Raw genomic sequence first — 72,089 nt, 5'->3', positions numbered from 1 at the left:
AAAAAATCCCTAAGCCCCGGGGTCACAATTTCAGCAAAAATCTGACTTTTGTGAATTTACTCAAAAATGATGCCAAACTGTAGCAAATGCTCCCCTGAATGCTTTGGCGAAGGAAACAGAAAGCTTTTTATCACAGGAGAAGAAATCAGCCCTCGACAACTTACCCGACAGAAAAACATTTTTTTGAAAAAACCCCTTAAGCCCCGGGGTCACAATTTCTGAAAATATCTGACTTTTGGGAATTCACTGAAAAATGATGCCAAATTGTTGCAAATGCTCCCCTGAACACTTTGGCGGTCAAAACAGAAGTCTTTTTATCACAGGAGAAGAAATCAGCCCTCGACAAGTTAACCGGCAGAAAAATATTTTTTTGAAAAAATCCTTAAGCCCCGGGGTCACAATTTCAGCAAAAATCTGGTTTTTGGCAATTCACTCAAAAATGCTGCCAAACGGTGGCAAATGCTCCCGTGAAAGGTTTGGCAGTCGAAACAAAAGGCTTTTTATCACAGGAGAAGAAATTAGCCCTCGACAACTTAACCGGCAGAAATATATTTTTTTGAAAAAATCCTTAAGCCCCCGGGGTCACAATTTCAGCAAAAATCTGACTTGTGGCAATTCACTCAAAAATGATGCCAAACTGTGGCAAATGCTCCCGTGAAAGGTTTGGCAGTCGAAACAGAAGGCTTTTTATCACAGGAGAAGAAATCAGCCCTCGACAACTTAACCGGCAGAAAAAGATTTTTTTGAAAAAATCCCTAAGCCCGGGGGTCACATTTTCAGCAAAAATCTGACTTTTGGCAACTCACTCAAAAATGGTGCTAAACGGTTGCAAATGCTCCCCTGAAAGGTTTGGCGGTCAAAACAGAGGGCTTCTTATCACAGGACAAGAAATCAGCCCTCAACAACTTAACCGGCAGAAAAAGATTTTTTTGAAAAAATCCCTAAGCCCCGGGGTCACAATTTCAGCAAAAATCTGGTTTTTGGCAATTCATTCAAAAATGATGCCAAACGGTGGCAAATGCTCCCGTGAAAGGTTTGGCAGTCGAAACAGAAGGCTTTTTATCACAGGAGAAGAAATCAGCCCTCGACAACTTAACCGGCAGAAAAATATTTTTTTGAAAAAATCCCTAAGCCCCGGGGTCACAATTTCAGCAAAAATCTGACTTTTGGCAACTCACTCAAAAATGGTGCTAAACGGTTGCAAATGCTCCCCTGAAAGGTTTGGCGGTCAAAACAGAAGGCTTTTTATCACAGGACAAGAAATCAGCCCTCAACAACTTAACCGGCAGAAAAAGATTTTTTTGAAAAAATCCCTAAGCCCCGGGGTCACAATTTCTGAAAATATCTGACTTTTGGGAATTCACTGAAAAATGATGCCAAATTGTTGCAAATGCTCCCCTGAACACTTTGTCGGTCAAAACAGAAGGCTTTTTATCACAGGAGAAGAAATCAGCCCTCGACAACTTAACCGGCAGAAAAAGATTTTTTTGAAAAAATCCCTAAGCCCCAGGGTCACAATTTCAGCAAAAATCTGACTTTTGGCAATTCACTCAAAAATGGTGCTAAACGGTTGCAAATACTCCCTTGAAAGGTTTGGCGGTCCAAACAGAGGGCCTCTTATCACAGGACAAGAAATCAGCCCTCAACAACTTAACCGGCCGAAAAAGATTTTTTGAAAAAATCCCTAAGCCCCGGGGTCACAATTTCAGCAAAAATCTGACTTTTGGCAACTCACTCAAAAATGGTGCTAAACGGTGGCAAATGCTCCCCTGAAAGGTTTGGCGAAGGAAACAGAAGGCTTTTTATCACAGGAGAAGAAATCAGCCCTCAACAACTTAACCGGCAGAAAAAGATTTTTTTGAAAAAATCCCTAAGCCCCGGGGTCACAATTTCAGCAAAAATCTGACTTTTGGCAACTCACTCAAAAATGGTGCTAAACGGTTGCAAATGCTCCCCTGAAAGGTTTGGCGGTCAAAACAGAAGGCTTTTTATCACAGGACAAGAAATCAGCCCTCAACAACTTAACCGGCAGAAAAAGATTTTTTTGAAAAAATCCCTAAGCCCCGGGGTCACAATTTCAGCAAAAATCTGACTTTTGGCAACTCACTCAAAAATGGTGCTAAACGGTTGCAAATGCTCCCCTGAAAGGTTTGGCGGTCAAAACAGAGGGCTTCTTATCACAGGACAAGAAATCAGCCCTCAACAACTTAACCGGCAGAAAAAGATTTTTTTGAAAAAATCCCTAAGCCCCGGGGTCACAATTTCAGCAAAAATCTGACTTTTGGGAATTTACTCAAAAATGATGCCAAACTGTTGCAAATGCTCCCCTGAATGCTTTGGCGAAGGAAACAGAAAGCTTTTTAACACAGGAGAAGAAATCAGCCCTCGACAACTTAACCGACAGAAAAACATTTTTTTGAAAAAACCCCTAAGCCCCGGGGTCACAATTTCTGAAAATATCTGACTTTTGGGAATTCACTCAAAAATGATGCCAAATTTTTGCAAATGCTCCCCTGAATGCTTTGGCGAAGGAAACAGAAGGCTTTTCATCACAGGAGAAGAAATCAGCCCTCAACAACTTAACCGGCAGAAAAAGATTTTTTTGAAAAAATCCCTAAGCCCCGGGGTCACAATTTCAGCAAAAATCTGACTTTTGGCAATTCACTCAAAAATGGTGCTAAACGGTGGCAAATGCTCCCCTGAAAGGTTTGGAGGTCAAAACAGAAGGCTTTTTATCACAGGACAAGAAATCAGCCCTCAACAACTTAACCGGCAGAAAAAGATTTTTTTGAAAAAATCCCTAAGCCCCGGGGTCACAATTTCAGCAAAAATCTGGTTTTTGGCAATTCACTCAAAAATGATGCCAAACGGTGGCAAATGCTCCAATGAAAGGTTTGGCAGTCGAAGCAGAAGGCTTTTTATCACAGGAGAAGAAATCAGCCCTCCACAACTTAACCGGCAGAAAAAGATTTTTTTGAAAAAATCCCTAAGCCCCGGGGTCACAATTTCAGCAAAAATCTGACTTTTGGCAACTCACTCAAAAATGGTGCTAAACGGTTGCAAATACTCCCCTGAATGCTTTGGCGAAGGAAACAGAAGGCTTTTTATCACAGGAGAAGAAATCAGCCCTCAACAACTTAACCGGCAGAAAAAGATTTTTTTGAAAAAATCCCTAAGCCCCGGGGTCACAATTTCAGCAAAAATCTGACTTTTAGGAATTTACTCAAAAATGATGCCAAACTGTAGCAAATGCTCCCCTGAATGCTTTGGCGAAGGAAACAGAAAGCTTTTTATCACAGGAGAAGAAATCAGCCCTCGACAACTTACCCGACAGAAAAACATTTTTTTGAAAAAACCCCTTAAGCCCCGGGGTCACAATTTCTGAAAATATCTGACTTTTGGGAATTCACTGAAAAATGATGCCAAATTGTTGCAAATGCTCCCCTGAACACTTTGGCGGTCAAAACAGAAGTCTTTTTATCACAGGAGAAGAAATCAGCCCTCGACAACTTAACCGGCAGAAAAATATTTTTTTGAAAAAATCCTTAAGCCCCGGGGTCACAATTTCAGCAAAAATCTGGTTTTTGGCAATTCACTCAAAAATGCTGCCAAACGGTGGCAAATGCTCCCGTGAAAGGTTTGGCAGTCGAAACAAAAGGCTTTTTATCACAGGAGAAGAAATTAGCCCTCGACAACTTAACCGGCAGAAATATATTTTTTTGAAAAAATCCTTAAGCCCCCGGGGTCACAATTTCAGCAAAAATCTGACTTGTGGCAATTCACTCAAAAATGATGCCAAACTGTGGCAAATGCTCCCCTGAAAGCTTTGGCGGTCGAAACAGAAGGCTTTTATTACAGGAGAAGAAATCAGCCCTCGACAACTTAACCGGCAGAAAGAGATTTTTTTCAAAAAATCCCTAAGCCCCGGGGTCACAATTTCAGCAAAAATCTGACTTTTGGGAATTCACTCAAAAATGATGCCAAACTGTTGCAAATGCTCCCCTGAATGCTTTGGCGAAGGAAACAGAAGGCTTTTCATCACAGGAGAAGAAATCAGCCCTCAACAACTTAACCGGCAGAAAAAGATTTTTTTGAAAAAATCCCTAAGCCCCGGGGTCACAATTTCAGCAAAAATCTGACTTTTGGCAACTCACTCAAAAATGGTGCTAAACGGTGGCAAATGCTCCCCTGAAAGGTTTGGAGGTCAAAACAGAAGGCTTTTTATCACAGGACAAGAAATCAGCCCTCAACAACTTAACCGGCAGAAAAAGATTTTTTTGAAAAAATCCCTAAGCCCCGGGGTGACAATTTCAGCAAAAATCTGACTTTTGGGAACTTACTCAAAAATGATGCCAAACTGTTGCAAATGCTACCCTGAATGCTTTGGCGAAGGAAACAGAAGGCTTTTTATCACAGGAGAAGAAATCAGCCCTCAACAACTTAACCGGCAGAAAAAGATTTTTTTGAAAAAATCCCTAAGCCCCGGGGTCACAATTTCAGCAAAAATCTGACTTTTGGCAACTCACTCAAAAATGGTGCTAAACGGTTGCAAATGCTCCCCTGAAAGGTTTGGCGGTCAAAAAACAGAAGTCTTTTTATCACAGGACAAGAAATCAGCCATCAACAACTTAACCGGCAGAAAAAGATTTTTTTGAAAAAATCCCTAAGCCCGGGGGTCACATTTTCAGCAAAAATCTGACTTTTGGCAACTCACTCAAAAATGGTGCTAAACGGTTGCAAATGCTCCCCTGAAAGGTTTGGCGGTCAAAACAGAGGGCTTCTTATCACAGGACAAGAAATCAGCCCTCAACAACTTAACCGGCAGAAAAAGATTTTTTTGAAAAAATCCCTAAGCCCCGGGGTCACAATTTCAGCAAAAATCTGGTTTTTGGCAATTCATTCAAAAATGATGCCAAACGGTGGCAAATGCTCCCGTGAAAGGTTTGGCAGTCGAAACAGAAGGCTTTTTATCACAGGAGAAGAAATCAGCCCTCGACAACTTAACCGGCAGAAAAATATTTTTTTGAAAAAATCCCTAAGCCCCGGGGTCACAATTTCAGCAAAAATCTGACTTTTGGCAACTCACTCAAAAATGGTGCTAAACGGTTGCAAATGCTCCCCTGAAAGGTTTGGCGGTCAAAACAGAAGGCTTTTTATCACAGGACAAGAAATCAGCCCTCAACAACTTAACCGGCAGAAAAAGATTTTTTTGAAAAAATCCCTAAGCCCCGGGGTCACAATTTCTGAAAATATCTGACTTTTGGGAATTCACTGAAAAATGATGCCAAATTGTTGCAAATGCTCCCCTGAACACTTTGTCGGTCAAAACAGAAGGCTTTTTATCACAGGAGAAGAAATCAGCCCTCGACAACTTAACCGGCAGAAAAAGATTTTTTTGAAAAAATCCCTAAGCCCCAGGGTCACAATTTCAGCAAAAATCTGACTTTTGGCAATTCACTCAAAAATGGTGCTAAACGGTTGCAAATACTCCCTTGAAAGGTTTGGCAGTCCAAACAGAGGGCCTCTTATCACAGGACAAGAAATCAGCCCTCAACAACTTAACCGGCCGAAAAAGATTTTTTGAAAAAATCCCTAAGCCCCGGGGTCACAATTTCAGCAAAAATCTGACTTTTGGCAACTCACTCAAAAATGGTGCTAAACGGTGGCAAATGCTCCCCTGAAAGGTTTGGCGAAGGAAACAGAAGGCTTTTTATCACAGGAGAAGAAATCAGCCCTCAACAACTTAACCGGCAGAAAAAGATTTTTTTGAAAAAATCCCTAAGCCCCGGGGTCACAATTTCAGCAAAAATCTGACTTTTGGCAACTCACTCAAAAATGGTGCTAAACGGTTGCAAATGCTCCCCTGAAAGGTTTGGCGGTCAAAACAGAAGGCTTTTTATCACAGGACAAGAAATCAGCCCTCAACAACTTAACCGGCAGAAAAAGATTTTTTTGAAAAAATCCCTAAGCCCCGGGGTCACAATTTCAGCAAAAATCTGACTTTTGGCAACTCACTCAAAAATGGTGCTAAACGGTTGCAAATGCTCCCCTGAAAGGTTTGGCGGTCAAAACAGAGGGCTTCTTATCACAGGACAAGAAATCAGCCCTCAACAACTTAACCGGCAGAAAAAGATTTTTTTGAAAAAATCCCTAAGCCCCGGGGTCACAATTTCAGCAAAAATCTGACTTTTGGGAATTTACTCAAAAATGATGCCAAACTGTTGCAAATGCTCCCCTGAATGCTTTGGCGAAGGAAACAGAAAGCTTTTTATCACAGGAGAAGAAATCAGCCCTCGACAACTTAACCGACAGAAAAACATTTTTTTGAAAAAACCCCTAAGCCCCGGGGTCACAATTTCTGAAAATATCTGACTTTTGGGAATTCACTCAAAAATGATGCCAAATTGTTGCAAATGCTCCCCTGAACACTTTGGCGGTCAAAACAGAAGGCTTTTTATCACAGGAGAAGAAATCAGCCCTCGACAACTTAACCGGCAGAAAAAGATTTTTTTGAAAAAATCCCTAAGCCCCAGGGTCACAATTTCAGCAAAAATCTGACTTTTGGCAATTCACTCAAAAATCGTGCTAAACGGTTGCAAATACTCCCTTGAAAGGTTTGGCGGTCCAAACAGAGGGCTTCTTATCACAGGACAAGAAATCAGCCCTCAACAACTTAACCGGCCGAAAAAGATTTTTTGAAAAAATCCCTAAGCCCCGGGGTCACAATTTCAGCAAAAATCTGGTTTTTGGCAATTCATTCAAAAATGATGCCAAACGGTGGCAAATGCTCCCGTGAAAGGTTTGGCAGTCGAAACAGAAGGCTTTTTATCACAGGAGAAGAAATCAGCCCTCGACAACTTAACCGGCAGAAAAAGATTTTTTTGAAAAAATCCCTAAGCCCCGGGGTCACAATTTCAGCAAAAATCTGACTTTTGGCAACTCACTCAAAAATGGTGCTAAACGGTTGCAAATGCTCCCCTGAAAGGTTTGGCGGTCAAAACAGAAGGCTTTTTATCACAGGACAAGAAATCAGCCCTCAACAACTTAACCGGCAGAAAAAGATTTTTTTGAAAAAATCCCTAAGCCCCGGGGTCACAATTTCTGAAAATATCTGACTTTTGGGAATTCACTGAAAAATGATGCCAAATTGTTGCAAATGCTCCCCTGAACACTTTGTCGGTCAAAACAGAAGGCTTTTTATCACAGGAGAAGAAATCAGCCCTCGACAACTTAACCGGCAGAAAAAGATTTTTTTGAAAAAATCCCTAAGCCCCAGGGTCACAATTTCAGCAAAAATCTGACTTTTGGCAATTCACTCAAAAATGGTGCTAAACGGTTGCAAATACTCCCTTGAAAGGTTTGGCGGTCCAAACAGAGGGCCTCTTATCACAGGACAAGAAATCAGCCCTCAACAACTTAACCGGCCGAAAAAGATTTTTTGAAAAAATCCCTAAGCCCCGGGGTCACAATTTCAGCAAAAATCTGACTTTTGGCAACTCACTCAAAAATGGTGCTAAACGGTGGCAAATGCTCCCCTGAAAGGTTTGGCGAAGGAAACAGAAGGCTTTTTATCACAGGAGAAGAAATCAGCCCTCAACAACTTAACCGGCAGAAAAAGATTTTTTTGAAAAAATCCCTAAGCCCCGGGGTCACAATTTCAGCAAAAATCTGACTTTTGGCAACTCACTCAAAAATGGTGCTAAACGGTTGCAAATGCTCCCCTGAAAGGTTTGGCGGTCAAAACAGAAGGCTTTTTATCACAGGACAAGAAATCAGCCCTCAACAACTTAACCGGCAGAAAAAGATTTTTTTGAAAAAATCCCTAAGCCCCGGGGTCACAATTTCAGCAAAAATCTGACTTTTGGCAACTCACTCAAAAATGGTGCTAAACGGTTGCAAATGCTCCCCTGAAAGGTTTGGCGGTCAAAACAGAGGGCTTCTTATCACAGGACAAGAAATCAGCCCTCAACAACTTAACCGGCAGAAAAAGATTTTTTTGAAAAAATCCCTAAGCCCCGGGGTCACAATTTCAGCAAAAATCTGACTTTTGGGAATTTACTCAAAAATGATGCCAAACTGTTGCAAATGCTCCCCTGAATGCTTTGGCGAAGGAATCAGAAAGCTTTTTATCACAGGAGAAGAAATCAGCCCTCGACAACTTAACCGACAGAAAAACATTTTTTTGAAAAAACCCCTAAGCCCCGGGGTCACAATTTCTGAAAATATCTGACTTTTGGGAATTCACTCAAAAATGATGCCAAATTGTTGCAAATGCTCCCCTGAACACTTTGGCGGTCAAAACAGAAGGCTTTTTATCACAGGAGAAGAAATCAGCCCTCGACAACTTAACCGGCAGAAAAAGATTTTTTTGAAAAAATCCCTAAGCCCCAGGGTCACAATTTCAGCAAAAATCTGACTTTTGGCAATTCACTCAAAAATCGTGCTAAACGGTTGCAAATACTCCCTTGAAAGGTTTGGCGGTCCAAACAGAGGGCTTCTTATCACAGGACAAGAAATCAGCCCTCAACAACTTAACCGGCCGAAAAAGATTTTTTGAAAAAATCCCTAAGCCCCGGGGTCACAATTTCAGCAAAAATCTGGTTTTTGGCAATTCATTAAAAAATGATGCCAAACGGTGGCAAATGCTCCCGTGAAAGGTTTGGCAGTCGAAACAGAAGGCTTTTTATCACAGGAGAAGAAATCAGCCCTCGACAACTTAACCGGCAGAAAAAGATTTTTTTGAAAAAATCCCTAAGCCCCGGGGTCACAATTTCAGCAAAAATCTGACTTTTGGCAACTCACTCAAAAATGGTGCTAAACGGTTGCAAATGCTCCCCTGAAAGGTTTGGCGGTCAAAACAGAAGGCTTTTTATCACAGGACAAGAAATCAGCCCTCAACAACTTAACCGGCAGAAAAACATTTTTTTGAAAAAATCCCTAAGCCCCGGGGTCACAATTTCAGCAAAAATCTGGTTTTTGGCAATTCATTCAAAAATGATGCCAAACGGTGGCAAATGCTCCCGTGAAAGGTTTGGCAGTCGAAACAGAAGGCTTTTTATCACAGGAGAAGAAATCAGCCCTCGACAACTTAACCGGCAGAAAAATATTTTTTTGAAAAAATCCCTAAGCCCCGGGGTCACAATTTCAGCAAAAATCTGACTTTTGGCAACTCACTCAAAAATGGTGCTAAACGGTTGCAAATGCTCCCCTGAAAGGTTTGGCGGTCAAAACAGAAGGCTTTTTATCACAGGACAAGAAATCAGCCCTCAACAACTTAACCGGCAGAAAAAGATTTTTTTGAAAAAATCCCTAAGCCCCGGGGTCACAATTTCTGAAAATATCTGACTTTTGGGAATTCACTGAAAAATGATGCCAAATTGTTGCAAATGCTCCCCTGAACACTTTGTCGGTCAAAACAGAAGGCTTTTTATCACAGGAGAAGAAATCAGCCCTCGACAACTTAACCGGCAGAAAAAGATTTTTTTGAAAAAATCCCTAAGCCCCGGGGTCACAATTTCAGCAAAAATCTGACTTTTGGCAACTCACTCAAAAATGGTGCTAAACGGTTGCAAATGCTCCCCTGAAAGGTTTGGCGGTCAAAACAGAAGGCTTTTTATCACAGGACAAGAAATCAGCCCTCAACAACTTAACCGGCAGAAAAACATTTTTTTGAAAAAATCCCTAAGCCCCGGGGTCACAATTTCAGCAAAAATCTGACTTGTGGCAATTCACTCAAAAATGATGCCAAACTGTGGCAAATGCTCCCCTGAAAGCTTTGGCGGTCGAAACAGAAGGCTTTTATTACAGGAGAAGAAATCAGCCCTCGACAACTTAACCGGCAGAAAAAGATTTTTTTGAAAAAATCCCTAAGCCCCGGGGTCACAATTTCAGCAAAAATCTGACTTTTGGGAATTTACTCAAAAATGATGCCAAACTGTTGCAAATGCTCCCCTGAAAGGTTTGGCGAAGGAAACAGAAGGCTTTTCATCACAGGAGAAGAAATCAGCTCTCAACAACTGAAGCGGCAGAAAAAGATTTTTTTGAAAATATCCCTAAGCCCCGGGGTCACAATTTCAGCAAAAATCTGACTTTTGGCAACTCACTCAAAAATGGTGCTAAACGGTTGCAAATACTCCCTTGAAAGGTTTGGCGGTCCAAAAAGAGGGCTTCTTATCACAGGACAAGAAATCAGCCCTCAACAACTTAACCGGCAGAAAAAGATTTTTTTGAAAAAATCCCTAAGCCCCGGGGTCACAATTTCTGAAAATATCTGACTTTTGGGAATTCACTGAAAAATGATGCCAAATTGTTGCAAATGCTCCCCTGAACACTTTGTCGGTCAAAACAGAAGGCTTTTTATCACAGGAGAAGAAATCAGCCCTCGACAACTTAACCGGCAGAAAAAGATTTTTTTGAAAAAATCCCTAAGCCCCGGGGTCACAATTTCAGCAAAAATCTGACTTTTGGCAATTCACTCAAAAATGGTGCTAAACGGTTGCAAATACTCCCTTGAAAGGTTTGGCGGTCCAAACAGAGGGCCTCTTATCACAGGACAAGAAATCAGCCCTCAACAACTTAACCGGCCGAAAAAGATTTTTTGAAAAAATCCCTAAGCCCCGGGGTCACAATTTCAGCAAAAATCTGACTTTTGGCAACTCACTCAAAAATGGTGCTAAACGGTGGCAAATGCTCCCCTGAAAGGTTTGGCGAAGGAAACAGAAGGCTTTTTATCACAGGAGAAGAAATCAGCCCTCAACAACTTAACCGGCAGAAAAAGATTTTTTTGAAAAAATCCCTAAGCCCCGGGGTCACAATTTCAGCAAAAATCTGACTTTTGGCAACTCACTCAAAAATGGTGCTAAACGGTTGCAAATGCTCCCCTGAAAGGTTTGGCGGTCAAAACAGAAGGCTTTTTATCACAGGACAAGAAATCAGCCCTCAACAACTTAACCGGCAGAAAAAGATTTTTTTGAAAAAATCCCTAAGCCCCGGGGTCACAATTTCAGCAAAAATCTGACTTTTGGCAACTCACTCAAAAATGGTGCTAAACGGTTGCAAATGCTCCCCTGAAAGGTTTGGCGGTCAAAACAGAGGGCTTCTTATCACAGGACAAGAAATCAGCCCTCAACAACTTAACCGGCAGAAAAAGATTTTTTTGAAAAAATCCCTAAGCCCCGGGGTCACAATTTCAGCAAAAATCTGACTTTTGGGAATTTACTCAAAAATGATGCCAAACTGTTGCAAATGCTCCCCTGAATGCTTTGGCGAAGGAATCAGAAAGCTTTTTATCACAGGAGAAGAAATCAGCCCTCGACAACTTAACCGACAGAAAAACATTTTTTTGAAAAAACCCCTAAGCCCCGGGGTCACAATTTCTGAAAATATCTGACTTTTGGGAATTCACTCAAAAATGATGCCAAATTGTTGCAAATGCTCCCCTGAACACTTTGGCGGTCAAAACAGAAGGCTTTTTATCACAGGAGAAGAAATCAGCCCTCGACAACTTAACCGGCAGAAAAAGATTTTTTTGAAAAAATCCCTAGCCCCAGGGTCACAATTTCAGCAAAAATCTGACTTTTGGCAATTCACTCAAAAATCGTGCTAAACGGTTGCAAATACTCCCTTGAAAGGTTTGGCGGTCCAAACAGAGGGCTTCTTATCACAGGACAAGAAATCAGCCCTCAACAACTTAACCGGCCGAAAAAGATTTTTTGAAAAAATCCCTAAGCCCCGGGGTCACAATTTCAGCAAAAATCTGGTTTTTGGCAATTCATTAAAAAATGATGCCAAACGGTGGCAAATGCTCCCGTGAAAGGTTTGGCAGTCGAAACAGAAGGCTTTTTATCACAGGAGAAGAAATCAGCCCTCGACAACTTAACCGGCAGAAAAAGATTTTTTTGAAAAAATCCCTAAGCCCCGGGGTCACAATTTCAGCAAAAATCTGACTTTTGGCAACTCACTCAAAAATGGTGCTAAACGGTTGCAAATGCTCCCCTGAAAGGTTTGGCGGTCAAAACAGAAGGCTTTTTATCACAGGACAAGAAATCAGCCCTCAACAACTTAACCGGCAGAAAAACATTTTTTTGAAAAAATCCCTAAGCCCCGGGGTCACAATTTCAGCAAAAATCTGGTTTTTGGCAATTCATTCAAAAATGATGCCAAACGGTGGCAAATGCTCCCGTGAAAGGTTTGGCAGTCGAAACAGAAGGCTTTTTATCACAGGAGAAGAAATCAGCCCTCGACAACTTAACCGGCAGAAAAATATTTTTTTGAAAAAATCCCTAAGCCCCGGGGTCACAATTTCAGCAAAAATCTGACTTTTGGCAACTCACTCAAAAATGGTGCTAAACGGTTGCAAATGCTCCCCTGAAAGGTTTGGTGGTCAAAACAGAAGGCTTTTTATCACAGGACAAGAAATCAGCCCTCAACAACTTAACCGGCAGAAAAAGATTTTTTTGAAAAAATCCCTAAGCCCCGGGGTCACAATTTCTGAAAATATCTGACTTTTGGGAATTCACTGAAAAATGATGCCAAATTGTTGCAAATGCTCCCCTGAACACTTTGTCGGTCAAAACAGAAGGCTTTTTATAACAGGAGAAGAAATCAGCCCTCGACAACTTAACCGGCAGAAAAAGATTTTTTTGAAAAAATCCCTAAGCCCCATGGTCACAATTTCAGCAAAAATCTGACTTTTGGCAATTCACTCAAAAATGGTGCTAAACGGTTGCAAATACTCCCTTGAAAGGTTTGGCGGTCCAAACAGAGGGCCTCTTATCACAGGACAAGAAATCAGCCCTCAACAACTTAACCGGCCGAAAAAGATTTTTTGAAAAAATCCCTAAGCCCCGGGGTCACAATTTCAGCAAAAATCTGACTTTTGGCAACTCACTCAAAAATGGTGCTAAACGGTGGCAAATGCTCCCCTGAAAGGTTTGGCGAAGGAAACAGAAGGCTTTTTATCACAGGAGAAGAAATCAGCCCTCAACAACTTAACCGGCAGAAAAAGATTTTTTTGAAAAAATCCCTAAGCCCCGGGGTCACAATTTCAGCAAAAATCTGACTTTTGGCAACTCACTCAAAAATGGTGCTAAACGGTTGCAAATGCTCCCCTGAAAGGTTTGGCGGTCAAAACAGAAGGCTTTTTATCACAGGACAAGAAATCAGCCCTCAACAACTTAACCGGCAGAAAAAGATTTTTTTGAAAAAATCCCTAAGCCCCGGGGTCACAATTTCAGCAAAAATCTGACTTTTGGCAACTCACTCAAAAATGGTGCTAAACGGTTGCAAATGCTCCCCTGAAAGGTTTGGCGGTCAAAACAGAGGGCTTCTTATCACAGGACAAGAAATCAGCCCTCAACAACTTAACCGGCAGAAAAAGATTTTTTTGAAAAAATCCCTAAGCCCCGGGGTCACAATTTCAGCAAAAATCTGACTTTTGGGAATTTACTCAAAAATGATGCCAAACTGTTGCAAATGCTCCCCTGAATGCTTTGGCGAAGGAAACAGAAAGCTTTTTATCACAGGAGAAGAAATCAGCCCTCGACAACTTAACCGACAGAAAAACATTTTTTTGAAAAAACCCCTAAGCCCCGGGGTCACAATTTCTGAAAATATCTGACTTTTGGGAATTCACTCAAAAATGATGCCAAATTGTTGCAAATGCTCCCCTGAACACTTTGGCGGTCAAAACAGAAGGCTTTTTATCACAGGAGAAGAAATCAGCCCTCGACAACTTAACCGGCAGAAAAAGATTTTTTTGAAAAAATCCCTAAGCCCCAGGGTCACAATTTCAGCAAAAATCTGACTTTTGGCAATTCACTCAAAAATCGTGCTAAACGGTTGCAAATACTCCCTTGAAAGGTTTGGCGGTCCAAACAGAGGGCTTCTTATCACAGGACAAGAAATCAGCCCTCAACAACTTAACCGGCCGAAAAAGATTTTTTGAAAAAGTCCCTAAGCCCCGGGGTCACAATTTCAGCAAAAATCTGGTTTTTGGCAATTCATTCAAAAATGATGCCAAACGGTGGCAAATGCTCCCGTGAAAGGTTTGGCAGTCGAAACAGAAGGCTTTTTATCACAGGAGAAGAAATCAGCCCTCGACAACTTAACCGGCAGAAAAAGATTTTTTTGAAAAAATCCCTAAGCCCCGGGGTCACAATTTCAGCAAAAATCTGACTTTTGGCAACTCACTCAAAAATGGTGCTAAACGGTTGCAAATGCTCCCCTGAAAGGTTTGGCGGTCAAAACAGAAGGCTTTTTATCACAGGACAAGAAATCAGCCCTCAACAACTTAACCGGCAGAAAAACATTTTTTTGAAAAAATCCCTAAGCCCCGGGGTCACAATTTCAGCAAAAATCTGACTTGTGGCAATTCACTCAAAAATGATGCCAAACTGTGGCAAATGCTCCCCTGAAAGCTTTGGCGGTCGAAACAGAAGGCTTTTATTACAGGAGAAGAAATCAGCCCTCGACAACTTAACCGGCAGAAAAAGATTTTTTTGAAAAAATCCCTAAGCCCCGGGGTCACAATTTCAGCAAAAATCTGACTTTTGGGAATTTACTCAAAAATGATGCCAAACTGTTGCAAATGCTCCCCTGAAAGGTTTGGCGAAGGAAACAGAAGGCTTTTCATCACAGGAGAAGAAATCAGCTCTCAACAACTTAAGCGGCAGAAAAAGATTTTTTTGAAAAAATCCCTAAGCCCCGGGGTCACAATTTCAGCAAAAATCTGACTTTTGGCAACTCACTCAAAAATGGTGCTAAACGGTTGCAAATACTCCCTTGAAAGGTTTGGCGGTCCAAACAGAGGGCTTCTTATCACAGGACAAGAAATCAGCCCTCAACAACTTAACCGGCAGAAAAAGATTTTTTTGAAAAAATCCCTAAGCCCCGGGGTCACAATTTCAGCAAAAATCTGACTTTTGGCAACTCACTCAAAAATGGTGCTAAACGGTTGCAAATGCTCCCCTGAAAGGTTTGGCGGTCAAAACAGAGGGCTTCTTATCACAGGACAAGAAATCAGCCCTCAACAGCTTAACCGGCAGAAAAAGATTTTTTTGAAAAAATCCCTAAGCCCCGGGGTCACAATTTCAGCAAAAATCTGACTTTTGGGAATTTACTCAAAAATGATGCCAAACTGTTGCAAATGCTCCCCTGAATGCTTTGGCGAAGGAAACAGAAAGCTTTTTATCACAGGAGAAGAAATCAGCCCTCGACAACTTAACCGACAGAAAAACATTTTTTTGAAAAAACCCCTAAGCCCCGGGGTCACAATTTCTGAAAATATCTGACTTTTGGGAATTCACTCAAAAATGATGCCAAATTGTTGCAAATGCTCCCCTGAACACTTTGGCGGTCAAAACAGAAGGCTTTTTATCACAGGAGAAGAAATCAGCCCTCGACAACTTAACCGGCAGAAAAAGATTTTTTTGAAAAAATCCCTAAGCCCCAGGGTCACAATTTCAGCAAAAATCTGACTTTTGGCAATTCACTCAAAAATCGTGCTAAGCGGTTGCAAATACTCCCCTGAATGCTTTGGCGAAGGAAACAGAAAGCTTTTTATCACAGGAGAAGAAATCAGCCCTCGACAACTTAACCGACAGAAAAACATTTTTTTGAAAAAACCCCTAAGCCCCGGGGTCACAATTTCTGAAAATATCTGACTTTTGGGAATTCACTCAAAAATGATGCCAAATTGTTGCAAATGCTCCCCTGAACACTTTGGCGGTCAAAACAGAAGGCTTTTTATCACAGGACAAGAAATCAGCCCTCGACAACTTAACAGGCAGAAAAAGATTTCTTTGAAAAAATCCCTAAGCCCCGGGGTCACAATTTCAGCAAAAATCTGGTTTTTGGCAATTCATTCAAAAATGATGCCAAACGGTGGCAAATGCTCCCGTGAAAGGTTTGGCAGTCGAAACAGAAGGCTTTTTATCACAGGAGAAGAAATCAGCCCTCGACAACTTAACCGGCAGAAAAATATTTTTTTGAAAAAATCCCTAAGCCCCGGGGTCATAATTTCAGCAAAAATCTGACTTTTGGCAACTCACTCAAAAATGGTGCTAAACGGTTGCAAATGCTCCCCTGAAAGGTTTGGCGGTCAAAACAGAAGGCTTTTTATCACAGGACAAGAAATCAGCCCTCAACAACTTAACCGGCAGAAAAAGATTTTTTTGAAAAAATCCCTAAGCCCCGGGGTCACAATTTCAGCAAAAATCTGACTTTTGGGAATTTACTCAAAAATGATGCCAAACTGTGGCAAATGCTCCCCTGAAAGCTTTGGCGGTCGAAACAGAAGGCTTTTATTACAGGAGAAGAAATCAGCCCTCGACAACTTAACCGGCAGAAAAAGATTTTTTTGAAAAAATCCCTAAGCCCCGGGGTCACAATTTCAGCAAAAATCTGACTTCTGGGAATGTACTCAAAAATGATGCCAAACTGTTGCAAATGCTCCCCTGAAAGGTTTGGCGAAGGAAACAGAAGGCTTTTCATCACAGGAGAAGAAATCAGCCCTCAACAACTTAACCGGCAGAAAAAGATTTTTTTGAAAAAATCCCTAAGCCCCGGGGTCACAATTTCAGCAAAAATCTGACTTTTGGCAATTCACTCAAAAATGGTGCTAAACGGTTGCAAATACTCCCTTGAAAGGTTTGGCGGTCAAAACAGAGGGCTTCTTATCACAGGACAAGAAATCAGCCCTCAACAACTTAACCGGCAGAAAAAGATTTTTTGGAAAAATCCCTAAGCCCCGGGGTCACAATTTCAGCAAAAATCTGGTTTTTGGCAATTCACTCAAAAATGATGCCAAACGGTGTCAAATGCTCCAATGAAAGGTTTGGCAGTCGAAGCAGAAGGCTTTTTATCACAGGAGAAGAAATCAGCCCTCCACAACTTAACCGGCAGAAAAAGATTTTTTTGAAAAAATCCCTAAGCCCCGGGGTCACAATTTCAGCAAAAATCTGACTTTTGGCAACTCACTCAAAAATGGTGCTAAACGGTTGCAAATACTCCCCTGAATGCTTTGGCGAAGGAAACAGAAGGCTTTTTATCACAGGAGAAGAAATCAGCCCTCAACAACTTAACCGGCAGAAAAAGATTTTTTTGAAAAAATCCCTAAGCCCCGGGGTCACAATTTCAGCAAAAATCTGACTTTTGGGAATTTACTCAAAAATGATGCCAAACTGTAGCAAATGCTCCCCTGAATGCTTTGGCGAAGGAAACAGAAAGCTTTTTATCACAGGAGAAGAAATCAGCCCTCGACAACTTACCCGACAGAAAAACATTTTTTTGAAAAAACCCCTTAAGCCCCGGGGTCACAATTTCTGAAAATATCTGACTTTTGGGAATTCACTGAAAAATGATGCCAAATTGTTGCAAATGCTCCCCTGAACACTTTGGCGGTCCAAACAGAGGGCTTCTTATCACAGGACAAGAAATCAGCCCTCAACAACTTAACCGGCCGAAAAAGATTTTTTGAAAAAATCCCTAAGCCCCGGGGTCACAATTTCAGCAAAAATCTGGTTTTTGGCAATTCTCTCAAAAATGATGCCAAACGGTGGCAAATGCTCCCGTGAAAGGTTTGGCGGTGGAAACAGAAGGCTTTTATTACAGGAGAAGAAATCAGCCCTCGACAACTTAACCGGCAGAAAGAGATTTTTTTCAAAAAATCCCTAAGCCCCGGGGTCACAATTTCAGCAAAAATCTGACTTTTGGGAATTTACTCAAAAATGATGCCAAACTGTTGCAAATGCTACCCTGAATGCTTTGGCGAAGGAAACAGAAGGCTTTTTATCACAGGAGAAGAAATCAGCCCTCAACAACTTAACCGGCAGAAAAAGATTTTTTTGAAAAAATCCCTAAGCCCCGGGGTCACAATTTCAGCAAAAATCTGACTTTTGGCAACTAACTCAAAAATGGTGCTAAACGGTTGCAAATGCTCCCCTGAAAGGTTTGGCAGTTGAAACAGAAGGCTTTTTATCACAGGACAAGAAATCAGCCCTCAACAACTTAACCGGCAGAAAAAGATTTTTTTGAAAAAATCCCTAAGCCCCGGGGTCACAATTTCAGCAAAAATCTGACTTTTGGCAACTCACTCAAAAATGGTGCTAAACGGTTGCAAATGCTCCCCTGAAAGGTTTGGCGGTCAAAACAGAGGGCTTCTAATCACAGGACAAGAAATCAGCCCTCAACAACTTAACCGGCAGAAAAAGATTTTTTTGAAAAAATCCCTAAGCCCCGGGGTCACAATTTCAGCAAAAATCTGACTTTTGGGAATTTACTCAAAAATGATGCCAAACTGTTGCAAATGCTCCCCTGAAAGCTTTGGCGAAGGAAACAGAAAGCTTTTTATCACAGGAGAAGAAATCAGCCCTCGACAACTTAACCGACAGAAAAACATTTTTTTGAAAAAACCCCTAAGCCCCGGGGTCACAATTTCTGAAAATATCTGACTTTTGGGAATTCACTCAAAAATGATGCCAAATTGTTGCAAATGCTCCCCTGAACACTTTGGCGGTCAAAACAGAAGGCTTTTTATCACAGGGGAAGAAATCAGCCCTCGACAACTTAACCGTCAGAAAAATATTTTTTTGAAAAAATCCCTAAGCCCCGGCCGGGGTCACAATTTCAGCAAAAATCTGACTTTTGGCAACTCACTCAAAAATGGTGCTAAACGGTTGCAAATGCTCCCCTGAAAGGTTTGGCGGTCAAAACAGAAGGCTTTTTATCACAGGACAAGAAATCAGCCCTAAACAACTTAACCGGCAGAAAAAGATTTTTTTGAAAAAATCCCTAAGCCCCGGGGTCACAATTTCAGCAAAAATCTGACTTGTGGCAAATCACTCAAAAATGATGCCAAACTGTGGCAAATGCTCCCCTGAAAGCTTTGACGGTCGAAACAGAAGGCTTTTATTACAGGAGAAGAAATCAGCCCTCGACAACTTAACCGGCAGAAAAAGATTTTTTTGAAAAAATCCCTAAGCCCCGGGGTCACAATTTCAGCAAAAATCTGACTTTTGGCAACTCACTCAAAAATGGTGCTAAACGGTTGCAAATGCTCCCCTGAATGCTTTGGAGAAGGAAACAGAAAGCTTTTTATCACTGGAGAAGAAATCAGCCCTCGACAACTTAACCGACAGAAAAACATTTTTTTGAAAAAAACCCTAAGCCCCGGGGTCACAATTTCTGAAAATATCTGACTTTTGGGAATTCACTCAAAAATGATGCCAAATTGTTGCAAATGCTCCCCTGAACACTTTGGCGGTCAAAACAGAAGGCTTTTTATCACAGGATAAGAAATCAGCCCTCAACAACTTAACCGGCAGAAAAAGTTTTTTTTGAAAAAATCCCTAAGCCCCGGGGTCACAATTTCAGCAAAAATCTGACTTGTGGCAATTCACTCAAAAATGATGCCAAACTGTGGCAAATGCTCCCCTGATTGGCTGTCGAAACAGAGGGCTTCTTATCACAGGACAAGAAATCAGCTCTCAACAACTTAACCGGCAGAAAAAGATTTTTTTGAAAAAATCCCTAAGCCCCGGGGTCACAATTTCAGCAAAAATCTGACTTTTGGGAATTTACTCAAAAATGATGCCAAACTGTTGCAAATGCTCCCCTGAATGATTTGTCAAAGTAAACAGAAGGCTTTTCATCACAGGAGAAGAAATCAGCCCTCAACAACTTAACCGGCAGAAAATGATTATTTTAAAAAAAATACCCAAGCCCCGGGGTCACAATTTCAGCAAAAATCTGACTTTTGGCAATACACTCAAAAATGGTGCTAAACGGTTGCAAATGCTCCCCTGAACGCTTTGGCGAAGGAAACAGGAGGCTTTTTATCACAGGAGAAGAAATGAGCCCACGACAACATAACTGGCAGAAAAATAATTTTTGAAAAAATCCCTAAGCCCCGGGGTCACAATTTCAGTAAAAATCTGACTTTTGGCAATTCACTCAAAAATGGTGCTAAACGGTTGCAAATGCTCCCCTGAAAGGTTTGGCGGTCGAAACAGAAGGATTTTTATCACAGGAGAAGAAATCAGCCCTCGACAACTTAAACGACGAACAAAGATTTTTTGAAAAAATCCGTAATCCCAGGGGTCCCAATTTCAGCAAAAATCTGACTTTTGGCAATTCACTCAAAAATGATGCGAAACTGTTGCAAATGCTCCCCTGAAAGGTTTTGCAGTCGAAACAGAAGGCTTTTTATCACAGGAGAAGAAATCAGCCCTCGGCGACTCAACCGGGAGAAAAAGATTTTTTTGAAAAAATCCCTAAGCCCCGGGGTCACAATTTCAGCAAAAATCTGACTTTTGGCAATTGACTCAAAAATGATGCCAAACGGTGGCAAATGCTCCCCTGAAAGGTTTGGCAGTCGAAACAGAAGGCTTTTTATCACAGGAGAAGAAATCAGCCCTCAACAACTTAACCGGCAGAAAAAGATTATTTTGAAAAAATACCCAAGCCCCGGGGTCACAATTTCAGCAAAAATCTGACTTTTGGCAATTCACTGAAAAATGGTGCTAAACGGTTGCAAATGCTCCCCTGAAAGGTTTGGCGGTCGAAACAGAAGGATTTTTATCACAGGAGAAGAAATCAGCCCTCGACAACTTAACCGACAGAAAAAGATTTTTTTGAAAAAATCCCAAAGCCCCGGGGTCACAATTTCTGAAAATATCTGACTTTTAGGAATTTACTCAAAAATGATGCCAAATTCTTGCAAATGCTCCCCTGAACACTTTGGCGGTCAAAACAGAAGCCTTTTTATCACAGGAGAAGAAATCAGCCCTCGACAACTTAACCGGCAGAAAAAGATTTTATTGAAAAAATCCCTAACCCCGGGGTCACAATTTCAGCAAAAATCTGACTTGTGACAATTCACTCAAAAATGATGCCAAACTGCGGCAAATGCTCCCCTGAAAGCTTTGGCGGTCAAAACAGAAGGCTTTTTATCACAGGAGAAGAAATCAGCCCTCGACAACTTAACCGGCAGAAAAAGATTTTTTTGAAAAAATCCCTAAGCCCCGGGTTCACAATTTAATCAAAAATCTGACTTTCGGCCATTCACTCAAAGATGGTGTCAAACGGTTGCAAATGCTCCCCTGAGAGGTTTGGCAGTCGAAACAGAAGGCTTTTTATCTTAGGAAAAGAAATCATCCCTCGACAACTTATACGGCAGAAAAAGATTTATTTGAAAAAATCCCTAAGCCCCGGGGGTCACAATTTCAGCAAAAATCTGACTTTTGGCAATACACTCAAAAATGGTGCTAAACGGTTGCAAATGCTCCCATGAAAGGTTTGGCGGTGGAAACAGAAGGCTTTTTATCACAGGACAAGAAATCAGCCCTCGACAACTTAAACGGCGGACAAAGATTTTTTGAAAAAATCCGTAATCCCAGGGGTCCCAATTTCAGCAAAAATCTGACTTTTGGCAATTCACTCAAAAATGATGCGAAACTGTTGCAAATGCTCCCCTGAAAGGTTTTGCAGTCGAAACAGAAGGCTTTTTATCACAGAAGAAGAAATCAGTCCTCGACAACTGAACCGGCAGGAAAAGATTTATTTGAAAAATCAATTTCAGCAATAATCTGACTTTTGGCAATTTACTCAAAAATGATGCCAAACTGTTGCAAATGCTCCCCTGAACGCTTTGGCGAAGGAAACAGTAGACCTTTTATCACAGGAGAAGATATGAGCCCACGACAACATAACTGGCAGAAGAAGAATTTTTGAAAAGGTCACAATTTCAGCAAAAATCTGACTTTGGGCAATACACTCAAAAATGGTGCTAAACGGTTGCAAATGCTCCCCTGAAAGGTTTTGCAGTCGAAACAGAAGGCTTTTTATCACAGGAGAAGAAATCAGCCCTCGACAACATAACCGGCAGAAAAAGATTTTTTTGAAAAATTCCCCAAGCCCCGGGGTCACAATTTCAGCAAAAATCTGACTTTTGGGAATTCACTCAAAAATGATGCCAAATTCTTGCAAATGCTCCCCTGAACACTTTGGCGGTCAAAACAGAAGGCTTTTTATCACAGGACAAGAAATCAGCCCTCGACAACTTAACCGGCAGAAAAAGATTTTTTTGATAAAATCCCTAAGCCCCGGGGTCAGAATTTCAGCAAAAATCTGGCTTTTGGCAATTGACTCAAAAATGATGCCAAACGGTTGCATATGCTCCCCTGAAAGGTTTGGCGGTCGAAACTGAAGGCTTTTTATCACAGGAGAAGAAATCAGTCCTCAACAACTTAACCGGCAGAAAAAGATGTTTTTGAAAAAATCCCTAAGCCCCGGGGTCACAATTTCAGCAAAAATCTGACTTTTGGCAATTCACTCAAAAATGGTGCTAAACGGTTGCAAATGCTCCCCTGAAAGGTTTGGCGGTCGAAACAGAAGGATTTTTATCACAGGAGAAGAAATCAGCCCTCGACAACTTAACCGGCAGAAAAAGATGTTTTTGAAAAAATCCCTAAGCCCCGGGGTCACAATTTCAGCAAAAATCTGGTTTTTGGCCATTCACTCAAAAATGATGCGAAACTGTTGCAAATGCTCCCCTGAAAGGTTTGGCGGTCGAAACAGAAGGCCTTTTTATCACAGGAGAAGAAATCAGCCCTCAACAACTTAACCGGCAGAAAAAGATTATTTTGAAAAAATACCCAAGCCCCGGGGTCACAATTTCAGCAAAAATCTGACTTTTGGCAATTCACTGAAAAATGGTGCTAAACGGTTGCAAATGCTCCCCTGAAAGGTTTGGCGGTCGAAACAGAAGGATTTTTATCACAGGAGAAGAAATCAGCCTTCGACAACTTAACCGGCAGAAAAAGATTTTATTGAAAAAATCCCTAACCCCGGGGTCACAATTTCAGCAAAAATCTGACTTGTGACAATTCACTCAAAAATGATGCCAAACTGTGGCAAATGCTCCCCTGAAAGCTTTGGCGGTCAAAACAGAAGGCTTTTTATCACAGGAGAAGAAATCAGCCCTCGACAACTCAACCGGGAGAAAAAGATTTTTTTGAAAAAATCCATAAGCCCCGGGGTCACAATTTCACCAAAAATCTGGTTTATGGCAATTCACTCAAAAATGATGCCAAACGGTGGCAAATGCTCCCGTGAAATGTTTGGCAATCGAAACAGAAGGCTTTTTATCACAGGAGAAGAAATCAGCCCTCGACAACTTAACCGGCAGAAAAAGATTTTTTTGAAAAAATCCCTAAGCCCCGGGGTCACAATTTCAGCAAAAATCTGACTTTTGGCAATACACTCAAAAATGGTGCTAAACGGTTGCAAATGCTCCCATGAAAGGTTTGGCGGTGGAAACAGAAGGCTTTTTATCACAGGACAAGAAATCAGCCCTCAACAACTTAACCGGCAGAAAAAGATTATTTTGAAAAAATACCCAAGCCCCGGGGTCACAATTTCAGCAAAAACCTGACTTTTGGCAATTCACTGAAAAATGGTGCTAAACGGTTGCAAATGCTCCCCTGAAAGGTTTGGCGGTCGAAACAGAAGGATTTTTATCACAGGAGAAGAAATCAGCCCTCGACAACTTAACCGACAGAAAAAGATTTTTTTGAAAAAATCCCAAAGCCCCGGGGTCACAATTTCTGAAAATATCTGACTTTTAGGAATTTACTCAAAAATGATGCCAAATTCTTGCAAATGCTCCCCTGAACACTTTGGCGGTCAAAACAGAAGCCTTTTTATCACAGGAGAAGAAATCAGCCCTCGACAACTTAACCGGCAGAAAAAGATTTTATTGAAAAAATCCCTAACCCCGGGGTCACAATTTCAGCAAAAATCTGACTTGTGACAATTCACTCAAAAATGATGCCAAACTGTGGCAAATGCTCCCCTAAAAGCTTTGGCGGTCAAAACAGAAGGCTTTTTATCACAGGAGAAGAAATCAGCCCTCGACAACTCAACCGGGAGAAAAAGATTTTTTTGAAAAAATCCCTAAGCCCTGGGGTCACAATTTCACCAAAAATCTGGTTTTTGGCAATTCACTCAAAAATGATGCCAAACGGTGGCAAATGCTCCAGTGAAATGTTTGGCAATCGAAACAGAAGGCTTTTTATCACAGGAGAAGAAATCAGCCCTCGACAACTTAACCGGCAGAAAAAGATTTTTTTGAAAAAATCCCTAAGCCCCGGGGTCACAATTTCAGCAAAAATCTGACTTTTGGCAATACACTCAAAAATGGTGCTAAACGGTTGCAAATGCTCCCATGAAAGGTTTGGCGGTGGAAACAGAAGGCTTTTTATCACAGGACAAGAAATCAGCCCTCGACAACTTAACCGGCAGAAAAAGATGTTTTTGAAAAAATCCGTAATCCCAGGGGTCCCAATTTCAGCAAAAATCTGACTTTTGGCAATTCACTCAAAAATGATGCGAAACTGTTGCAAATGCTCCCCTGAAAGGTTTTGCAGTCGAAACAGAAGGCTTTTTATCACAGGAGAAGAAATCAGCCCTCGACAACTTAACCGGCAGAAAAAGATTATTTTAAAAAAAATACCCAAGCCCCGGGGTCACAATTTCAGCAAAAATCTGACTTTTGGCAATTCACTCAAAAATGGTGCTAAACGGTTGCAAATGCTCCCCTGAAAGGTTTGGCGGTCGAAACAGAAGGCCTTTTTATCACAGGAGAAGAAATCAGCCCTCAACAACTTAACCGGCAGAAAAAGATTATTTTGAAAAAATACCCAAGCCCCGGGGTCACAATTTCAGCAAAAACCTGACTTTTGGCAATTCACTGAAAAATGGTGCTAAACGGTTGCAAATGCTCCCCTGAAAGGTTTGGCGGTCGAAACAGAAGGATTTTTATCACAGGAGAAGAAATCAGCCCTCGACAACTTAACCGACAGAAAAAGATTTTTTTGAAAAAATCCCAAAGCCCCGGGGTCACAATTTCTGAAAATATCTGACTTTTAGGAATTTCCTCAAAAATGATGCCAAATTCTTGCAAATGCTCCCCTGAACACTTTGGCGGTCAAAACAGAAGCCTTTTTATCACAGGAGAAGAAATCAGCCCTCGACAACTTAACCGGCAGAAAAAGATTATTTTAAAAAAAATACCCAAGCCCCGGGGTCACAATTTCAGCAAAAATCTGACTTTTGGCAATTCACTCAAAAATGGTGCTAAACGGTTGCAAATGCTCCCCTGAAAGGTTTGGCGGTCGAAACAGAAGGATTTTTATCACAGGAGAAGAAATCAGCCCTCAACAACTTAACCGGCAGAAAAAGATTATTTTGAAAAAATACCCAAGCCCCGGGGTCACAATTTCAGCAAAAACCTGACTTTTGGCAATTCACTGAAAAATGGTGCTAAACGGTTGCAAATGCTCCCCTGAAAGGTTTGGCGGTCGAAACAGAAGGATTTTTATCACAGGAGAAGAAATCAGCCCTCGACAACTTAACCGACAGAAAAAGATTTTTTTGAAAAAATCCCAAAGCCCCGGGGTCACAATTTCTGAAAATATCTGACTTTTAGGAATTTCCTCAAAAATGATGCCAAATTCTTGCAAATGCTCCCCTGAACACTTTGGCGGTCAAAACAGAAGCCTTTTTATCACAGGAGAAGAAATCAGCCCTCGACAACTTAACCGGCAGAAAAAGATTATTTTAAAAAAAATACCCAAGCCCCGGGATCACAATTTCAGCAAAAATCTGACTTTTGGCAATTCACTCAAAAATGGTGCTAAACGGTTGCAAATGCTCCCCTGAAAGGTTTGGCGGTCGAAACAGAAGGATTTTTATCACAGGAGAAGAAATCAGCCCTCGACAACTTAACCGACAGAAAAAGATTTTTTTGAAAAAATCCCAAAGCCCCGGGGTCACAATTTCTGAAAATATCTGACTTTTAGGAATTTACTCAAAAATGATGCCAAATTCTTGCAAATGCTCCCCTGAACACTTTGGCGGTCAAAACAGAAGCCTTTTTATCACAGGAGAAGAAATCAGCCCTCGACAACTTAACCGGCAGAAAAAGATTTTATTGAAAAAATCCCTAACCCCGGGGTCACAATTTCAGCAAAAATCTGACTTGTGACAATTCACTCAAAAATGATGCCAAACTGTGGCAAATGCTCCCCTAAAAGCTTTGGCGGTCAAAACAGAAGGCTTTTTATCACAGGAGAAGAAATCAGCCCTCGACAACTCAACCGGGAGAAAAAGATTTTTTTGAAAAAATCCCTAAGCCCCGGGGTCACAATTTCACCAAAAATCTGGTTTTTGGCAATTCACTCAAAAATGATGCCAAACGGTGGCAAATGCTCCAGTGAAATGTTTGGCAATCGAAACAGAAGGCTTTTTATCACAGGAGAAGAAATCAGCCCTCGACAACTTAACCGGCAGAAAAAGATTTTTTTGAAAAAATCCCTAAGCCCCGGGGTCACAATTTCAGCAAAAATCTGACTTTTGGCAATACACTCAAAAATGGTGCTAAACGGTTGCAAATGCTCCCATGAAAGGTTTGGCGGTGGAAACAGAAGGCTTTTTATCACAGGACAAGAAATCAGCCCTCGACAACTTAACCGGCAGAAAAAGATGTTTTTGAAAAAATCCGTAATCCCAGGGGTCCCAATTTCAGCAAAAATCTGACTTTTGGCAATTCACTCAAAAATGATGCGAAACTGTTGCAAATGCTCCCCTGAAAGGTTTTGCAGTCGAAACAGAAGGCTTTTTATCACAGGAGAAGAAATCAGCCCTCGACAACTTAACCGGCAGAAAAAGATTATTTTAAAAAAAATACCCAAGCCCCGGGGTCACAATTTCAGCAAAAATCTGACTTTTGGCAATTCACTCAAAAATGGTGCTAAACGGTTGCAAATGCTCCCCTGAAAGGTTTGGCGGTCGAAACAGAAGGCCTTTTTATCACAGGAGAAGAAATCAGCCCTCAACAACTTAACCGGCAGAAAAAGATTATTTTGAAAAAATACCCAAGCCCCGGGGTCACAATTTCAGCAAAAATCTGACTTTTGGCAATTCACTGAAAAATGGTGCTAAACGGTTGCAAATGCTCCCCTGAAAGGTTTGGCGGTCGAAACAGAAGGATTTTTATCACAGGAGAAGAAATCAGCCCTCGACAACTTAACCGACAGAAAAAGATTTTTTTGAAAAAATCCCAAAGCCCCGGGGTCACAATTTCTGAAAATATCTGACTTTTAGGAATTTACTCAAAAATGATGCCAAATTCTTGCAAATGCTCCCCTGAACACTTTGGCGGTCAAAACAGAAGCCTTTTTATCACAGGAGAAGAAATCAGCCCTCGACAACTTAACCGGCAGAAAAAGATTTTATTGAAAAAATCCCTAACCCCGGGGTCACAATTTCAGCAAAAATCTGACTTGTGACAATTCACTCAAAAATGATGCCAAACTGTGGCAAATGCTCCCCTGAAAGCTTTGGCGGTCAAAACAGAAGGCTTTTTATCACAGGAGAAGAAATCAGCCCTCGACAACTCAACCGGGAGAAAAAGATTTTTTTGAAAAAATCCCTAAGCCCCGGGGTCACAATTTCACCAAAAATCTGGTTTTTGGCAATTCACTCAAAAATGATGCCAAACGGTGGCAAATGCTCCCGTGAAATGTTTGGCAATCGAAACAGAAGGCTTTTTATCACAGGAGAAGAAATCAGCCCTCGACAACTTAACCGGCAGAAAAAGATTTTTTTGAAAAAATCCCTAAGCCCCGGGGTTACAATTTCAGCAAAAATCTGACTTTTGGCAATACACTCAAAAATGGTGCTAAACGGTTGCAAATGCTCCCATGAAAGGTTTGGCGGTGGAAACAGAAGGCTTTTTATCACAGGACAAGAAATCAGCCCTCGACAACTTTAACGGCGGACAAAGATTTTTTGAAAAAATCCGTAATCCCAGGGGTCCCAATTTCAGCAAAAATCTGACTTTTGGCAATTCACTCAAAAATGATGCGAAACTGTTGCAAATGCTCCCCTGAAAGGTTTTGCAGTCGAAACAGAAGGCTTTTTATCACAGGAGAAGAAATCAGCCCTCGACAACTTAACCGGCAGAAAAAGATTTTATTGAAAAAATCCCTATGCCCCGGGGTCACAATTTCAGCAAAAATCTGACTTTTGGCAATTCACTCAAAAATGATGCCAAACGGTGGCAAATGCTCCCGTGAAAGGTTTGGCAGTCAAAACAGAAGGCTTTTTATCACAGGACAAGAAATCAGCCCTCGACAACTTAACCGACAGAAAAAGATTTTTTTGAAAAAATCCCTAAGCCCCGGGGTCACAATTTCAGCAAAATCTGACATTTGGTAATTCACTCAGAAATGATGCCAAACTGTTGCAAATGCTCCCCTGAACGCTTTGGCGAAAGAAACAGTAGGCTTTTTATCACAGGAGAAGAAATCAGCCCTCGACAACATAACCGGCAGAAAAAGAATTTTTGAAAAAATCCCCAAGCCCCGGGGTCACAATTTCAGCAAAAATCTGACTTTTGGCAATTCACTCAAAAATGGTGCTAATCGGTTGCAAATGCTCCCCTGAAAGGTTTGGCAGTCGAAACAGAAGGCTTTTTATCACAGGAGAAGAAATCAGCCCTCGACAACTTAACCGACAGAAAAAGATTTTTTTGAAAAAATCCCTAAGCCCCGGGGTCACAATTTCAGCAAAATCTGACATTTGGTAATTCACTCAGAAATGATGCCAAATTGTTGCAAATGCTCCCCTGAACACTTTGGCGGTCAAAACAGAAGGCTTTTTATAACAGGACAAGAAATCAGCCCTCGACAACTTAACCGGTAGAAAAAGATTTTTTTGAAAAAATCCCTAAGCCCCGGGGTTACAATTTCAGCAAAAATCTGACTTTTGGCAATACATTCAAAAATGGTGCTAAACGGTTGCAAATGCTCCCCTGAAAGGTTGGCGGTCGAAACTGAAGGCTTTTTATCACAGAAGAAGAAATCAGTCCTCGACAACTGAACCGGCAGGAAAAGATTTATTTGAAAAATCAATTTCAGCAATAATCTGACTTTTGGCAATTTACTCAAAAATGATGCCAAACTGTTGCAAATGCTCCCCTGAACGCTTTGGCGGTCAAAACAGTAGGCTTTTTATCACAGGAGAAGAAATCAGCCCTCGACAACATAACCGGCAGAAAAAGAATTTTTGAAAAAATCCCTAAGCCCCGGGGTCACAATTTCAGCAAAAATATGACTTATGTCAATTCACTCAAAAATAATGCCAAACTGTTGCAAATGCTCCCCTGAAAGGTTTGGCGTTCGAAACAGAAGGCATTTTATCACAGGAGAAGAAATCAGCCCTCGACAACTTAACCGGCAGAAAAAGATTTTTTTGAAAAAATCCCTAAGCTCCGGGGTCAAAATTTCAGCAAAAATCTGACTTTTGGCAATTCACTCAAAAATGATGCCAAACTGTTGCAAATGCTCCCCTGAACGCTTTGGCGAAGGAAACAGGAGGCTTTTTTATCACACGAGAAGAAATCAGCCCTCGACAACATAACCGGCAGAAAAAGATTTTTTTGAAAAAATCCCTAAGGCCCGGGGTCACAATTTCTGAAAAAATATGACTTTCGGCCATTCACTCAAAAATCTTTCCAAACGGTTGCAAATGCTCCCCTGCGAGGTTTGGCGGTCGAAACAGAAGGCTTTTTATCTCAGGAAAAGCAATCAGCCGTCGACAACTTAACCGGCAGAAAAAGATTTTTTTGGAAAAATCCCTATGCCCCGGGGTCACAATTTGTTCAAAAATCTGACTTTCGGCCATTCACTCAAAAATGGTGCCTACTGAAGAAAGTAGGAAAAACCACTGGGCCGGTAAAATATAATCTAAGTGAAATCCCTTATTTTGACTACTGGCTCCTCACACAGCTCCTGACTCACGACAGTGTGTTGCCCATCGCTCAGTTCTGACTAAAGGAATTAATGCAGCCACTGCTGGCGGGGACATTTTGGGACCCAAAATATCCAACGCCACTAAATTCTGCTGTACTTTTTAACATAATAGTGTAAACAGGGATCAACATACAAACACTGAGAAGCCATTCCCCCCGCCCCACTACTATATATGGAAACAACTGGAAAAACCTCTGTGATTGAGTCTACCAACATGGTGCCTTTTTTTACAACGAACACTTCTGAGGTCATTCTTACTACTGCTTTACTACTGTTTTACTACTACTTTACTCCCATTTTACTACTACTTTTACTACCATTTTACTACTACTTTACTCCCATTTTACTACTACTTTACTACCGCTTTACTACTACTTCACTACCATTTTACTACTACTTTACTACTACTTTACTACCATTTTACTACTACTTTACTACCATTTTACTACTACCTTACTATCATTTTACTACTACTTTAGTACAATTTTACTACAACTTTACTACTACTTTAAAGCTATTTTACTACTATTCCACCACTTTACTATTGGACCATTTTACTACCGCTTTACTACTACTTTACTACTATCTTACTGCTGTTTCACTACTGCCCTACTACCATTTTACTACTATTTTACTACTGCGTTACTACTACTTTACTGCTATTTTACTACTATTCCACCACTTTACTATTGTTTTACCATTACTTAACTGCTACGTCACTACTGTTTTTCTATTGCTTTACTACCACTTTACTTCCACTTTACTACTGCTACTTTATTACTTATACTACTTTATTATTTATACCCCTATTAATAGAGTAGACCTTCCTGAACAATGGCATGCTTGTCTATAGTAACAAATAGTATTGTTACTATTTTATTAATTGTATATACTGCCCTTCATCCGTAGATTTAAGGTTGGTTTACAACTTTAAAATGCAAGGTAAAAAACACAAAATACACAATAAAAACAAGAACAAGAACAAACCAATTAGCTTCCTCCCTCAGCCTCTCCTTTGGCTTGTCCTTCACTCATGACTTCTCTCTTGTTCCTTGATCTTAACTACCCCACTTTTGCAAACCTTCCAGTTGTCCCTAATTTTCCCGGGACAGTCCCAGATTTATTGAAGCTGTCCTGGTTTCTGATGTTATCCTGCTTTTCCTTAGGACGTCCCTATGTTCATGGGAGAAATGTTGGATGGGATGGAGTTATACATAGAATAGAATGATAGAATGATCTCGATACGAATCCAAGGCAGACCTTTTAACATCACAGTAATCCAAGTTTATGCACCAACTACTGGTGCTGAAGAAACTGTAATTGACCAATTCTATGAAGACTAACAACACCTTATAGAAGTGACACCAAAGAAGGATGTTCTTCTCATTATAGGGGATTGGAATGCTAATGTAGGGAGGCAAGAGATAAAAGGAACAACTGGCAAGTTTGGCCTTGGAGATCAAATAATAAATAATAATAATAATAAATTTTATTTATATCCCGCCCTCCCCAGCCGAAGCTGGGCTCAGGGCGGCTAACAACAATCAGAATAGTTCAACATTCTAAAAACATTCATTATAAAATTAATTAAAATCAAATTAATGGCAACCATCATGCAAAATTCTGCGGAGGTTGCCAGAGGAGGGGGTCAGGCTGCGCCCTGACCAAAGGCCTGGTGGAACAGCTCTGTCTTGCAGGCCCTGCGGAAAGATGTCAGGTCCCGCAGGGCCCTAGTCTCTTGTGACAGAGCGTTCCACCAGATTGGAGCCACGGCCGAGAAAGCCCTGGCTCTAGTTGAGGCCAGCCTAACCTCTCTGTGGCCTGGGATCTTTAGGATGTTTTTATTTGCAGACCGTAAATTTCTCTGTGGGACATACCAGGAGAGGCGGTCCTGTAGGTACGAGGGTCCTAGGCCGTATAGGGCTTTAAAGGTTAAAACCATCACCTTGAACCTGATCCTGTACTCCACCGGGAGCCAGTGCAGCTTGTATAGTCCTGGATGAATATGATCTCGCAGCGAAGACCCCATAAGGAGTCTCGCCGCGGCATTTTGCACCCGCTGGAGTTTCTGGGTAGAGCGAGTTACAATAATCCAGTCTGGAGGTGACCGTCGCGTGGATCACAGTGGCTAGGTCAAGGCGAGAGAGATAAGGAGCCAACTGCTTAGCTTGGCGGAGATGAAAAAATGCCGCCTTTGTTATAGCTGTAATCTGCGCCTCCATATAGAGGGAGGTATCGAAGATTACACCCAAACTCTTAACGGACGATGCTGGCCCTAATTGCACCCCCGCAAGAGATGGGAGTTGCCCCCTCAATCCCATATCGCTCCGTCCCAGCCAGAGGACCTCTGTCTTCGAAGGATTTAACTTCTTTTTTAAAAAATAATATTTATTGGACATTTTCAAATATAACAGAAAAAAGAAAAGAAATAAAACATCCATTTTATAACCTTATTTTCATTAGCATCTTGCAAGGACTTCCCCACCCCACCCCCTCTTGTATTCCAATTCCTTCAAATAGATTCAGCAAATTCTTATCCCAAATTTTAAACTTATTACAGTTAACCCAATGTTAAAAATGTTTTTCCATCCCCTAAAATCGACCCCGCTCCCTTCCACGAGTTCCCCTCTTTAATATGCAGAACAGATTAAAATAAAAGAAAATAGAACAAAAAGTAAGATATAATTTAACACCCTTTGGATTCCAAATTTCCCTCCCCCCTTTCCCGGTTGCGTTCCCCAATGTCCATCAATGCCTGTTGTCATCCTGGAGATCCATCTAGGCCGAAATCCTTCACAAGTCCACTTTGCCGTCTTTTTAATAGTCTTTGCCGTCTTTTTGATCATCTTTAATTTCAAGCGTCCAATCTTGGAAAAACTCAAAAGGTCCATTTTTTCCATCCGGATCTTTGTATTTAAGAGTAAAAACTCCAATTTTGTTTCTTTAGACCTTTCAAATCTGGATGTCCCAAAAGTTTCCACTTCCAGCTTTGTCCAATTCTTGTTGTTCATGTTATTGTTATTATTCTCTCTCCTCACTTTCCTCTAGTTTCTTTTCCTGCTCTCCTGCAAAAATGTTCCAATTCCAAAAGCTTCTAAATCCCCTACAGAGGCTTTGTTATTCAGGAACAAAACTTTACGTCAAGTCCCTTCCATTCTTCAATAGATAAATCTATTGTCTCCTTTAGTGTAGAGACCTCTGTAGACAAAATAGTGTTCCATTTCTGCAGTTTCCCAGGAGATAAAAAGTCCAATTCAAATTCCATGCCAGCAATACTTGTAATGTCCCATAGCCCCTCTAGGGGGGTTATAGTAACTCAGTTTCCTTCCAGATCGCACCCAACAGTCAAAGTAACTTGTTATTCCTTGTTTTAAACAATTTATATCTAATTTGTAACAAATGTAACCGGCAAAGTCCTCATAACAAAGTTCTCTTTTTATTCTTCAGCTTTGACAGCTCCTTTAACAGCTGTCAAAGCCTCTGTTTCTCCTCTCCCGGCGCTCTCGCAAGTCGCTCCCGGTTCCCGGGGGGGTGCATTTTAGCTCACGTTCTACTTTTCTCCTCCAGCCCAGTCTTATAATTTTCCATCGTGAAATTAGTGACTTTCTCAAAATAAGGTAACACTCGATCTTAGTTGTTAAATCCTTTGCTTTAAATCCTCTACGACAGGGGGGAGACAGACTTCCTTTTTGCACCTCCCCCGCTCGCTCCGAATTTTAAAATTTTATCCCTTTTTAAGTCCAGTTTCCAATTACTCACGGGTTGTTCTTTTTAATCCGAATTTTCAATGGAAGAAGTCAGCGCTCTCCGCCAAATGGCATGCGGCTTCGCTCGGCAGGGGAAGCGGAGGACTCATAGCACCACACCCCCCCCCGGCACCCGCTCCGTAGCCTTTAAAAAGGCTCCTTCACGGGTCGGGGGCGCAAACGGTGCCCGCCGAGTCACCATGCCCATGGGTTTCAGCGCTCATGGTTTTTGAGGGTCCCCACGATGCCGACGCGGTAGAACCCAGCCCCTGCCGAGCAGGCTCCCTCCGGAGCTCGGAGGGAGTCCGCCATTCGGCGATGGCGCCAACCCAGAAGTCCCGAAGGATTTAACTTCAACCGGCTCCCACGTAACCATCCAGCCACAGCTTCCAGACATCTGGTCAGTGTATCTGGGGCCGAGTCAGGATGGCCATCCATCAACAGATAGAGCTGGGTGTCATCGGCATACTGATGGCAACCCAGCCCAAAACTCCAGACAAGCTGGGCGAGGGGGCGCATAAAGATGTTAAAAAGCATCGGGGAGAGAATCGCACCCTGAGGCACTCCACACACCAAGGAGTGGCGCGATGACAATTCCCCCCCAAGCGCCACCCTCTGTCCCCGACCAGAGAGAAACGAGCGCAGCCATTGAAGGACTGTGCCCTGGATCCCCACATCGGCAAGGCGGCGGTCTAGGAGTTCGTGATCGACCATGTCGAAGGCTGCTGACAGATCTAGAAGAATCAGCAGCCCCGACCCGCCTCGATCCAGCTGCCTGCGGAGATCATCTGTTAGGGCGACCAGAGCCGTCTCGGTCCCATGACCAGCGCGGAAGCCGGACTGGAATGGATCGAGAGCCGATGTTTCATCCAGAAACCTACCAAGCTGTTCAGCAACCGCTCTCTCAATCACCTTACCCAGGAATGGAAGATTCGAAACCGGGCGGTAATTGGATAGATCTAAAGGATCTAATGATGTTTTCTTCAAAATGAAGCAGGGCAAAGGCTAATAGAGTTCTGTCAAGAGAACAAACTGGTCATCACAAACACGCTTTTCCAACAACACAAGAGACGACTCTACACATGGACATCACCAGATGGGCAGCATCGAAATCAGATTGATTATATTATCTGCAGCCAAAGATGGAGAGGCTCTATACAGTCAGCAAAAACAAGACCTGGAGCTGACTGTGGCTCAGATCATCAGCTTCTTATAGCAAAATTCAAACTTAAACTGAAGCAAGTAGGGAAAACCACTGGGCCAGTAAGATATAATCTAAGTCAAATCCCTTATGAATACACAGTGGAAGTGATGAACAGGTTTAAGGATTTAGATTTGGTGGACAGAGTGCCTGAAGAACTATGGATGGAGGCTCGTAACATTGTACAGGAGGCAACAACGAAAACCATCCCAATGAAAAGGAAATGCAAGAAAGCAAAGTGGCTGTCCAACGAGGCCTTACAAATAGCGGAGGAGAGAAGGCAAGCAAAATGCGAGGGAGATAGTGAAAGATACAGGAAATTGAATGCAGATTTCCAAAGAATAGCAAGGAGAGACAAGGAGGCCTTCTTAAACGAGCAATGCAAACAATAGAGGAAAACAACAGAATGGGAAGAACCAGAGATCTGTTCAAGAAAATTGGAGATATGAAAGGAACATTTCGTACAAAGATTACCATAATAAAGGACAAAAGTGGTAAGGACCTAACAGAAGCAGAAGACATCAAGAAGAAATGGCAAGAATACACAGAGGAATTATACCAGAAAGATATGGATGTCTCGTACACCCCAGGTAGTGTGGTTGCTGACCTTGAGCCAGACATCCTGGAAAGTGAAGTCAAATGGGCCTTAGAAAGCACTGCAAATAACAAGGCCAGTGGAAGTGATGGTATTCCAGCTGAACTATTTAAAATTTTAAAAGATGATGCTGTTAAGGTGCTACACTCAATATGCCAGCCAGTTTGGAAAACTCAGCAGTGGCCAGAAGATTGGAGAAGATCAGTCTACATCCCAATCCCAAAGAAGGGCAGTGCCAAAGAATGCTCCAACTACCGCACAATTGCACTCATTTCACACGCTAGCAAGGTTATGCTTAAAATTCTACAAGGAAGGCTCAAGCAATATGTGGATCGAGAACTCCCAGAAGTGCAAGCTGGATTTAGAAGAGGCAGAGGAACCAGAGACCAAATTGCAAACATGCGCTGGATTATGGAGAAAGCTAGAGAGTTCCAGAAAGACATCTACTTCTGCTTCATTGACTATGCAAAAGCCTTTGACTGTGTCGACCGCAGCAAACTATGGCAAGTTCTTAAAGAAATGGGAGTGCCTGATCACCTCATCTGTCTCCTGAGAAATCTCTATGTGGGACAAGAAGCTACAGTTAGAACTGGATATGGAACAACTGATTGGTTCAAAATTGGGAAAGGAGTACGACAAGGCTGTATTTTGTCTCCCTGCTTATTTAATTTATATGCAGAACGCATCATGCGAAAGGCTGGGCTGGATGAATCCCAAGCTGGAATTAAGATTGCCGGAAGAAATATCAACAACCTCAGATATGCAGATGACACAACCTTGATGGCAGAAAGTGAGGAGGAATTAAAGTACCTTTTAATGAGGGTGAAAGAGGAGAGCGCAAAATATGGTCTGAAGCTCAACATCAAAAAAACGAAGATCATGGCCACTGGTCCCATCACCTCCTGGCAAATAGAAGGGGAAGAAATGGAGGCAGTGAGAGATTTTACTTTCTTGGGCTCCATGATCACTGCAGATGGTGACAGCAGCCACGAAATTAAAAGACGCCTGCTTCTTGGGAGAAGGGCAATGACAGGCCTAGACAGCATCTTGAGAAGTAGAGACGTCACCTTGCCAACAAAGGTCCGTATAGTTAAAGCCATGGTTTTCCCAGTAATGATGTATGGAAGTGAGAGCTGGACCATAAAGAAGGCTGATCGCCGAAGAATTGATGCTTTTGAATTATGGTGCTGGAGGAGACTCTTGAGAGTCCCATGGACTGCAAGATCAAACGTATCCATTCTTTTTTTTTATAATATTTTTTATTAGTTTTATGAAATACAGAAAAAAGAATAAAGAGCATATTATAAAAGTAGAGAAGGAAAGTTACAAATTTTTCTTACTCTTTTTTCCAAATCTGTTGGACTTCCCCACGTCCTCCCAACCCTGCATTCTCTGTGATGCATAACGTCTGCAATTTGTTAACTTGTTTCAATACTTATTGTATCTTCCTTTTTATCATGTTACCCAATTTCAAATATATTATGGCCCAAATCATGTACGTTTTCATTTTAACACAATAAAGTTGTTTCATTATTCTATCTCTGACTCCTTGTACCTTAATTTCTATTTCTTTAATTTAACATTACTGAAGCTAGAATTTCCTAAAAGGTGCGTTTTTTAACATTCATACAACTTATAATGTTTTTCCAAATAGTCTTTAAATTTTCTCCAATCCTCCTCGAATGTTTCTTCTCCCAAGTCTCGGATTCTGCCAGTCATTTCGGCCAGTTCCATGTAGTCCATCAACTGCGTGTGCCATTCCTCCAGTGTGGGTAAATCTTGTGTCTTCCAATGTTTTGCAATCAGGATCCTTGCTGCTGTAGTAGCATACATAAAAACGGTTCTGTCCTTCTTAAGCACTCTCTGGTCCACCATGCCCAGGAGGAAGGCCTCTGGTTTCTTAGGTAAGGTAAATCTAAGTACCTTTTTTAGTTCATTATGAATCATTTCCCAAAAGGCCTTCACTTTCGGGCAGGTCCACCAGAGGTGAAAAAATGTCCCTTCCGCCTCTTTACATTTCCAGCATTTATTATCAGACAGGTGATATATCTTAGCAAGCTTGACTGGGGTCATGTACCACCGGTATATCATTTTCATAATGTTTTCCTTCAAGGCACTACATGCCGTAAATTTCATTCCGGTGTTCCATAACCTTTCCCAGTCTTCAAACATAATGTTATGCCCCAAATCCTGCGCCCACTTTATCATGGCGGATTTGACTGTCTCATCCTGAGTATTCCATTTAAGCAGCAGGTTATACATTCTCGAAAGTAGTTTACTTTTTGGTTCTAACAATTCTGTCTCTAGTTTCGATTTTTCCACCTGGAATCCAACCTTCTTATCTACTTTAAAGACCTCTTGAATTTGTGCATAGTGCAACCAATCTCGCACCTTGTTTTTTAGTTTTTCCAAGCTCTGCAACCTCCAATTGTCTCCAATCTTTTCAATAATTTCCTCATATTTAGGCCAATTGGCTTCCATATTAGGTCTCTTACGTGCCTTGGCCTCCACCGGTGAGAGCCACCTTGGAGTCTTACTCTCCAATAAGTCTTTATATTTTGTCCAGACCATTAAAATTGCTCTCCTGACAATGTGGTTTTTAAACAGTTTGTGCGCTTTGACCTTGTCATACCACAAATATGCATGCCACCCAAAGGCGTTGTCAAACCCTTCCAGATCTAGGACATCAGTGTTTTCCAGTAAGATCCAATCTTTCAACCAGCAGAAGGCTGCGGATTCGTAATATAACCTCAAGTCTGGCAGGGCAAATCCCCCTCTTTCTTTTGCATCAGTTAATATCTTAAACTTTATTCGGGGCTTTTTGCCCTGCCAAACAAACTTAGAGATATCCTTCTGCCACCTTCCAAAGCATTCCACCTTGTCCACGATCTGTAGGGTCTGAAACAAAAATAACATTTTTGGCAATACATTCATCTTTATAGCTGCTATTCGGCCCAACAAGGAAAGTTTCAATCTTGACCATGTTTCCAAATCTCTTTTGATTTCTGACCAACATTTCTCGTAGTTGTCCTTAAACAGATTCAAATTTTTGGAGGTCAGATACACCCCTAGGTATTTTACTTTTTTAACCACATTTAATTCTGTTTCTTTCACAAACTCATCTGTTTCTGTACTTGTCAAATTTTTTGCTTGTTCAGCTTAAATCCCGCCACCCGACCAAAGTCCGAAATTAATTCTAACACTCTTTTAGTACTAGAGACAGGCTCCTGCAATGTTAATACCAGGTCATCTGCAAATGCTTTCAATTTATATTGTTTCACTCCGACCTCAATTCCCTGTACCAACCGGTCCTTTCTAATCATGTTCAATAGCACCTTCAGAACTGAAATAAACAATAGGGGGGATAGGGGGCACCCCTGCCGTGTCCCTTTTTCAATTTTAAACTCCTCTGTCACCACATTGTTTACTATCAATTTCGCTTTTTGTTCTGAATATATTGCTTCTATTCCATTTTCAAACCCCCGCCCCACTCCCATCCCTTCCAAATTTTTCTTCATAAACATCCAGGAAATATTGTCAAAGGCTTTCTCCGCATCAATAAAGATTAGCACCGCTCTAGTGTTTAGCTTTGTTTGTAAAAGCTCCAAAATATCAATAATGTTTCTTGTGTTGCCAAACAAATGCCTACCAGGGAGAAAGCCAGCCTGGTCCTTATGGATCACTTCATTAAGCACTTTTTTAAACCTACTTGCCAAAATGTCTGCAAAAATTTTGTAATCCACATTTAGGAGTGAGATGGGGCGCAAACGTATCCATTCTTAAGGAAATCAGCCCTGAGTGCTCACTGGAAGGACAGATCGTGAAGCTGAGGCTCCTGTACTTTGGCCACCTCATGAGAAAAGAAGACTCCCTGGAGAAGACACTGATGCTGGGAAAGATGGAGGGCACAAGGAGAAGGGGGCAACAGAGGACGAGATGGTTGGATAGTGTTTTCGAGGTTACCAGCATGAGTTTGACCAAACTGCGGGAGGTAGTGGAGGATAGAGGTGCCTGGCGTGCTCTGGTCCATGGGGTCACGAAGAGTCGGACACGACTAAACGACTAAACCACAACAACATACGGAAGTTTTTTAATGTTTACTGTTTTATTACCTTTTTATATGTTTTGGAAGCCACCCAGAGTGGCTAGAGCAACCCAGGCAGATGGATATGGTATAAATATAGTGGTACCTCAGGTTACGTATGCTTCAGGTTACATATGCTTCAGGTTACAGACTCCGCTAACCCAGAAATAGTGCTGCAGGTTAAGAAATTTGCTTCAGGATGAGAACAGAAATTGTGATCCGGCGGCGCGGAGACAGCAGGAGGCCCCATTAGCTAAAGTGGTGCTTCAGGTTAAGAACAGTTTCAGTTTAAGAACAGACCTCCGGAATGAATTAAGTACTTAACCTGAGGTACCACTGCAGTAAAATTGTTGTTACAGAACAGGGCACCCCTATTTTCATCGGAGAAATGTTGCAGGGTATGCTTTTGTCCTCACCTCAGTTTTGACTATTGGCTCCTCACACAGCTCCTGACTCACGACAGTGTGTTGCCCATCGCTCAGTTCTGACTAAAGGATTTTATGCAGCCACTGCTGGCGGGGACATTTTGGGACCCAAAATATCCAACGCCACTAAATTCTGGTGAACTTTTTAACATAATAGTGTAAACAGGGATCAACAATCAAACACTGAGAAGACTTTCCCCCCGCCCCACTACTTTATATGGAAATAACTGGAATAACCTCTGTGATTAAGGCTACCAACATGGCGCCTTTTTGTACAATGAACACTTCTGAGGTCATTCTTACTACTACTTTAATACTGTTTTACTACTACTTTACTACCGCTTTACTACTACTTTACTACCATTTTACTACTACTTTACTGCCATTTTACTACTGCTTTACTACTACTTCACTACTGTTTTACGATAATTTTACTACTACTTTACTACAATTTTACTACTACTTTACTACTACTTTAAAGCTATTTTACTACTATTCCACCACTCAAAAATGGTGCCAAACGGATGCAAATGCACCCCTGAGAGGTTTGGCGGTCGAAACAGAAGGCTTTTTATCACAGGAAAAGAAATCAGCCCTCGACAACTTAACTTGCAGAATTTTCTTGTTTTGAAAAAATCCCTAAGCCCCGGGGTCACAATTTCATGAAAAATCTGACTTTCGGCCATTCAGTCTAAAATGGTGCCAAACGGTTGCAAACCTGAGAGGTTTGGCGGTCAAAACAGAAGGCTTTTTATCACAGGAAAAGAAATCAGCTCTCAACAACTTAACTGGCAGAAAAAGATTTTTTTGAAAAAATCCCTAAGCCCCGGGGTCACAATTTGATGAAAAAATCTGACTTTCGGCCATTCATTCTAAAATGGTGGCAAACGGTTGCAAACCTGAGAGGTTTGGCGGTCAAAACAGAAGTCTTTTTATCTCAAGAAAAGAAATCAGCCCTCGACAACTTAACCGGCAGAAAAAGATTCTTTTGAAAAAATCCCTAAGCTCCGGGGTCACAATTTCATCAAAAATTTGACTTTCGGCCATTCAGTCAAAAATGGTGCCAAACGGTTGCAAATGCTCCCCTGAGAGGTTTGGCGGTCGAAACAGAAGTCTTTTTATCTCAGTAAAAGAAATCAGCCCTCGACAACTTAAACTGCAGAAACTTTTTTTTAAAAAAAAATCCCTAAGCCCCAGGGTCACAATCTCATCAAAAATCTGACTTTCGGCCATTCATTCAAAAATGTTGCCAAACGGTTGCAAATGCTCCCCTGAGAGGTTTGGTGGTTGAAACAGAAGGCTTTTTATCACAGGAAAAAGAAATCAGCCCTCGACAACTTAACCGGCAGAAAAAGATTTTTTTGAAAAAATCCCTAAGCCCTGGGGTCACAATTTCATCAAAAATCTGACTTTCGGCCATTCACTCAAAAATGTTTCCAAACGTTTGCAAATGCTCCCCTGAGAGGTGTGGCGTTCCAAACAGAACGCTTTTTATAACAGGAAAAGAAATCAGCCCTCGACAACATAACCGGCAGAAAAAGATTTTTTGAAAAAATCCCTAAGCCCCGGGTTCACAATTTAATCAAAAATCTGACTTTCGGCCATTCACTCAAAGATGGTGTCAAACGGTTGCAAATGCTCCCCTGAGAGGTTTGGCAGTCGAAACAGAAGGCTTTTTATCTCAGGAAAAGAAATCATCCCTCGACAACTTATACGGCAGAAAAAGATTTATTTGAAAAAATCCCTAAGCCCCGGGGGTCACAATTTCAGCAAAAATCTGACTTTTGGCAATACACTCAAAAATGGTGCTAAACGGTTGCAAATGCTCCCCTGAAAGGTTTGGCGGTGGAAACAGAAGGCCTTTTATCATACGCCAAGAAATCAGCCCTCAACAACTTAACCTGTGAGGGAAAAAAATTCTAAGCCCCGGGGTCACAACTTCAGCAAAAATCTCAAATTTTCCAATTCACTCAAAACTGCTGCCAAACTGTTGCAAATTCTCCCCTGAAACTTTTGGCAGTGGAAACAGAAGGCTTTTTATCATAGGCCAAGAAATCAGCCCTCGACAACATAACCTGTAAAAAAAAAAATTTCTAAGCCCCGGGGTCACAACTTCAGCAAAATTCTGAAATATTCCAATTCACTCAAAACTGCTGCCAAACAGTTGCAAATTCTCCCCTGAGAGGTTTGGCGGTCGAAACAGAAGGCTTTTTTATCATAGGCCAAGAAATCAGCCCTTGAAGACATAACCTGTGAAAAAAAAAAATTCTAAGGCCCGGGGTCACAACTTCATCAAAAATCTGAAATTCTCCAATTCACTCAAAAATGGTGCCAATCTGTTGCAAATTCTCCCCTGAAAGGTTTGGCGGTGGAAAGAGAAGGCTTTTTATCATAGGCCAAGAAATCAGCCCTCGAACACATAATCTGGGGGGGGGGGGGATTTCTAAGCCCCGGGGTCACAACTTCAGCAAAAATCTGAAATTCTCCAATTCACTCAAAAATGGTGCCATACCGTTGCAAATTCTCCCCTGAAAGGTTTGGCGGTGGAAACAGAAGGCTTTTTATCATAGGCCAAGAAATCAGCCCTCGAACACATAACCTGGGGGGGAAACAATTTCGAAGCCCCAGGGTCACAACTTCATCAAAAATCAAAAATTCTCCAATTCACTCAAAAATGCTGCCAAACTGTTGTAAATTCTCCCCTGAAAGGTTTGGTGGTGGAAACAGAAGGCTTTTTATCATAGGACATGAAATCAGCCCTCGAATACATAACCTGTGAAAAAAAAAATTCTAAGCCCCGGGGTCACAACTTCAGCAAAAATCTGAAATTTTCCAATTCACTCAAAACTGCTCCCAAACTGTTGCAAATTCTCCCCTGAAAGGTTTGGCTGTCGAAACAGGAGGCTTTTTATTATAGGACATGTAATCAGCCCTCGAAGACATAACCTGTAAAAAAAAAAAAATTCTAAGCCCCGGGGTCACAACTTCAGCAAAAATCTGAAATTCTCCAATTCACACAAAAATGGTGCCAATCTGTTGTAAATTCTCCCCTGAAACGTTTGGCTTATATAGAAATTTTAAATTCCCAGCCCTGGAGCTCAAGACCACCCCTCCATACATCATACATACATCACAGAAAAGGCGGTCTACAGCAGAAATCTTAAAAAGCATCTTAAAAAAGCAGAGACATCACCTTGCCAACAAAGGTCCATATAGTTAAAGCTATGTTTTTTCCAGTAGTGATGTATGGAAGTATGAATTGGACCGTAAAGAAGGCTGATTGCCGAAGAATTTATGCTTTTGAATTATGGTGCTGGAGGAGACTCGAGAGTCCCATGCAAGAAGATCAAACCTCTCCATTCTGAAGGAAATCAGCCCTGAGTGCTCACTGGAAGGACAGATGCTGAAGCTGAGGCTCCAAGACTTTGGCCACCTCATGAGAAAAGAAGACTCCCTGGAAAAGACCCTGATGTTGGGAAAGACTGAGGGCACAAGGAGAAGGGGACGACAGAGGACGAGATGGTTGGACAGTGTTCTCAAAGCTACAAACATGAGTCTGACCAAACTGCGGGAGGCAGAGGAAGACAGGAGTGCCTGGCGTTATCTCGTCTGACAGGTTACCTGTTAATGCTTACTTGATTGGATACCCTGGGGAGTCTGGTCATAGGCTCACCCTAGTCATACACAGACATACCCTTAAGACAGGATTTATGAAGGAAAAGACAATGGGGAGGATTTTCCATTTCGCTTTGACCTCGCAGAGAAAACATTTGGTCAGTTTGGGAGCCAAAAATGGTTTCAGGTCGGTCTTCCTGTGCTGATCTTTGTCCGTGCTTGGTTGATACATTTATGAACATTTATTATATATCTAAGACTTTAAAATTATTATCACATTGGGTCGCACCAAGTGTGGTTTTTTTATGACCGAACTACATTAAAAGTGAGGGGAGCGTGATCATGACCAACAACGGATAGCTCTTTGGTAGACTCTTAATCGCAGGGTTGTGGGTTCGAGTTCCGCATTGGGCAAAAGCTTCCTGTATTGCAGAGGCTGGACTAGATGGCCCTCGTGATCCCTTCCAATCCTATTATTTTATGCATGTCTAGGGAAAATTTCAAAGGTATGTCTACCCCTGGCTCCAATGAATTCTTTTTTTATTTTATTTTTTAAAAAATATTTTTATTAAGTACAAATTAGAAAAACATACATATTTACAACAAAAGGAAATACAAAAGAAAAAGAAAATACACATAGCCAAGGAAAAAATTAGAGAATATTTTGTCTCTTTTCATATTTACAGTTATTTATACCTCTATAAAATGCTATTCACAATAAAGTAGTGAAATGAAAAGTAAGATAGCTGAAAAAAGATCACAGAAAATAAAGAAGTAGAAGAAAATCAAAAGTAAAAATTTTTAAAAGTCGATAAGTATTCACTATACACAGCAATTTCCAATCTATATTTATATTCGAATATATAATTTCATCTTGTCCTTATCTACCTTAGGTAAAATGTTTTTTTTAAACGACTTCCACCGTTTGCCTCACGCGTTTTTAATAGCCCATTGAATTCCATGGGAGCCAATCTTAATCAATGAAAGCAATTACTGTTAATTGGGCTTAGCAACAGAAACTTGGGGAGGGTCTCCTTCCAGCTTCTTCCACACGTCGACGTAGCAGATGCTATTGGTCCACCCCGCCCTACGGAACTCGTGGACGCGGCTCCACACGTTCCCCCAGAACGCGTGCGCGTCTCCTTTAAAGGAAACGCACCCTGACGCGAAAAAACGTCGCTGACACGGACAACGCGAGAGCCCCGCATCCGCCCTGCGCGACCGTGGCAGCAAACTACGCCTCCCGGCATGCCGCGCGCTGCGGAAGGCGTGACAGAGCTGGGGGGGCGGTGCCTTCTCCGCGGAGCCACCCAACGGAGAGGAAGCTAGGCAACCAATGAGAGGAGGAGAAGTGGCGGAGAGCGCTCTCTCTCTCTCTCTCTCTCTCTCTCTCTCTCTCTCTCCTCCGCCTGGCGCATGCGCGTTCTCCATCCTTTCCTCCCTCTCCCGCTTGCGTGCGTACGTGCGGAGACCGGATCTGACGTCAGGAGCCCCATGTGAGGCGATTGCAACACATGCAGCGCGGAGGAGAGGAGGAGGAGGGAGGGGGCGCGAGCGAGCGAGCGAGGGAGGCGGAAAGGAAAGGAAGGAAGAAGCCGGTCAGCGACGTCACAGGCGCCGTCGCGAGGAGCCCTTCGCTGCCGTCCGGAGAAGGAAGGGAAGGGAGGCGGCGGCGAGGCCTGAGGTAAAAACGCGCGCGCGCCCGTTCTTTCGCCTCAGAGGAGCGCTTGGCTGGGCTTGTGGTGGCCGCACTCCCGCGGTGACGGGAGACCGGGGCGGGCCTAGTCTAGAGACCGCGACGGCTTTTACTTTTACCTCAGCCGAGGCTCCGTTCTCATTTTTTTCTCTCTCTTTCCCCCGCTCTCTCTTCGTGCGGCGGCGGCCTTGGCGGTTGACTCGAACAGCCGCAGGAGGGGAGGAGGAGGAGGAGGAGGAGGGAGAAGATGGCGGACGATCCCAGCGCTGCCGACAGGAACGTGGAGATCTGGAAGATCAAGAAGCTCATCAAGAGCCTCGAGGCGGCTCGCGGGTGAGGGCGGGGAAGGGCCTGGGCTCCCTCTCCGGAGGTGGGGGTGGAAGAAACCTTCCGTTTCGGGTTATAAAAGGGGGGGGGTGGAGGGTGGAACAGGAGTCGCTTCACCTCCCCTCCCCGCAAAAAATAATAATCGCTTTTGTATAGAAAGCTTAAAATTTCAGGGAGAAAGCCAGGCTGAAGTATTCTCTGCCCCCCCTTTCTAAACTGGGTTGGTTCGCTCCTGTATGGAGAACTATTCAGTCATGTGGATGTCACCTGTGTGGAAACCTTCAACTCCCCCCTTTTTTCCAGACAGCTATAAAGCGATTTGGTCCAGACATACCCCCCCCCAAAGAGAGAGTTAGCCCCCCCAGAGAGAGAGAGAGGCCTTTCTTCCTGTTGCCTTTGTTTTTGGGCGGCCAAGGTCCATATGGAGCTACAGGTGCATAGAAGGCAAGCCTTGTGGACTTGTCCCGCTTGGGCACCTAAGAGGAGAAAGGTGAATGTTTTGAGTGCCCAGGTCCCAACCTTGAATCCCCAAACAAAGAATGTGAAGCATGTGGGTTCGTGTGACTTGGGCCCTGCTTCAAAGGCTGTATTTAACTTTGTCTCTTGGTATCAAGAGTCATCTTACCCCCACCCCATTCCCTGCATTTCGTCATCTGGAGTGGAGACATTCCACTACTCTTGGGTTTCTTTAAATTTTTCCATTCTTCATAGAGAGGTGGATATAGGTGAGGTGCAGTTCTCTTTCTTCGGCTACATTTTTCCACTTCCACTGAATTACTTGCTTGGTAGTCACACTCACCTGTGAAGGAGGAGTGACTTTAAAAAAACCCCACACTAGCGTCTTTGTTTATACAGAGATTAATTTGGGGACAAAAATGCAGTCTCTTGATTATAAAGCTATATTTCCTTGCAGTTTTCCTTCCATTCTCACTGTGTTGTACACATTTGGAGGACTATTTTTTTTTGTGTTTAGTTTTTCCTAATAAAGAACCGTAGTAGGGAATGAAGGCCTGCACATGAGATTACCAGGGGGTCACCAGGTAATAGTAGCCTTTGTGGCAGTTGTTTTTATTTCAGAGCTCTGAAGTTCTCCATGCACTGAAGAGAGTGGGAGAGTCTCATTTTATACTGGTTGGGAAGAACAGGCCATGCCTATTTCCTCCTCCCTACATACATGGATGACTTGGGAGAGGGGAGGTGCTGTGCTTTGGTGACTCAATTGTCTCTGAAGCCTATCATGAAGTGAGAGTGATGCCTTTCTTCTCCTGAATTATCTGTGTGCCAGAGGACTTGGGAGTGGTGTGAATTTGGTGGGGATCACAAATAGTGGCTCACTATAAAAGCCAGCCAGAATTGGTTGGCCCTTCAGGAGGGAGACTACTTAGCTGTAAATTCCATGCATGTGACCTGCCTATTCCTGCATTACAGGGGGTTGGACTAGATGAGCTTTCAGATCCCTTTCAACTCTATAATTGTATGATCCTATGATTCATCAGCTGCCAAAGAAAAGCATAGGCCAGACCAATTACCCTCCTAGATTCACATGGGAACTTTACATTTGCTACTTTGCTATGTGTTTTGTGGTGGAGTTAAATCAGCCCCTCCAAAAAAAAAAAGTTTTTGCCCTTGTAGGTTTTTATGTACTGAGCTGAAAGCATGTAATACCACAGACAGCCTGGTTTTGGGGAAAGGCACATCGTACCCACACTTAAGTGCTCTGTTCAGTAAACTCTTGCTCTCGTTTTATAATTAAATGAAGTTAGTGTTTGCTGTGTGACTGGACAGGTTGCTAGACATTAAACTTAAGAACTGATATGCTCTAGTGGAAACTTGTTCAGGTTATGCCTGTATATCATTAGTACATTCTCAGAAACATTTTTATTGATACCTTACTTTGTGTATGCCCAGCCTCATAGCTCCAAATCCAAGTAGAATATTTGCTAAGGGAGCTGGACACTTTATCTCTTCATTATGGATTTATTGTACCTTGTTTGGAGTCGATAGTTAAATCCCAGTGGTATAGCTGATCTAGTAGTCTGATTCAATGGCAACTGCTTATGTCTAACGAGAAATTACTGGCTTTTTTCAGCATATTAGCAATTATTCCTCACACAGAGAGTGCAAGCATTAATTTTATATGCAACCTTACATTTCCCATGCTGGAGGATTATGTGAAACATGGAATCCACATGACAGAGAGACATGCTTCTGATTTCTGCTGGCACTTAATGTGCTGCCACTGAAAAGAAGTGTTCACTATTGAACATGTGTCAGAGAGACAAGGAATACAATTTGTTTACAAGTTCCAAGTGTTTGTAGCAGCCTGGGAAGTGAGGTGGAAATTCTCTTAGACTGTAGTGGCCAACATCAAGATACGAAGTGCCACAGACAGTGTCTTGCACAAGGAAACTCCCTCCTTCTGGTGACAGACATCTAAAAAGCCTTTCCGAAGTTTGAAGTGCTCTGTACATGTATACTGGGTTGCCTGGATCCCACCCACTGGTTAATTGTTGATAATGAGAATTTCTGTGTTGGTAGTTGATTGGATACTCTTTCCAGATAGTAAACTTTGATAGCAGTCAAAAAGCAACATGAGAAGGTCTGCTTATCGTTGCTAATGCTTGTTGTACTGAATTTTAGGTTGCTGAGGCTTCAGGTTGACATTTCTGTAGTGTGGTGTTAACAGTCTCACAAGCAAATAATAAGGGCAATAGGAATGTGTGGTGTGTTTTAAAATAAAAAACTGTGAAAACTTAAACGTCACGAAGGAATGATCCAGGATGGTTTTTCAGTGTGTGGAATGTGCAACATAGCAGTGAGACTTTAGAAATGATTGTGCATATCTGAAGTAGGAGCAGCTTCCAAAACGCCACATGTGGGATAGTCTGTCTATGAATCCCATCCGTTTTGTGTGTGTGTGTGGCATCGCATAGTCCATATGGCCTCATTGCCATGTATCAAAATTTTAATAAACATTGCATTCCAGTAACACACCTCATTAGATTTTGCTGGCAATTTGGGGGAAAGGCTGGAGGACTTTTGATGTTGAGGCTCTGAGTTTTGAATACTGTGTAGTAAATACTAAGGTTGCACAGTCCTTACAGCTATGCCCTCACCTTCAAGTATAAATGAACTGTCCCAAATTTTTGGCAAGCTTAAAAAGAATAGTATCAGAATCATAACCAGTGTTAGAAACTGAGATATGAAAGCTAGGAGCTGGATGGCACTTTAACTTAGGTTATAGGCGCAACAACGGAATGTCTAGGCACTTTTTTTGTATCAAGAATACAAAGCTGAAAGTGAATGAACTGCAGCTAAAATATTATGTTCATTTTTCACATGGTCTAGTCCTTCCCCTGCCCACCTGCCTAATATTCTTGAGAGGGTCTCTTCTCCAGTCTTCAGAGAGTAGCTGGAAGTGGGGAGGCAGAAAAAGGTCTTCCTTTCCTTCCACTCTGCAGTTTTAATCTGAAATCTTAATCACAGTACGGTGCCCAGAGTTCAGAAACTGTTTGCGCTAATGAAATTCCCTGTCGCAAAATGCACCTAGAACAATGGGAGTTTTGAACACTGATCATAACCTTTCAGTAAGTATTACACCTGGTATGTTTATAAAAAGAAAAAGCCATGACCCTAAGAAGACTCGACAGATCCTAATGTTAATTTTTCAAACTCTAGCTTTTAAAAAGATATGTGTATATATAGCTGAGGATAATTGCATAACCTTTTGCATGCTGCTGTGAGTCCTGCTTTGAGGAATTTGACTTATTGTTTGTGGTGAACTTGCTGAATTTGTACCCTGCTAAATGCATGTTAGGATTAAGATTACAGTGGTGCCTCGCAAGATGAAATTAATCCGTTCCGCGAGTCTCTTCGTCTTGCGGTTTTTTCGTCTTGCGAAGCACAGCTCTTAGCGGCTATTAATGGCTTAGCAGCTTTAAGAAAAAGGAAAAGAACTCGCAAGGCGTTTTGTCTTGCAAAGCAAGCCCATAGGGAAATTTGTCTAGCGAAGCGAAGCGACGCAAAAACCGAAAAACCCTTTCATCTTGCATGTTTTCCGTTTTGCGAGGCATTCGTCTTGCGGGGCACCACTGTATTGTTGAATGTGCTGTGTCTTGTGGGAAAAGCCTTTCTCATGTCTCTTTACTTTACAGTTTTCTAATGCCTAGCAACTGGTGTTAGGGTACAGATTACTGCAGGAGCGAAATGGTCTCTCAGTTTACTGCATTCCAAAATGTGGAGGTTTAGATTAAATAGGAAACTTAAAACTTTTTTGGCAAGTGGAGATTCTTGATAATCTGCTTTATGAACTCATCCACCCCAGGCAGCCCAAAGCATCTCTGGGCTCTGTATGCAGCATTGGTTAATTATCATACCATGCTGATTATTTTGATTTCAATCAGCTGTTGGCAACGTGGAAGAACATTGCAGGTTTTCTTTGAAATTTTTTGACAAAAATACAAGTGTGTTTGGGGGGGGGCAAGTGTAGAAAAGATTGAATGAATTCATGGGTTTAGAATCTGAAGGTGATTAGCTATTGTACTGCTTTGCTTCTCCCCTCTTGCCTGTGGTAGAATGAATGTTTATTATTACTGCCAAACAGCCAGCATACACATGTGGTATAAACAATCCGTAATCCCCGGTTTAGCGTTGCATTCAATCCAGAAATTGTAGTTCGTTTCACTCCAAATAAACCACAATAATTGATTCAGTCATAAGGCCAAACCAGGGGTCTTGATTTGTTTCTCCTGTGTGATGGATGGTCTGGAGCAAAGCTGTCGAGGCAAGCAAAGTCCATGCCCCAACAATTAAGATCAAACAGTAATCCTATACTAAATTTCTGTTATTGCACACTACTGCTAGATAGGCAGTATATTACATCCTGCTTACTTTAATCATTACATTCGTCATTGAGACTATTACCAAAGGAACTATAAAACCACAACAAATAATATTTACTGCTTGGATTTTACAGTACAATTGTTTCAAATCTTATACAATCCTCTGTTCTATTAAGTGGTCCAATAAACAATAGCCTTTCTCAGGAGTACAAATACTGGACTTTTTTAATTGAGCGGTTTGAAGAAACTCCAACAATGACTGAACAGTAATCCAAGTATAAAATTGGTCATCCACTTTCAATACAATCCACTACCACCTTCAGTACATTTTTGTGTAAGTATTAAGAAATCACATGGAAATTTTATTAGCTGGCCAGCTGAATTTGGAGTGGGACTGTGGTAGACATAGAAGGATAGGACGCCATACAAAGCACTGTAGTCCTGACTCCTGTGATCCTTTTTTATTCTTTCCACACATATTCATATATCTGAAGTACAGGGAATGTTTTAAAGTTTATCCAGAACAAAAGAAAAATGTATCTCCTCTTGTTGGGAACTGCCCAATTGCCAGGTTGCATTCTTTATTTCCAAGATGACTTCGGAAGATAGTGGTTGGACTTGGGAGTTAACCTATGGGGAATTGCAGAGTTTCAAATTGGCTCCTATGTTCAGTATCTATATAAAGATACTGAGAAGGACTGTTTGGAGGTTTGGAGTGTGGTATCGTTGAAGTACTAAAGACACCCAGCTCTATTATTCTCCTGTGACCCAGAAGCAACAGTGGTATGTCTGATGAGAGTAAATAAGCTTGAATCCAGACAAACACATTCGTAAGCCTTCTGTGGGACCTATGTGCATGCATTGTGGTGGGGGTTTCTTTTGAATGGAGCTGCGTTCTACTTGAAGCCATAGGTACTGTTCTGGACCAAATTTAGTTCTGGATGCCCAGGTTATATCTTGGGCCTTGCTGCCTTTTTGCAGGTTAAACTATGCTCACACCTAGAGAAGCAAGATCTAGGAAGTTTAATATACTCTTCTTGATTCGAGATGGTTGGAATTAAGTGGCATATAAGTAGTTGAAATAAATTAGCATATTGAAACTTGACGTGGAATTTATTCCAAAAACTGTTTGGAAGATATAATGAAAACGGAAGTGGGTACTGAGTTTTTAACTTAAGATTACTTAGGGAGGACCCACAACTTTGCTGAGGAAGCTCCACTTCTTGCAGATTCACTTCAGGATGCAACCCAGCATGGCTTTTAAGTGGTGAGGGGGATACCATCCTACATTTTTTCAAGGCTTTTATTTGGCACAGGCAACTCACAATTTAAGTGGGGGTTATGTTCCAAGGCACTGTGCATTTAAATGAAATTGTGTTTATTTGAAACACGATTGCAAAAGCCTGCAGACACCCTGTGCTGCTGCTTTTTGTGATGTTTTTCTGTCATTTCCAGGTTCAGTGCATGAGCATAGTCGCGCACATATTGGATACGCCTAAAACGGTCATTGCCTGTACTCTTGAGTTGCCCAGCACTAGGGGTTTTTCTTTTCTTTCGTTTTTTGCCATGTGATTGCTTTGATTAGAAGCTTGCAAGATGGTTGTGCCATTCTGGTTGTGCTTATTTGAGCAGAAACCACATTAAGGTGCATCCTGATAGCCTAGCAGATCAAAGCTTTGGACTCTTATAAGGCTTGGAGATGGGGAGTTGAAATTCAGATATTTAGAAGAGAAAGCCATAAACATAAGATGGGGAGGCATGCTGAAAATCTGTTTGTCCATAACAGCCTTGGCCAACCTAGTGCCCAACTTGTATCATCACCAGCATGGCTGTGCTGTCACATGAAGCCTCGTCTGGAGAAGACGTGTGTTCTCTTCACTTGAAGTGCCACTTATTTTTAGTATGAATACAGACTGCTCTTTTGTCTGTCTTCGGAGAATCTGGTCTCACTGGCTGATGTATTTGCTTCCTTACTCTTCCATAGAGGAGCTGCATTACCTAATGTTTTTTCCTGTTTAGTGCTGATGGCAGGAATTATCTAGCATGACGTTAGCAACTCTTTCAGAATGCAACTTCCAAAGTGACCCTTCTCAACCAATTGCCTACCCTTTCCTTCATATTTTAAATATGAATCACCTGTAATTATATATCTCTAAGTGAGTATATACTCACCTCCATTCTTCATTGTCCTTTTTTTAAAAAAAAAAATATTTTACACAAGCAATAGGTTGGCTAAAAGCTTAGGTTTTGGTATTAGTGCGCTTAACTTGCACATTTTGGGGTGTCAGGAAAGTAGGCCTCGTTTTTGTGGGGAGCTTAATGAGAAAGTTACATCAGAGACAGATCCTGGGTTTTTGTCTTTAAATAGTGATTTCCATTTGTGCATGAGTAGTTTTGTAAATAAAATGTTCTGCCTTGCTCTATGTTTCCCAGAATTATTTTGCCAGTGCCTTCTGTTTCTATCCTATCTGAGGGTATCCAACAAAGTCCCGTTAGCACAATAATTTATGTCTATGCAATGGGACTTTCTATCACTGTGCTTGCCCTGTGCTTCCTCCCAGATCTACCCTGGAGGGTGGGTTGGGGAGAAGCCCTGAACGAATTAGAGAGGAAGAAGTAGGCCTGCTACAGAGGTGGAAGTCTTTGAGTTAACAGGATGGCTTTGTTGGAGACAACTCAGTTGTGCACTTAGATTGTACTCAGACTATGACTTCACCGTGTGCCTGCTCTTGCGCCTGTTGCTTAACCTTTTCATTATCACATTATTCCACATTTCACTTCAGACCATCTTAGTATTTTATGAATCTGCGCCCCTTTCTGTGTCTTCATAGTGCATGTTGAGGTGGGGAGCTTCAGTGTGCAGTCCTCTGGGCCCAGGATCCACCAGTTATTGTTACATCACATATCCCTAAGGTGGAGGTAGAAAGGGTATTAAATAAAAATACATTGCTAGGTCTCCACTGACTTAGATCAGGAAAACTTTAAGACTTAGAACATGCTCAGATGCTTTTCGTTTAGTTGCCCAGAACCATGGGCTGGTGGTTGCATAATGGAAACTTATTTCATGAAATAGTTCAGGGGCGCAGAGCCTTGCAGAAATGCTCCCAGCCCATCAGATTTTTTTATTGGCCTGTGTAGCCCTAGGCTCCTACCTCTTCTGTAAGATGGCCTGAATTATGCTGTCCACCATGACTTCCAATAGGTTTTAAGGAATATTTACAGTTAAGAACCACTTTACTAAAAAAAAAAAAATGAAGCTGTGTAAATTCTAATCTACATCACCACTCTGCATCTATATACAAGAACACATATTTGTAAGTAATTATGTCCATTAGCATGTGCACACCACTTTTGTGAAACCCTTGCTGCTAGATTATTATTTTTATCTAATACAAAGTACCTGAACTTTTCAAAGCACCATACAGATATTAAAGCATAGGGCTGTTCCTGCCTACAGCCTCAGATTCTAGTAGACAGTATACAAAGTGGAAGGAGGATGGGGTTAGGAAAGAAAGCATTGGATCAGTTGCGCATTTTGGCTGGCATTAACCTTATTCTAGAACCTGAGCAGTTCCTGTTGCAGAATATGCTACCTGCCCTCAGAGAGCAGTTTTCAGCGAACAGAGTAGCCCCAAAGAAAAAGAAACCATTTGTCATTGCTCTATAGATTTATTCCTTAGCACCCACAACAAGCTTTGCCTAGGATGGAGTCAAAACACCAGTGTGTGTGATTTCAGCAGCTAGGCAACTGCTATAGTGGCCTGGTAACCAAAGTGGGATTGGAGTGTTGCTGCATCAGCTGTTTATACAAGCTTCCTGTTTGGCTAGTAAATTGGCACTCACTTTGTCTCTCTAATGATAATCCATATCCTAGCATGCGTAAGTTGTGAGAGCAGTCATTTGTTCTAGTGACTGTACTGCTCTGATGTGCAAGAGAACTCCCAAATGTGTGCACTGTATTGAAATATTACCCATATGCTCTTGTGAAAGTGTTGAACTTGGATGTAAGCAACATAGGTTTAAATTACTATTTGTGAAGCTCCTTGGGTGGTTGTGGGGAACCCCTCAGTTGTGGAGCAGTAAGAAGTGTGGTTTTGTACTATAAAGTGTTTTGAAGCCGCATTTTGGTAATCCATATAATGACCTCATGAGCTGTTACTTAGTCATTTGTTTCATAATTTAATTTTTAAATAATAAAGCAGTGCTAATTGCATTTGTATGACTGCCCAACAGCAAATGTTCTCTTGTTGGCTCATAATTTTTTAAAGAAATGCGGTATTGAAAAAGCATAAATGAATTCTGGCGGAAAAAGTAGAAGAACAATGAACATAAATACGCAATAGAACACAAATTATAAATGGAGATGCCCAGATCATTAGCATATGTTGTTTGAAAGAGCTGAGTGGCTAAAAAAATGTGCAAAAAAGACCACAAGAATGATGCTGGGCACATTTCTCTGGAGAGGCTCTTCCTTAACTGAGATGAGGTATGCTCTTCTGGTTTTTCACTTGTGACACACATGAGAAAGAAAGAACGAACAATTTTGGTCCTAGAAAGGCAGAACATTATTTGTGGTAGTTTCTAAAGATATTTTACCATTACCCTGTGTTGTAAATGTACAAATTTTCTGCTATCTTAGCATGATAATGCCCAGATAGCCTGAGTTCTAGTTAATCAACACACAGTGTTTGATTACTGAAGCCAACTGAGGATTCCAAATCGTCTGAATAATTGACAGTATTCAGGGATCAGTTTCTAGAGCACTAAAACTACTGTATGCTGAAAGTTAATCTGAATCTTGATTAAGACAGCACAGATCTGTTATCATTCCTCTTGATCACAGTTTGTTCTGATAAGATATTTAACCAGCAGATGGCAGCAGTGTATTCCACGAGGTGGCAATTGGTATCCTTTTTTAAAATGACATAAGGAAGTGAAAAAACCTTACTGTCATTGAAGTAATTTTTCATTGCATCCTTGAGTAGTTAGATGTAGAAATTGGCTTGTGCTGTATCTGAGTGGAAATTAAGATAAGATAAAAGGTCTCCCCCGCAACTGAAGTATATACTGATAGATTTGGAAATTTTTTGAAAAGTTAAAGAAACTCGACCCAACTGTAGAATAATATGGTATGGTACAGTACAAACTTTTAAAATGGCTACTCTAACAATTAGTATCTTGAAGTCACTGAAACTGCTTTCATTGAGTTTCAGATCTAATTAGCTATAGCAGTAAGACTTCCATGTAGTTTTAATACTGTCTGCACCTTGTCCGAACTACAAAACACATTTTAGCACCCTGCAGTATAGGTCCAATATGTGGATGATTTCATACAACTTTTTATATAAGATGTAAATTTATATAGATAAAGTATCATAAATGGTCTTGCCTTTTGCCTTAAAAAAACCCCATCTAACCTGACACAGCTAAATCATTTACTGTACTAGTCTCACGGTATAGGTGCTGTAAAGTGCACTACAGTGAAAATCCACATATCTGAATCAAAAGGAGTAGGTCTGGCGACTTCCTCTGTCCATCATAGCCAATGTTAGAAAATGGGATAGAAAAGCTAGGAGCCCAAGCATGAACTAATACACAATTCACATAAGTGACACATTTTTAATATCACATTTTTAACAGAAATTGTTAATACATGTTTAATTTGGTGTTTACAGTAAAAAAATATTGGTAGCATACTTCAGTTTCTGAAACACTCTACTCTTTATTGTTAAACTCCTAAAAATATTGTCCATCCTTAACATATACTTTGAGGCTTCAAAGCACATACATTTCAGTAATCCTTGAGTGTCAGCCAGGCACAACAAATGGCACCCATACGTTTTAAGATGCTCTCAAATGGAGAATCTTTAGGTGCAAAATGTGTCTGGTGCCCTGCTAGTTTTGAACCCTGATTGTAGCTGTAATGGTTGGGAGAGCAAAGACATAAAAGAAAGGAGTGTTACCTTAGTGCTAGTAACTTATTGAAAGCTTGTGTTTTGTAAGCATGGTTAAATTTTTAGCTGCTACATTTTTAGTGTACTAGAAATTTTCTCTTCCCCAATAGGAGAGAGAGTGATCTGTGTGGGTTAGTTGACAAGGAGGAAGTGGAGATTTTGGGGGCGGGTGGAATGGGTGTTGTGCTCCTTGTTTAAACAACTCAGTAAACTAAAAAAATGAAAATTACTGAAGCATGTGGTAGGCTTGTCCCATTGTTAGATTTGCATTCCTGGCTGCCGTTGTGAGTCTTTCTTGTGGCTTTCCCTTCCATAAAAATGTGGAACTGTGGAACTCCCATATGCCAGTACATTCTATCCTACCTTTGTAGGCTTGCTCTCTTATTGAGTACAGGCTACTTGTTACGAGTCAGACTTCTTGTCTTAAATTCAGGGTGAGGAGAAGTAAATATTGTATATTCAATTTGATCTAATATTCGGGGTGCTTGAACTATGCATCTTGTTTTGACTTTGTTGTACAGCTTTCCTAGCAATCTTGCTAGCCCAAGCAAACAGAATGAGTTGCAGTACAAATCTTTTGCCAGGCTTTTAAATGTCAGGTTAAGACTTTTTTATTTACTAAAGCATTTTTAAAAATTTCTATACTTTGGCATGTTTTGTGGTTTGTCTCTTGGGCTACATTTTATTGTATTGTGAAGGATATGACTCACTGCTGTGACATCTGATCCAGTGAAGGGAGGTATAGAAATGTGTTAAAGCACATAAAACTCCCCTCTGTGTGCATTTGGAAGCTTGCTACTACCTAAGACATAATATTTTTCAGAAAATAGCACTAATACTGTAGAAGTAGGCAGCCTCCAAAGGCTATTTGAGGTGCCCATTCTCTTCTGCCCCTTACATTGGAAGGAACCAGCTAGGAAGTTAAGGCATTAATTCCTCATAAAGCACATAGACTTCAGGGATGAAAATACCTGAAGAAAGATTTGGTATTTCTCAAGATGCAGTAGCCTCAAAGTTTTCCTTTACCTTCTGGGTTGGTCATTTCAGTTCAGATAAGGCAACTTTAAAGGTTTAAGAACTATCTCTGTCTGGAGAAAGGTATAGATTGTTGGCTCAAAACAAATCAGAATAAAAATGTGCTCATAAACATTCAGAAGTTGTATGAAACTTTTAAATATTCTTATCATAAATATTAGGAACTCCCTAATATTTCCACCCTAAAGGTGGAATTTCCTTTATACAAAGATGAGAAGCACAAAGAAAGCTGTGGGAGCTAACTTTGTCATCGAGTCTTTATAACAGCTAGACTAGTATGTTCTAAGAGGTAGCCTGTTTTAAATTGTGGGGTGGCAAGCTTCAGTCCACAGCTTGATTCTGGGACTGCAGATCAGGTGAGTTTGACCCAGAAGGCGTGCCTGCTATTTCACTGTATATAACATTACCAGTTTGGTGTGTACATAGGCCCACAGTAGTCCTGTGGTCAGTATAAGGAACTGCCCTGCATGGAAGGCCTTATTTCCAAAAGGATGTTGCAAATAATAGAAAGTCTTGAACTTCTGAGATTAGTTTTGGGCATGCTTTCTTCCAGGCTTGAAGTCACACAACTTGTGTTAACATAGTTTCTTTTCCTTTTTCCCCAGCAATGGCACCAGCATGATATCATTGATCATTCCCCCCAAAGACCAGATTTCACGAGTAGCAAAGATGTTAGCGGATGAGTTTGGTACAGCATCAAACATTAAATCTCGAGTGAATCGCCTTTCAGTCCTCGGCGCCATTACATCTGTACAGCAACGGCTAAAACTTTATAACAAAGGTAAAAAGTTATTCTGCTTACTTTATGAATAACTTTGTGCTCGCTTTGGCATCATCTAAGGTTGCACCCTGTGCTTTTTACAGTACCTCCAAATGGTCTTGTTGTATATTGTGGAACAATTGTGACAGAAGAAGGAAAGGAGAAGAAAGTGAACATTGATTTTGAACCTTTCAAACCAATAAATACATCGTTGTATTTGTGCGATAATAAATTCCATACAGAGGTAAGTGTCATTTTGCATTTCTAGCCAGATTGTAAATTTGGCTCATGATAACTTTGCTCAGTTTGCAGTATGCTCATGAATAGTTATCGTATACAATGTGTTGGTTACTAGATGTTAATTATAACAACCTATTTCTGAATTCAACATACACTTGTGTATTTTTCTTCAAAACATGATTTCCTGTTTCTGTTCACGTACAAAGATACTAAGCAAGGTTGTTTACTTATACACCCAGCGTCCAGACCTTTCCAGAAACAAAGGCTGATAGCCATCACAAATGTTGGGATCCAAAGGTTCATTTTTGTCTGGAAGGTTGTAAATGTCATTGTGAGCTGAGCAAATTGCAGGCATAAAATGCCAGACTATGCAAGTGATTTCAGTGGATTGTTACAATGAGATACAGGGATTTTTCCCCCTGGAGTTGAACACTGTGATTTACTAGGCCTTACCTTCCACTTCAAACACATAATTATAGATAAAATGTGTGATAGCTATTGTGTTATTTCTGGGTCCAGAAACAATTCTGATTCATTGGTTAATTTTTCCAGGCAACCATTGGATATCTGGTTTATTCAGAATTGTTGTGTAGCAAAACAAGAATACAAAGCTGAAAATGAATGAACTGCAGCTAAAATATTATGTTCATTTTTCACATGTCCTTCCCCTGCCCACCCCTCTAATATTCTTGAGAGGGCCTCTTCTCCAGTCTTCAGAGAGTAGCTGGAAGTGGGGAGGCAGAAAAGGGTCCTCCTTTCCTTACATCTTAGGCACAGTACTGTGCCCAGAGCTCAGAAGCTGCTCTTGGTAATGCATCTGTCGCAAAATGTGCCTAGAACAATGGGAGTTTCAAACACTGGTTATGCTCCCACTTTCTGGGAGAAATACTGCATTAGCAATTGTTGTGGGGAAGATGCAAAAACAGTTCCCACGTCTCACATATTGGGAGAAATTCAACATTTTTCTGATCATTCCTTCAGCATAAACATTTCGACTTTCCAGACCAAAAAATCCCACCGTCTCCTTCCCCTTCATTCTGTTCCAGAGATTCTCCTGACGCACACACACATACCCCGAGCCATTTTGGGGGGGGGGGGGGCAGAAGCTCTGTTGAGCAAGTAGAAGGCTTTGCTCAGGGCTTCGATTGATGGGACTCATTAGTTGAACCTTGCTCAGTGTCTCCAATGTGTGCAGCAAATATCATTGGAAAAGGTCTGGTATTCATGCGACACCAGTTCTGACTGAAAGACTTGAACTTGCTTTTTCTATATTGGTCTAAATAAAACAGTAACAGTATGCTTACGGTTCCTTTTTAATATACATTTTGGGCAGGTTTTTGCCAGTGTTACAGCCATCTCAGAACATATTTGTAACGTCCAGTTCTTTCATGTGGTGTGCCAGTCATTGGAGTTGTGAAAGGCTTTTAATAGCTTAAATTGTTGCACACCCCTAACACTGTTTCTAGTCAGAAATGCTAAATTGGCCACTTTGGGCTGGCCATTCCAGCCGAGTCATATTGCACCTGTGCTTGTTGCTGTCATGGTTTTTGAGCTTTGATGTTCCTGTTTGACGCTCACTTACTCAAACAATTGCTGATTGCCTTAGGGGAGCAATTAATTGCAGGGATGGCACAAAATGCAAGCTGCAGACTTTTATTGTGTATAACTAATACATTCTCCATCAAGCACCAGTTTGAGCTTTTTCTCTTCTGATGCTTGCTTTTCTTTTCCCTTTCATGAAATAAGGCATGTTTTTTGTGTAAAAGTGTTTTTATTGGGTTGCCCATTTGCTACTTACTTAAGATGGCTTCTGATTATTTCCCCTTACTTAGCACATCATCATAATAAGCTTGCACATCATCATAATCAGAAATAACTTGCTAACAGTTCTCTCTAGCAAGCTTAAAGGGATGCTGCACAGTGAGCAGTGACATTCCTAAATTAAAAAAGGCCCTAGATGAACATAATTAACTTGTTTTTTTACATGAGTTTGAAGAGAGTCAAGATAGATTCTCAGAGTCTAAAAGGGATAAAGGCGAACAGGAGAACATTCCTCCTCCTAGATTGATCGTATTGATACAGACTTTCCGTAACTATTGAATATCGTAAGTATAACACTGGCATCTGCTGCATTGATTTTCAGGCCCTTACAGCACTACTGTCAGACGACAGCAAGTTTGGTTTTATTGTAATAGATGGTAGTGGTGCACTCTTCGGAACTCTTCAAGGAAACACCAGAGAGGTGCTGCACAAGTTCACAGTCGACCTCCCAAAGAAGCATGGTAATGTGTAAAAATAGCTCAAGAATTATTAATAGTAGATAGGACAAAACATGGTTTATCAGGGAAAGAGAAGATGATTGGGAACATTTGTAAGTGGCTCTGTCATGTCATTTGGAAGGAGGGATATTGCATACCTAAATTATTGTTTTCTATGCTATTTGGGTAACTTGAATGTAGTAATACTGCAGATAGATACAGACCAGCATCCCATTGCTTAAAGGCTTTGTGATTTTGCAGAAAGCTGCCATTGCACTAATAAAGCAGTTAATCGACACAGCCAGTAATAGTGCTTTGTGCAGCAAGTATGATCACTAAATAGGCTTGGCTTCATGTGATGAGCACCATCCATGATGTCCTCACACAATAATGCTGTTGTGGTAATTGCAGTTGAGTCATAATTTATAATAATCTGCCTTGAAACAAGTGTCTGTGAACATTAATATAGACGTGTATTTTGTGTGAACTTGGTTATATGCTTTGACAAACATGTGGTCCAAGCACTTCAAAGTACATGAAAGAATTCTAAAACATTTGGCTTTTAAAAAAAATGGGGGTGGGGGGAAAACCCGGGGATGGAAACAACTTTCATTATTGCTGTGCTTTTACCTCTGTCTCTCAAAGGAAGAGGAGGTCAGTCTGCCTTGCGTTTTGCTCGTTTGAGAATGGAGAAGCGGCACAACTATGTCAGGAAAGTAGCAGAAACGGCTGTACAGCTGTTCATTTCTGGCGACAAGGTGAACGTGGCTGGTCTCGTTTTAGCTGGGTCAGCTGACTTCAAAACTGAACTAAGTCAGTCAGACATGTTTGATCAGGTAAATGGGGATTTTGGCTGATGGAGAATTGCCCATTTGTAATGAGGGACTGCTTTCTGCTGTTGATTTGATACAGATTTTAGTACTGCTTCTAATCTGATATTGGGCTTTACAGTTTTAATGATGATAATTCTAATTACAGTGGTACCTCAGGTTACATACGCTTCAAGCTACATATGCTTCAGGTTACAAACGCTTCAGGTTACAGACTCCGCTAACCCAGAAATAGTACCTCGGGTTAAGAACTTTGTTTCAGGATGAGAACAGAAATCGTGCTCCGATGGCATGGCAGCAGCGGGAGGCCCCATTAGCTAAAGTGGTGCTTCAGGTTAAGAACAGTTTCAGGTCAAGAATGGACCTCTGGAACGAATTAAGTACTTAACCCGAGGTACCACTGTATATATGAAAACTTCTCTGAGGTTATTGACAAAGAATAGTATAGAGATTTATTCAGTGAATACATAAAATAAAAAGAGGCGCCATTAACTCTGAGAAGAAGCTTGAAAGAGATGTGCAGGCACTAATGTTCTATCATGTGACCATTGGAATCATTCAGATTATTCTGTCTAGATCTGGGTGTTCACCAAATGTTACCCGTGTATTTGCATTCTTTGCAGAGGGTTTGCAAATTTCCTCTTGAAATGATAACAAGAGTTATTTGCTACCCTTTTTTGAGGGTGGGATTTCACTGCCTTCGAGGTGAAAGCCTGATATTAGTTACCCAGTTTCTCCTGATTTTAGTATTGATAAAGTATGAGGCAACCTCATTTGCAACCAGAGGTTGTGTTAACTCCACAGTGTAAAACTATAGGCTTCTAATTTACTTTGGTGAGCAGCTTTCAAGCATTGGCCTGATTTCAAAAGCCCTTTGCAGGCTATTAGTTCAATTTGTGCTCTTCCCTCTCCCCCAGCAGTCCATTGGGCCAGAGGTAAAAAGAGAAGGGGACAACCACAGCTACTGGTTTTGACCCCAACAGCTGCTGGCTCCCAACATATCACCCCCAGGGGAATGCTGCCTTCATTCAACAGACATAATGGTTGCTCATGCCTGATGCAATGTGTCTTCTAACACCACATCTTTTTATTTATAGCGATTGCAGTCCAAAGTACTAAAGCTAGTTGACATCTCATATGGTGGTGAAAATGGATTCAATCAAGCAATTGAATTGTCCACTGAGGTCCTATCTAATGTGAAATTCATTCAAGAAAAGAAACTAATAGGTATGAATAAAATACTATAATTAATCAGTTATCATAAACTGACACTCAAGGTGTTGGTAAAGCACAATTTTGGGAAGGGTGTATTGTCTAGTGGGTAGAGCAAGGGGCAGGCAATAGGTTCTTTAGGATCCCAGCAGATGGAAGACTGGCAGACTGTGGTTTATTGGTTAGCAAATATTACAATACTACAAGACCGCACCTAATAAACAAAAGAATCCGTCTAACAGTTATATATCATACTCACTAACCAGTTGCACTTAAGATACCAAGCCAGAAATGCAAGAACAAAAGGATATTGGGGGGAAATAACTGCAAATGCAAAGTTTGTGGTTCATCTCATTTGCTGCGAAGCCCCCAGGTGCAGCAGATCCTTCGCTCAGTTGGTGAGACCAACACTGACCATTCACCGGTAGAACTCTGTGCAAAGGCTCGCCAAGCCTCTGAAGTCAGACGCTTAAATAGAGGCTTGCAAGCATAATCTCATAGCAGGTCCTCTCTTATCTGTTGCAGTTGGCACAGTGTCCATCCTCCCTCTGTTCCCAGTGATGAATCAAAATTAATTGTCTGTTGTTGTTGTTTGAATTTATATACCGCCCTTTACCCGGAGGTCTCAGGGCAGTTCCATGGCTGGGCCAACTACATGACCGCTAGTTGGCTCCTCCTCTCCTCAGGCCAGCTGTCAAGTCCTCTGATGTATAGCACATCTGATGTCTAATTCTCATGAAATAATGAAGTGAGGGACAAGTCCTTATCTATCTGATGTATAGTCCTAATTATGTTAACAGATAGCGACGTCTAGTGTCAATTCCTCATCATATAACTATTGTTATTCTAAACAAGCCAGCTTCATAAACCACTGTTTGAAATTGGCATGTTTCAAATAAACCATAGTTAAGACTAACCACAGTCATTCAGGTTTGAACAACCCAGCAAGGTGTTGGATTCCTCCTTGTAGCATTGCTGAAAGGGGCACGAAGCAAGTGAGATTGAAGCTTACCAAGACCCATTCTTGTCATGCTAAGCTATGGTTTAGCGTGACTTCTGAACCAGGTCACAGGGTACATAACCTGGTAACTATGAAAGTGTCAGTGAGTCAATTGTCCATGTACTGCCAAAGTAATTATCTTCCACCTTTCTGAACGTAATCAACATTGTCTCCCTATTGTCACAGCAGTGCGGTGATCTTCGTGAAATTTAGTTGCTCTTGTGTTCCAGTCTGCACTGATTAAAAATATGTATGACATGTTCATTTCCATCTCTCTTGTTTTCTTTAAATGTAGGCCGATACTTTGATGAGATCAGTCAGGACACAGGAAAATACTGTTTTGGTGTTGAAGACACTCTAAAAGCCTTAGAAATGGGAGCAGTAGAGATCCTGATAGTTTATGAGAACCTGGATATAATGAGATATGTTCTCCATTGCCAAGGCACAGAAGGTACGTAGCTCCTACTTACACAAATATTGGGATCTAGGGGAATAGGAATTGTATGTTAACACAGTGTAAAGCAGTTTGGCTCTTAGATGTGCTTACACTGATGGCATTTAACGACACATCGAACATATACATTCTCTCCTTGAAGAATATAGGTGGTCCCGGCTTCTAGCCAGTAGCTTTCTCACACATCCCCCAATATTTTTTTGCCCAGCTTGCATTCTAGTTGCACCTTTTCTCCATAATGTTCCAAGTATGGTGACTGGGCTAAAAATGCCTCTCCACAAAAATTGATGTTCTCGTTCCCTGAGCTTAATAACATTTGGCTTTTCATTTGTCAGGTGCGTGTGCAATCTGATTGTCTTGGGGAATTTTTACTAATATGCCTCTTAAACTTCTCTCTCTCTTTCCCCTTACAGAGGAGAAGATTCTCTATCTGACACCAGAACAAGAAAAAGATAAATCTCACTTCACAGATAAAGAGGTATTTATGCAAAGCCGCATCTTTTTCGTACGTTAGCTACGAAGCAACCTAAGACAGTTGGCATATTAGCTATTGATGGAAGTACAGGAAATAGATTTGCTTAGCAATTCTCTTCCATTTTCATCTTTAGACTGGACAGGAACACGAGCTGATAGAAAGCATGCCTCTGCTTGAGTGGTTTGCTAACAACTACAAGAAGTTTGGAGCCACGTTGGAGATCGTGACAGATAAGTCACAGGAAGGATCCCAGTTTGTGAAAGGATTTGGAGGAATTGGAGGTAATTGGAAAGGGGAAATGGCAGAGTGGTGTGTTTCTTGTAACCCACAATTGCAGCACCCTACATTACTTTAGTGAATTCTTACAACTGTTAAATATAATGTTTAGCCTGGAGAAGTGGAGGTTAAGGGGTGATATGATAGCCATGTTCAAATATATAAAAGGATGTCACATAGAGGAGGGAGAAAGATTGTTTTCTGCTGCTCCAGAGAAGCGGACACGGAGCAATGGATCCAAACTACAAGAAAGAAGATTCCACCTAAACATTAGGAAGAACTTCCTGACAGTAAGAGCTGTTCGACAGTGGAATTTGCTGCCAAGGAGTGTGGTGGAGTCTCCTTCTTTGGAGGTGTTTAAGCATAGGCTTGACAACCATATGTCAGGAGTGCTCTGATGTTGTTTCCTGCTTGGCAGGGGGTTGGACTCAATGGCCCTTGTGGTCTCTTCCAACTCTATGATTCTATGATGATGATGATTATTATTATTATTATTATTATTATTATTACTTTCCCAGCCAGGGCTGGGCTCAGGGCAGCTAACACCAAATATAAATTACAATAAAAGGTAATAGGGGAAAAAACAGTTAATTAAAATATGGCTTAAAATACAGCTTTAAAATGTAGCCTCATTTTAGTAGTAGCCCATAAATCAAGACCATAAAGGGAGGAAACATCAGATATTCACCCGAGCCAGCTATCCATGCTGGTCCTACATGGGCCAGCAAAAAAAAAAACCCATGGGAAAATTTGTATACCAAATCCCATATAAGGGGTCAGAGTGAGTCTAAGCCGAAGGCCAGGTGGAACACCTCTGTCTTGAAGGCCCTGCAGAAAGATGTCAAATCCCCCAGGGCCCTAGTCTCTTGTGGCAGAGTGTTCCACCAAGTTGGGGCCAGTGCTGAAAAGGCCCTGGCCCTAGTTGAGACCAATCTAACCACCTTGAGGCTCGGGACCTCCAAAGTGTTGTTATTTATGGACCTTAAGGTCCTCCGCAGGGCATACCAGGAGAGGCAGTCCCATAGGTACGAGGGTCCTAGGCCGCATATAAGTATCTATGATTGAGGCAGTTGTGGTTCATGCTGCTTTGTTATATCTCAAAGTGATAATAGAATAATGAGATTTCATATTCATAAAAACAAATTCAGATTCAGTACAGATCTGCTGTATCTTTATGTCCACCTTCTCTAATGGATGCTTCCCATGGTCCTATCTTTCATTCCCAAGTCTGTTAACAAGCTTTTCAGGGTAATCTTGGAGGAATTGCATCATAGAGAGGGACGTATGTCCCCATAAGGGGACACAGCCTGTAACCAGGAAAGGGGTATGGTTTTCCTTGGGGCAGTACATCCTGTATGCTCCACCCAGAGCAGAAACCGTACATTCTACCGAGCACAGAGGGAATCGGTTTTCAAGTAACTCATCTTACAGAGAGAGAGAGAGACCCCAATAGTGCATACACGGACACATCTCTGTCAATATTTTATAACTGATGGAGAATAACTTAATGTGATAATTTCCCAGCACTCTTGTTGGCTGCTAGTCAAGATGACAGGAATTTAAAGGCTGGGGTTTTTTGTTTGTTTGTTTGTTTGTTTGTTTGTTTGTTTTGTTTTAGTTATATTGCAGATACATACGAATCAGAACTTTTAAACATGAAAAAAGGGGGGGAAGATTAATAAAGGTTACAAAAAAGAAAAAAGGGGGACTTCTTCATTTGCACATACAGTATAGGCTCGTTCGATGTTGGCTTCTCTCACTACAGAGAACAGGCCTTTTCCTTCTCAGAATTGAATCCCAAATTTCAACTGCAGTTGGGTCAGACTGTGAGTGCTTGCTTGTTCAGGCTGGAATAATTCTTCACCACCTCCTCTGACTTTAGATTTGTCTTGCCAGTCAAATGCCTCACTTGAAGAATTCACCTGCCAGCTTAGGCACAGGTCTCTTCCCACCTTGCAGCTTTACACAGGTCTTTCTGAGAAATTGAATCAATACAGGTGGAAAGGAAACGTGTACAGTCTTCCTCTTTCGACTCTGGGGTACAAAGTGTTTGTAACATCTTCCTTCTAACCTTTATTTCCAAAGGTATCTTGCGGTACCGAGTGGACTTCCAGGGAATGGAATACCAGGGAGGAGATGATGAATTTTTTGACCTTGATGACTACTAGGTAGTCGACCTGGGTCTGGCAAAACGTGCCTCACCCCTCCAGCATCCAACCCAAGGAGAAAGCTTGCGATGGAAGACAAAACAGATCCCTGCCTTAGAATTGGAGTTTTTCCAGAACTTTATCCAGAACACCGGGTTTAAAAGAAGAAGAAAGAAGCAAACCCTACTGATTTGTCATAGTGTCAGTACAGCAGCAATCTACTAAGTTTCTATAATGCCATTTTGGACTAATTTAAAAAAAAAAATCCCAGTTTTTACTTTTACTTAATGGTGAAATTGGTTGCTCTTGTATTTTATGAAAATGATTTTTTTAACCTTCATGCTACATTAACTGCTGTAAAACCTTCATTTGAAAAATTAATAGATTATATTGGTTTGTTTCTTAAATTGATTGGAGGCAATTAAGTCGCTGCATTTTGCAGTGAGACGACCCATTTACATGGCGTTCTTGGCTTAGACTGCGGAAGAAGAACCTTAGGAGGTGCACCCATTGCTCTTGGTCTACAGTGGTGGAAGTAAAAGAAATTGAACCCTTATGGCATGCCAGCTTTCAAAGGTGCGATGTGTAAATTCAGACAGTCTGGGAGCTCCACCCATTTTAATCTTTGACTGCAAAAGCGCTGCTTGTTTCAATCAAGAAGTATGTCTCATTTGTGGCAATCAAAATGCCAGGGTCTCGGCAGGCTTGATTGGGGATTATGAGTCGTGTGGCCTTCACTCTTCCCTCTTGTCAGTCAATAAACAGTTTCCACAAGCAAGCTAATGCTTCTTATGCTTGGTTCTATTCTTTACTAGGGTTTGGGAGGTGTGTTTTTTTTAGTTCTGCTTTGGGACTGCATAAGCTGCCTTGGTGTGAGTTAACATCAAAATTTCACAAACTGCTTTAAATGCAAGTAGCTAGCGAAATGTGACTGATGTCAACCTTGGCACTGGGGTGTGTGAAGCAGCTGTAGAAATTAGCAAGTTCTCTCTTTTTTTAAGAAGCTTGGCGCCAAAGGTTCACTTTAAACACTGTGGGATTGCTCACGCAGGGCAGTTAGCTCACTTTCCTGAATCCCCCTGGGACTGTCTGGTTTTCTAAAGGATACTCTTGATATTTTAGTGCCTAGCTGTGTTCACATTTTCCTCTTGTCCTTCATGTATTGGTAAAACTCCCCAGCTGGCAAACTTTGCATATCGTTCCAATAATCCTGTCTCACTTGAACTGGAAGGCGGGTTTGTCTTAACGTAAACCTCCTCACAGTGTATTCTTAAAAAGAGGTCCAAAATGACTTTCTGTCAATGTGAGCAATAGAATTTGTATCTTTTTATAACTCCGCAAGCAGGCAGTGTGTGTGATTGTCCACAAGAAGCGTTCACGTAGGGTGAAGTCTCTTCCAGAAGCAGTACACTTGGATTTTGCCATTGTAAATGGGTCTGCTGTGACATGACAAGAGCAGGAAAAAATTGGGTGTAAATTTACATTTTTGAATATACTGCTTGTTTCACATTTAGGGTATGCAGCTCCTTTTTTTGTAGTTTTATTTTTACTATTTAAGTTTGGAAATGATGCCAAATTTTTGTATCTCTTTAATCAATGTGTTATATCCGGTGATATATATTGCATTATATATTGATGTGTATATCAATATATACCGATATGTATTACACTTACACAAACACATTAAAAGGGTGAGAATCCTAGCCTTTTGCATACTACATAGCCTCTTCAGAGAGCTCCCAAGCAGTGATATCTTGGTGTTGTGATGTACAGAATGGAGAAGAGTATTAAACCATATTTAAGAATATACCCTGGATTCCTGATTTTATTTGACTCGGGGAAGGATTGCAATAGTGAGTTACTATGAACCAAACAGTAAGATTGGCTAGTGCCTGATACTGAACAATTGCACCAGCGAATCTGGCAATAGGTCAGTGGTTTCTTTAGCATAGTATTTCCCAAATTTGGGTCTCAAACTGTTTTTTGGACAACAATTCCCATCAACCCTGACCACCGGCCCCAGCTAGGGATGATGGGAGTTGTACTCCAAAGACAGCCGTAAGCCCAAGTTTGGGAAACACTGCTTTAACACACCAGCATATTGTTGCTACCTAAGTAAAGGTAAAGGGTAAAGGGACCCCTGACCATTAGGTCCAGTCGTGACCAATTCTGGGGTTGGGGCGCTCCTCTCTCTTTATTGACCAAGGGAGCTGGCATACAGCTTCCGGGTCATGTGGCCAGCATGACTAAGCTGCTTCTGGCAAACCAGAGCAGCGCACGGAAACGGCGTTTACCTTCCCGCCGGAGCGGTACCTATTTATCTACTTGCACTTTGACGTGCTTTCGAACTGCTAGGTTGGCAGGAGCAGGGACCGAGCAACGGGAGCTCACCCTGTTGCGGGGATTCAAACCGCCGACCTTCTGATCAGCAAGTCCTAGTCTCTGTGGTTTAACCCACAGTGCCACCTACGTCCCTACCTACCTACCCTACCTGAGTGGACACCACTAAAAGCTGGATTTTAAACATATATTGGCTGGTTGGTCTTCCAAACCAAACTACTGCCTCAGAATACGTCGATGCCAAATGGGCTCTGACCCAGAAAAGCTATACATTTGTTAGCCTTTAAGGTGCCATAAGCAACTTCCAAGATTTTGCAGCAATTGGCTGGCACACAACAACTCCTTTTTGCATTCGTCTCGGATGTGTCTGTAGCTGTCACTGCAATGCTTCGCAGTAGCTCTTTTACTCAGTACTGTTCTGTTTTCTAGGTCATGTTGACACATTCCTCTCGGATGCCCTGCTTGATAGCCGTTTGGTACAGAATTGCCGCAGTATTCGTCCAGCAGCATGAGAATTAAGACATAATTTAGCTTGAGACACAAACACAATCTGGCTTGACATTTTTCTATGGCTGTAAGGTCCCTACCAGGCACACTTGACAAGCAGTAATTGCTAGGGGACCCTGACTGTGATCATATAAGTACAGTGGTACCTCAGGTTACAGACGCTTCAGGTTACAGACTCCGCTAACTCAGAAATAGTACCTTGGGTTAAGATCTTCGCTTCAGGATGAGAACAGAAATCGAGTGGCGGAGGCGGGAGGCCCTATTAGCTAAAGTGGTGCTTCAGGTTAAGAACGGGCCTCCAGAACAAATTAAGTTCTTAACCCAAGGTACCACTGTAGTCCCAAGTCCCTCAGGATCTTGTCTTTCTTGGCCTAAAGTGCAATGAACTCCACCAAGCACCCAGCAAAGAAGTCTCAATATAGAACGGGGGTGGCTGATCTTCAGATATTGCTAGCCAACTCCCACTGTTCCTTGCCATTGACCATGCGTGTTGGGGTGCCGATGAGCCACGGAGTAGCTACCCCTGATATAGAAGAGCCCTCCCTGAGCTATGAATAGCTGTTTACTGGCAGAGGTAAGGTCCAAGCAGAGTAAGGTCCAAGGCCAGTTGGAGTCAGGTCCCTGGATAGCTCAGTTGGTTAGAGCATGGTGCTGATAACGCCAAAGTTGCAGGATTGGTCCCAAACAGCTGTATATTCCTCTATTGCAAGGGGGTTGGACCAGAAGATCCTCAGGTTCTCTTACAATTCTATGAGTCTACGACACGGGTAGGCAAACTAAGGCCAGGGGGCCAGATCCGGCCCAATCGCCTTCTAAATCCGGCCCGCACACAGTCCGGCAATCAGCCAGTTTGGTCATGATATATGTAGGTCCCAATCATTCTAATCCACCAAGGCTAATTTTGCTGCTCCCCACGTTCTGAAAAAAACTTGATTTTTAACACACCCTTTCGGATTCTTATCTACCGTGCTCAATAATCACTGTACCTACTAACTAAAGCATGGGTAGGCAAACTAAGGCCCGGGGGCCGGATCTGGGCCAATCACTTTTTAAATCCGGCCTGTGGACGGTCTGGGAATCAGTGTGTTTTTACATGAGGAAAATGTGTGCTTTTATTTTAAATGCATCTCTGGGTTATTGTGGGGCATAGGAATTGGTTCATTTCCCCAAAAAAATAATAGTCCGGCCCCCCACAAGGTCTGAGGGACAGTGGACCGGCCCCCTGCTGAAAAAGTTTGCTGACCCCTGCTCTACGACTTTGCAAAGTCAGAAGCCCTAAATGATGTGCAAGCTCAAACGTGACAAAACCACTAGGTGGCACAAGGAGATGAGGGAAACCCAAGCCACCTACTACAAGATAATACAAAAGTTTTGGTTTGGATCTTATCTTACCTGTTTGTGTCCCCCCCCCATTGCTCTGTAGCATCTTTCCTCTCCCCAAAATGATCTGACAGGGATTCAGGAATGATCTGTGCTAGAATATGGAAGGGGATGTTGGCAGAAAGCATTTCCCTTTCCGTGAACAGAAGAGCAAACAGATCTGAGGTTATAATAGCCATCATGATGAGCAGGGCACTTTTTAACAAGTCATTTCTGGAAGACTGAACACCTCTGCCATGGTATACTGCAATCAGTGTCTTCCATTCATGTAATTGTGCTGAAATAAGGTTGCTCTTTTTCCTTCTGCCTCAGTTTAGGCCAGGCATGTCCGAAGTCCGTTTCGGGGGCTTAATCCGGCCCACTGGTCGATCTAATCCGGTCCCCGTGGCAGTATATGTCCTGGGTTAAAATCCTAAAAAAAAGCTCAGCAACTTTGGTTCACTTCATCAAATCTGGCCCTCTTTGAAAAAAGTTTGGGCACCCCTGATTTAGGCTGATTGAAAGAGCATGCAAGCTTTTGAATTCCACAGAATAGAAATTTCAGGTGGAATGGGAAGGGAGCCAAATCTTTGGCCTTTCAAAGCTGATCTAAAATTTTTTTAAAAATCATTTCTGATAACAACCTGTTTATTTTGCACACGGTGAATATTGTCACTCCTAGGCTGGGTCCAGGCCACCAGTTTTGCTAGCTGCAAGTTGTGAAAGAGTAAATGGATGGCTATGTGGCGCAGGTGTATGTGTGTACACCATAGGAAGAATGCAGCTCTCCCCACATTTGGCTGGTTTCTCCCCATGGAAAAAGAGCGTCCCTGCATGCA

At 41.7% G+C, this 72,089-nt stretch overlaps 1 protein-coding gene across 1 annotated transcript; it reads left to right on the top strand.

The window, feature by feature from the left end:
* The first annotated feature begins 44,973 nt into the window (after positions 1-44,973).
* ETF1 (eukaryotic translation termination factor 1) lies at positions 44,974-68,851 on the top strand. The gene is made up of 11 exons (XM_083730743.1): positions 44,974-45,223; positions 45,444-45,568; positions 57,998-58,173; positions 58,257-58,396; positions 60,536-60,674; positions 61,296-61,486; positions 62,578-62,707; positions 63,988-64,143; positions 64,560-64,624; positions 64,755-64,902; positions 66,983-68,851. Exons 2-11 carry the CDS (start codon positions 45,483-45,485, stop codon positions 67,063-67,065), a joined length of 1,314 nt encoding a protein of 437 aa, XP_083586869.1. The 5' UTR covers positions 44,974-45,223; positions 45,444-45,482; the 3' UTR covers positions 67,066-68,851.
* The last annotated feature ends 3,238 nt before the right edge of the window (positions 68,852-72,089 follow it).

The sequence above is a fragment of the Podarcis gaigeae genome (genome assembly GCF_964106915.1).
Source record: "Podarcis gaigeae genome assembly, chromosome: 3".
Taxonomy (NCBI): Eukaryota; Metazoa; Chordata; class Lepidosauria; order Squamata; family Lacertidae; genus Podarcis; species Podarcis gaigeae.
The sequence above is the reverse complement of the archived record's forward strand: the minus strand, read 5'-3'. Positions and strand labels throughout refer to the sequence as shown.

What these genes read in the sequence shown, in the direction of transcription:
- ETF1 (XM_083730743.1), top strand. Translation starts at nt 45,483, where the DNA reads ATGGCGGACGATCCCAGCGCTGCCGACAGGAACGTGGAGATCTGGAAG. An exon ending in CCATTGCCAAGGCACAGAAG is followed by an intron (nt 64,144 to 64,559) that starts GTACGTAGCTCC and finishes TTCCCCTTACAG; the next exon opens with AGGAGAAGATTCTCTATCTG. An exon ending in CTCACTTCACAGATAAAGAG is followed by an intron (nt 64,625 to 64,754) that starts GTATTTATGCAA and finishes TTTCATCTTTAG; the next exon opens with ACTGGACAGGAACACGAGCT.